The sequence below is a fragment of the Protopterus annectens genome, chromosome 10.part0 (genome assembly GCF_019279795.1).
Source record: "Protopterus annectens isolate FY-2018-M chromosome 10.part0, PAN1.0, whole genome shotgun sequence".
In the NCBI taxonomy this organism is placed as follows: domain Eukaryota; kingdom Metazoa; phylum Chordata; order Ceratodontiformes; family Protopteridae; genus Protopterus; species Protopterus annectens.
Genome location: NC_056744.1, coordinates 1,340,528,864 through 1,340,600,952, shown reverse-complemented (window position 1 = coordinate 1,340,600,952; position 72,089 = coordinate 1,340,528,864).

The window sequence follows — 72,089 nt, the reverse complement described above, 5'->3', positions numbered from 1 at the left end:
TACATCACTTTATACCATTCTGTGTATTCTTTTATCAGTCGCTCTCTATAGCACATGTAACAGGATTTGTACACCTCTGTACTACCCAGAGTTTTGTATGTCACAGGTGTTTTTCTGTTCTGCGGTCCAGTGCTTATTCTGCAGACAACTTGGATATGCCCTTGTCTCCATACCATGATGAGTTCTCATAAGAGTGATTTTTTCTTTTAACTCACCAAAATTCCTGATGGTATCAGCTTGTGGTTTCCATTTTTCCTTTTTTCACATTGACTTTCTTTTCATAAGAAGATAAGTGGTTTGAATACCTATTTTATTTTGTTACTGTGAAATTCAGATGTAAATCTTCTCCAATAATGTGTGTGTGTGTGTGTGTTTGTGTGTGTGTGTGTGTGTGTGTGTGTGTGTGTGTGTGTGTGTGTGTGTGTGTGTGTGTGTGTGTGTGTGTGTTTAGTATTGTTAAGGTGGCAACCTGGTATGTTTTCAGGTCCTATACATGGTGCATTTTTTTCTTTTTAGAGTACTTTTAACAAATGTTCTTGTCATGAAAGGGGGTTTCTCAGTTTTAAGCAAATGTGGGTTTTGTGTATTCTCTGGAGTGAAATTTGCTCTGTATTGGTTTGCTAATATATTGGGAATACCCTCTGGATCAGACTACATAGTAGCATTATGAAGAGGTTCAGAGAAGTTTATTGTTATTTCTTAATTTTATGACTTAAGTTATGAAGGTTTTGTACTTATCCTTACCTTCTGATGCCAGCCGAATAGTTTATGGGAAGCCTTTGTTTACCAGGTAGAATTTTCAATTATCTTCCATAACTTTTTGATGTTGATCTTGTTCTGTGGCTTTTAGTGTTATACATTCTAATAAGCTTTTCCCTTTCATTCTATTGTTTATCAATGTATGTGGACAATCAAGTTAGTTTACTCTTACCATATTGGTAAGGACTGATGCATTTATATAGTTTTCTAGACAAGTATATAATGCATTTGCATAATTACTAGCCACACCAACATGTTAGAGGTAGCATCTATACTTGAACTCCGAAACGTCCTCTTAGGAAAGTATGAAGTTTTTATATGCTTGAAAGTTTTTGAATCTTGTAATATTTACATATGTTGGTTTAGAGGTTCGAAATGAACTGTAAACACATTTCCACTGTCAAGTATGAACTGTATCTACCTGATATTTCAATATCCGCTCCTAAATAAAAAAAAAATTAAGAACATGCTATATTTCTATGCAAATAGTGCTATATTATGTTTATTCATATTGTCTGCCTCTCTGTCCCTGGTCATGAGTGAAAAGGTCCTTGTACCAGTTCACCTACCTGGGTATCAATTGCTGGCTAGTCTTTACCTGAAAGGGGTATACCACTGTGACAGTGCATTATAGGAAGGATTAGGGCAATAACATTTTATCCTTTAGTGGGATCTTTGACTATTTGGTCCAGAGAATATCTATTCATGAAATTAAGGAAAATATTGGCATAACCTTCATTTGAGATATCGGTCTTCCACTTTAACAACAGAAATTTAAAGTATCCCACTGTGATGGAGTTGTTGTGTATTTACATTTATGCAATGTGTTTATAAAATTGACATGGTTTTATTTTGAGTGAGTTGCATTTCAATAAGTTTGTTTTGTAGGTCTCTGAATCTGCTTGAGATAATGTGCCCTTTAATGACTACAACTATTCCACCACAGTTAACAACTGGCTCTAAAGTTGTGGCAGGCACAAAATCCTGCTAAGGAAGGAGTACTTACTGCACTTTTAAAACCAGGTGATTTGTTATGAAGTCAGCATTGTAACTGCCTTCTACTTAGGATGATACCTCTTCCTGAGTGGTCAAAACCCAGACCCAGCTCTGTAGTGGTTTAAAAGTGCTCCAATTAGAACTATGTTCATTAACTCAAGCATTTAGGTATACCCAACTGGTACTTTATTACACTCAGCCTTAACTGTCATGCAGCTATTTATCTTTTTATTTTATTTAACCTTTGTTCACTTGATAACTTCACCAGTCCAAGGACCCTTTTCAGCCATGCCCTAGTCCAAATAGGAAAACATAAGAGACAGACAGTATTCATATATTATAGTAGGTCAGTAGACTGACATTACTATAAATAAGCACATACCTGCAAGTGTATACAGTAATATACAATTGCATAAGGGATTTGAATCTCCTGTGTAAATAAATTGTACATAATTATACCTTGTACATTCTATCCAATAATAAATATTTCCAGCTCACATAGTCTGGGTATACTGGAATTAGGTCTATATTACAACATCGAAAACATAAGTCAGAGAACACCTGTTCGCCAACCAGTAAACAGTGCCTGTCATTTCCGCCAACGGCCACTACAACAATTTCTTCCTAGGGGAAAAAAAAATCTCTTGGCCATCATTGTGAATTTGCCCTTTTCCCCACTGTAGTGCGATCTCGGAGATGGTATATTTGGGGGGGGCACAGTCCCCCACATTGGTGGGTGTGGAGGGTGAAGCCCCCCCCCCCCACTTTGATAGGTTTGGAATACTGTCTTGTTTCTGCTTGGCCAAATTATTTTTCCCCTAGGAAAAAAATTTGCTTAAGTGTCAATTTGCAGAAATGACAGTTTGCTGTTTATTGGTCCGCAAACAGGCTACACTGACTTGGGTTTTTGATGTGGTAATATAGATCTCTGGAATTAACTATATGCACTTTTTTGTTTCTGAATCAAAAGTCAAAAGTTAAAAGTAACTTTATTGTTATTCAGACCATACACAAGAGCACAGCTAAATGAAATTACATTTCTCTAAGCATGTGAAAACTAAATAAACACAGCAATAAAGAAACAAAAAAAGCTACGCAAAATACAGCGACGACAACAACAGAGACTGAACCAACAGAAGAACAGAAGAAACATCAGCCATGCACAGTCCTATGAACAACACGAATCCAATTCATTCACACCACCACCATCACCTCTCCAACACAGCAGCAACCTAAGTCCCAGTCCAGTTCCCTCTGACACCATAGACAAAATCCAATTTCAAAAAACAAAAACTGGCAAACAAAAAACGGACTCCTGCCACCTGCATTTGACATGACCACCATTAGCCGAAGGCCTGAACAGCAACTACCAGTCCAACTATCCTCCCTCATTCCTCACCATCCACACGGCTACTGCCACCAACTCCATCTCCAACTTCATCATCTGCTACCAAAATCCTATCCAGCTTCCTTCCTCAGACCCAATAAGTTCAACTCCAGATATTTTCAATCAAACCTGGCAGCCAAGAGTTTGACCTCCACCATCAACATTCTGCACCTCGCTCAACTCTCCACTGAATCCCTAAACTTCATGATCAGTCTAACAATACAAAAAAACAAGCAACAAGGACATTATGGATGCTACAGACACCACGGTTGCACACTTGGATGGCTGAATGGGCCATCCAATGGATCACAGACAGAAAAATCCAACACAAAATGCAACACACAATGATCTGATGTACTGGAATTGATACCCTTTGTCTCGCTGTGACTCTTTGTTAAAGGTGAGATATTATGTGCTGTTATACCTGATTTTGATTTTTGGTGATAATTAATCCCTATAGGTATAGTAGGCCTAGATAAAGATTTATTTACAACAGCATCATCATGTGACATTATTTGTAAGGGTTGGAAGCATACCATGTGCTGTGTTAGTGCATGTAGACATCATTATAATTGAAAGTAGGACTCTGGTCAAGTTCAGATGCTTCAGTGAATCTAACACAGACAGGATGAAATCCAATACTTGTCAGCATAAGGCTCAGGGTTGAGAGGTGCTAGTCATGCACCACAGTATAGACAACTAATAAGCTGTGTTCACATTTTCATCAAGTAAGGGACAGAAGAACCATTTTGGTCATGTGTATAATGGTGATACACATTACCCTGTTATTGTTCAGCCTCACGATCATTATGTATGTGTACCTGAGAATGTAGTTGCCATGTATTATTAGAACAATTATGAACATTTCTACTCATATTATCTATCTATCTATCTGTCTATCTATCTATCTATCTATCTATCTATCTATCTATCTATCTATTTGTGTGTGTGTGTGTGTGTGTGTGTGTGTGTGTGTGTGTGTGTGTGTGTGTGTGTGTGTGTGTGTGTGTGTGTGTGTGTGTGTGTGTGTGTCTGTGTATGTGTATATATATATATATATATATATATATATATATATATATATATATATATATATATATATATATACATATACATATGGGTCTTGTTTGGAAGATCGCAATTTTTAAAATCCTGAGATGAGAAACCCGACAACCACAGAAAACTGACATCCCAGAACACTGACTTCCAACTCCAGGTAAGTAACCACTTGGCCACCATGTTGAAATTTGCCCCTTATCCCCACGGTAATGTGACCTTGGAGTTGGCATATTTAGTTAGGGGATGGGGTGGGTGAAGCCCCTCACATAGGACGGTGGGTTTAATTTGCTTTGTGTTTAATTTTTTTTTTTTTTGACCATGTGGTTACTTACCTGGAGTTGGAAGTCAGTGTTCCAGGGCGTTGGTTTTCTGTAGTTGTCGGCTTTCTTGTGTCAGTGTTTTAAAAGCTGGCCTTCTGGTATTTTGGTCTTCAGAAGTATATATATATATATATATATATATATATATATATATATGTATATATATATATATATACATACACACACACACACACACACACACACACATAATATATATATATATATATATATATTATATATATATATATATATATATATGTATAGCAAGAGAGCTACAGATATACAGAGACAGAGATAGGTATATATATATATATATATATATATATATATATATATATATATATATATGCATGCATATGTACTATATTGGTGCATTCACTATACTATATACAATGTCCAATTTCATTTCTGGGTATGTGTGAGCTAAGAGTTTTACTTATGTAAGGGGATGAGCTATATATAATATATACAATGTGTAATTCCAGTTCTGGGTATAAATCAGTTTAAGTATTGCTTACAGAGAAGGTTGCCTATTGGGTTGAGGTATCAGAGAGTGGTTGAAAAATATTATCCAGTATCCCTGAAGCACTTGCAAGCTACTTCACTTTTAAAATGTTCTGCATGGAATAATTTGAATCCTTGGAGAGTGTTTTGGTTTTTTTTAATCTCTTTTTGGAAATAGTTCCATAGGACAGGGCCCAGTCTGGAGAATGTACACTCTCCCATGGCTGTTTTAAATAGGTCTATGTTAAGCCATAGAACAGGCTAACCATCGAACAGTGTAATACCATGACATGGACGGATCCATTCCTAAGTCAAAGTATGACTAAAGTTCATGAAATTAGTATTGTTTCAGTCTTTGGTGTTAACCTTTACAGCATCCATAATGTGCCAGAACTGATTTCTTCTGCAGTGCATATGGAATTGTATGTATTTGTTGCATATCTAAATATGACTAAATTCTTGATTCCTGTTGCTCCTGCTACTGTTGGAACTGTCTGGGTATCCTTCTTCCTGGCAATCGTGGTATTTTATGACTTTGTGCCTTTCTGCACATAAGACACAGTAATCATTGAGTGTTGCAATTTCAGTGATCAGTGCTGTTTTTGTCTTCTTTTCATGGAGTACTATATCTTATTTTCTCACATCTGATTTTTGAACTGTTGGTAAAGGGTGATCCCATGTGATACAAACCATTAATGCTTTGTGGCTCATGTTTCCAATGTTTTTCTGCTGTTTCAGTATTGTAATGCTTGCATAATCCCCTGTGCAATAGTCTTGCCACATTATTATGCCTTTCATTATACAGGCCCTCTGCCATTAGTTTATCACACCCAGCCACAAGATGTGCAGCTGTTTCCAGTTCTGCTTTACATAGCCTACATTTGTCTGTTTCTCCCACATGTTCAATGAACTTTGCAAACTAACATGTATGTAGTCTGCTATCCTGGGCTTGCAATATTAACTTTTCCTCTTTTGGTTTAAATTCATCTCTCCTTACCCATTCCTATATTAAACCCTGATGGGCATGAGATTGTTCTGGGAGGTTTTTTTTGTACTTGCAACTATATTTATGCTTTTTCCACATTCCTTGACTTCTCATCTGATCCTTCTAGTTATGTTCTTTCATGCTTCTGCTAAACAAGGCATGGATGTTATCTTAGACTTGTTCTCCTCATGTTTTAAAAGTTTCACTATATTTGGATATTTTGAGGTCAGCTGATATGTATCCAGTCCTACAATTGCAGATCTATACAAGTAATCAACTTTTAGGATGCCCATACCTTCTTTAAAATGAGGAATATATAATCTTGTTTTTTCAATGATTTTTATATATCATTTGATAAGCATGAAGGACTTTTCTTGTTTTCTTGCCCATCCTTTTGGGGTCAGTCACCCCAAAACCATAAGTTAGAACAGGAAGAGCAAATTGGTTTATAGCCTGGACTTTGTTTCTAGATGTCAGGGCTGTTTTCAGTATTAATTTTAGTCTTATAAAATATTCCGTACTAAGTTTTGTTTGCATTTGTTCATGTTTTGCTGCTGATCCTACATCATTTCCCAAATCTTCATACACTCCCACCTGCTCAAGTTCCTTTACATCACATTCCTTTCGCATAGTGATGTTTTCTTTGTGCTGCAACTTTCCTGCTTTAAATGTTGCTTTTGCACATTTATCAAGTCGAGTGACACCCTTATATTATCTCAGAAAGTTCTGACCACTTACAGTTGTGCTTAGAGTTGTTCATCTGATGAAGTATACAGTTTTAAATCATCCACAAAAAGGAAGATGAGAAGTCTTTACACTTTGATGTTTTCTAACAGCAAAATTGTAAACAAGACCTAATTTGTTAAGTAGATAGCTTAATGGGTTAAGGGCATGACAAAAGATCAGTGGTGATAGAGTCACACTGAAATATCCCTCTTGGAATTTTTATCCCTGGCATAATAATTTTTCCTTTATCATGGCTCAGCCTGCAAACTGGTTTGCCACTTTTTCATGTTTACTGTAATGTGACTGATCAGTGTATGTTGTATGTTATACATCTGTAACCACTCCTGAGATGTTGTCAAATGCTTCTTTGTAGTCTATCAATACCTTACTTAGATTCTTCCCCTTTTTACAAGTCGTAGTCTTATAGGTTCATAGGAGATTACTAGGCTAACGACTTAAGAGCTCTTACAAGCCTAGCCAATATTACCCAATATTCCTGAATATATGACTTCTAGGGTGTAGAGGATGGCATAGGCTTGTACCTATGCTTGAGTATTTAACAGTTTGCCCCTCTCCATAAAAGACATGGGCACCACCCCAGGAATGAATTTGTGATTTCCTGTCCATTGATCCAAGATGCATTTGAAGATGGCCGGGGAAGGGTTCGGCTTAATTTGAACAGGAAGCCTGCTCCGGAGATGGGGTAATTTCTGAGACACATATGTGTCACTCCAGCATGTTTTGTTAGAGTTGAGGACCAGGTTTAGAGCCCTAGTGCAGATGACCATCATGTTGTTTGTCTTGCAGATGTGCAACAGCTCCATCATAGGTTTATAGGTTCATAGGTGTGTATTAGGCTAATGGCCCTGGAGCCTTTACAAGCCTAGCCCATAGGAGTGCCCTGTCATTGTGCTGCCCAATATTAGTTCCCAGTGCCTCTATCAAGTAGAGCCACTGGGCTGATCCCTGGGGTGAACTTTCTATTTCCCATCAGTGCTGGATTCATGAGCACCTTGTAGGTTAGGCGTACCCCTTAATATTAGGTAGAAACTGAGTAACGAGATAGGGCTTTTATTCCATCTGCATAGGACATGCTGTTTTCATCCTGTATTTTGTTTGTGAGGAACCCCTGTGGTTGCTCCAGCTGTTGTAAGTACCTATTGAAGTAAATACCAAATGGGGTATTGCACTTGATTATTGGTCTAATGAGGGCTGAGTACAGCAGGCCTATAACTTCCTTTGATCTGGATGCTACACCTTTACTTATAAGCTGTGCCACATAGAAGGAGTTCTTCACCACTGTGGATACACGGTGGTAAAAGTTAGGCTACTATCTATCTGTGTACCTAGATCTCTCACCTCTGCAACAATATGGTAATAGACTTTTGTTCCATGGTTAGTTACATTGGAGTAGCTACAGGATGTGATATTGTTTGACCAGGCTTGAGGTGTGCTTGTCCTTCATGTAGATAAGTACACCTCCTCCTTTTGCTCTTTCATATCCAGTGGGTGGTCAAAATGTATAAAAAACATTATAGCCATACACTGCCAGAGTACTTTCTGTGGCTTTGAACCATGTTTCAGTAGCTGTACAGATGTCAGCATTCTCAAGGGTAAGAAGAGCTTTCAGGGGGTGCAGTTTCTTGTCGAGATTCCTAGCATTGAACAGTAACACCTTTAGCTTTTTCTCAGTAGATTTTACTATGTTGGAAGATTTGTTGGTTTGGCAATGCCTAAAAAAGGCATTATATGGATGTTTAATGTTTTGGCCAATATCCAAAAGAATAGTGGTGACAGGTGAAGACCATTCCTAGCAAAGCAGAGTGGTCTGTCAATCATGTTCTCCCAAGCTGACAAGTATTGGACCCATTTCAAATGACACCAATAGCTAACCATTTGTTAAAATCAATCATTTTCAGTTGGTATTGTGGCATCATCCCTGGAAACATTGCAATGCTGCTCAATGCTAGGCTCATACCTGCCTGTGACACTTATTCTGAAAGCTCAGTTATGTCTCTTTACATATAGTCCTGTTCTATATTATGACTTTTGTGATGACCCTGCACTGGACCAGAAATCAATGAGCCTCAGTCCTCACAACTGGCACCTGTGGGGGGATATTCACTGAAAAGATAACAGGTACACACATAGTATTTCCAGATGCAGATCTCTGCATCAAGTGCAATTTCCATGTGGCTGGTTTCTCTGTCTTTATCCAGATCCCCAATAAGTTTCCCCACTGACACAACTATAAAGTTGAGATTTCAGCTGAGTGACCAAGCCAAGACCTCCAGCACCCTCTCTGTCCAACCAGTGCTTCATGTCCCTGTACAAGTAGCTGAGCTGACATGCACAGCCTTTGAGGATTGATTTACACACACACACACACACACACACACACACACACACACACACACACACACACACACACACACACACACACACACACACACACACACACACGCCTGGGAAAAGCTGGAACAGGTTTACCAGATATGCCACCTTCTGCCCAGACTATAAGGTAGTTTCTACTGCTACCAGTCACTCCTAGACAGCTACTTTAAGGCCCGGAAGAGAGTGGTGTCCAATCTTACTGTGTAATATTAATATTAACACAAATGTCAGTTTGACCAAGAGCAAGGCTATGCGGAGTGGCCCACACAGTGTCACCAAATAAATATGCAAGTACTCTCAAAACTTAAATATCTGTAGACAGCTCAGCCACAATGAAAGGTATAAATATATTTTATAATAATAAAAGAACAAGACAATACTGAATATATATTCACAGTGACATCAGAGCTCAAAATCACAGGAAATATATAAGACAAAATTGCAGTACTGGCTCACACAAAAAAAATCTAAACTAAGCTTTACTATATTATTCAGTGTATCTAAGAGAGTTATACTGCCCCCTAGAAACTTACTTCATTAGAGCAAGGCAGGTGTGGTGTATGGCTCTTATTGTTCTTGTTGTCAGGTCCAAGACAGAATGCAAAATGCTCTGTCTCACTACGAGACTTCTCAAATTAATGTCTAAAATATTGCTGCTGGTATAGCTTGCAGAATGACATAATTTCTGGTCATCTGACTTCTAGTTCACAGGCCAAAACTCTCATTGCTAGAAACTGGCAGCATTTAGCATCTACCTGTAAAACTATACCGACAAGGGCTTTTGCTCAGATCTTTGGCAGATGCTAGAAGTCATAAACAATTGCATTCCTTCATGCTTCAAAAGTAGCAATTAATTCACTCCAAGGACAATACAGAAAGCTTCCTAGTAAAGACTCTGTTTCTCTAGCTGCATTGAAAACTTGAGAGATAGCCTGCTTATTGCATGGCTTATAAAGCAATTTAATTTCAGATATTTTTCTAAAGTTTGCTGGACTGAGGATAACCCTCCAGTTTCCTCTGTTAAACATATAAATTTAAACCGTTACAATAGTGCAGGCGCATTTCTGTTCTCTTCCAGTAGGGTACACTGTGGCTGCATTTTAAATACAACACTTAATAAATACCTTTTCAATACAGACATCTGTACAAGCAGTTTGATATAGACATGACATACAGTTCTTATACATTTGTAACACAAGCATCTTGGATAAATCATTTCAATATTCACCAATGACATATAATTATTTATAAGATTCCAGCTAGCTGTGCTGGCAGTATCTCCTTTTCTCACAACTTTATTTAACAACAAATGATCTTTTTATCCATATGACATTCTTTTATTACCTTTTTGTTCTATTGCAATGATTCAGTTTTCTTCTAAATGACTATAAATTCTGTCAGCATCATTTTCAGTATATACTTCATACTTCATAAGGTAAGTTATTTGTCGCTAGGTTTTTAGGGTAGCTTGCAGAGTCACCCTTAAGGAGGACTATCACTTTTCTTGCTGCTAACCAGGTTGGTGCCTGTTCTGGATGCTCATATAAATAGTTCTTACTCTGGGCTAAACCTTCATGTAAAGATCTGCATGCTTTTAGCCAGTAATTAGGTACTGTATCTGGACCTTAGGTTTTCCATTTAGGAGCTTTTCTTAATTTTGCTTCAGTTACTCTTGCTGCTACATCATCTCATTTCATATCTTGGACATTTGAACTTCTTCCTGTTTCTTTTACTTCTTCTATCCATTCACCATCTTTGTTATGTTCCATAAGGTCTTCATAGACATTTCTCCAAAATGTGTCCATTTCATCTTCTTTTGGTGGTGTTTCTATTCCTTTTGACTTGTTTCCTAAATCTATATATAAAACTTTTTGGGGTTAATAATGAATTGCTTATTTTGTACTTTCTTTTACATGTATCTGCTTATCTTGTCAGTTTTTTTGCCTGTGCTGATATCTTTAGTTTGTAATTTGCAGCACTGTATGATAGATCCTGATCTTTTCTGATACTGCACATTGCCTTTATCATGCCTGTCTTTATAAGTATTTTTGCTGGTCTGTTCCCTCTACAGTAGTCTTCCAACAGTGAGACTTTTTGTCTTAATGTATCATTTTTTTTCTGCTTGATAGTTCCATGATGACATTTGATTTCTTCCCTTCCTTTCCAATATTGCCCTGTGTTTCCGCAATAAGAGTCTATCTGTTATTAATTTGGCTGCACAGGAAAATATTCTATTTACTTCTGTTATATCACATGAATTTCTGTTAATAGTCTTGATTCCTGTGTTCAATTGTTTTATCAGACTGCTAACATCTGAGGTCTTATTGACTTTCTGTAATCTAGTTCTTTCATTGATCTTAATAGGTCTGTACATCTCTATTAAATCAAGCAACTTTTCCACTTAGATCATTGTAGTTTAATTTCTCTAAGTCTTTTGGGTTTCTAATACCAGCACAGCTATGGACCCCATTCCTACGTCAAAGTATTCTAAAGTTTGTGAAATTAGCATTATTTCAGTCTTTGATATTAGCTTGTTCTTTGTAGCTCGAGCAATGACCTCAGATTTGACTCCCCTCTAATTTTTCTCTTAATCTTTATAAATATCTTCTATCTGGAAATTATGAGCTTCTTGCATAATAGTAGCAATACATAATTTCTTTCATATCCTCCATAGTCGACTCTATCATCTTTATGGCTCTTTTTTGGCCTGTCAGTTTTTGTGTTTTTTGTGGTCTTCTACTTCCTTCTGTAACAGGGAAGCCATCCTCCCTGAGTCTGACCCAACTCTATTGTAGGAAAGTTTCTGTGTTGTGCATTCTACACAGTCATTTTTTCCAGTCCTGGCACCAGTATGCCTACAAGGATTGGACATTTTTTTTTATCTTGGGACTTGTGAGCCCAGCTGTCTTTTTTGTGCTGTAGCTCATTGTGCAAGTAGGGTATACATTTTAGCAACTGTTTGCTACATTTATAGCAAGCAGTTCATTTTTTTAAAACTAAAACATGAGCGCTGCAGCACTCTGTGCAGGCAGGTATAAACTGTAGTAACTGTTTGCTAAATTTGTAGCAAACAGCTTTCTATAGTTTACAGTTTAAAAGAAGAAATGCTTTTTTTTTCAAATAAAATGTGTTAAGGGATGGTTGGGGACAGGGCACAGAAAGGGGACCTGAATGGGGGGGGGGGGGTCATGCATCTGGTCACCTGGTTGTTATGCCAGTAGAATGTTTTTTTTTTTTTTTTTTTTTTTGCTGGGGGTTGGTGCATAGCTTTAACTGTAATAAGCCAATCACTTATGGCTTATTATAGTGAAGTGCTTTTTTATCTACAATTGAAGACCTGAGAGAGTAGGGTGATGGTTCATAACGTCAGCACAGGGCACTAATTGAACCAGCTATATTGTTGAATATAATGAACAATAAAACAATACAACTGGAAACCTCTACTTACCCTAGGAATAGACCAAGCAGTTGACTATTTTAACAGCATGTTTATCGGTGTTCTTAACTCAATCACACCTATCAGGAAAATAAGAGCCAAAGCAAATTATGCTCAGTGGCTAAGCAGAGACATGAGATCCTTACTAAATTCTAGAGATAAGGCCTGGAATAAATGGAAAAAAGACAGCTCCAACCAAGCCAATGAAAACTACAGACAGCTCAGGAATCTGGCCCAAAAACAAACCAAACTAAATAAACATAACTACTTCTTAGGTCTCCAAAACAAACATTTTAAACCCCCCCCCCCAAAAAAAAAATTTTGGCATGCTATCAATTCCCTTCTAAAACCTGGTAAAACAACAACCCTTGCTCCCACCTCCCCAAATAAGAATAATCAAGATATTGCTTCCCAATTTAATCATCACTTTATAAACTCGATCCAGACACTGTCCACCCAGCTGTCCAAGACTAACCCCTCATCAACCCCTAAAAAAGAAAACTTTCCATGTAATGCTACCAGAACTCCAAATAATATTCCCTCCTTCACTCTCTCACTTGTTCCAACTTCTAAAATTAAAAAAAACTCATCCTGAACTTGAAACCTACTACTCTAGCTGCTGACGGACTACCTGCTAACTTTCTAAAAGTAGCAGCCAACTCCCTATCTTACCCATTCTCAATCCTTATCAAACAGTCAATTCAGGAAGCTTATGTCCCTCAAATATGGAAAATATCCTACATCCTACCTCTACATAAAGGTGGCCATTCCAATGATTTCCCCAACTACCATCCAATAGCTATACTCCCTCCACTATCTAAGCTTCTTGAGAAATGTATCCATTCTCAACTCATGCAATACTTGAACACACATAATCTTCTCTGCCCCATCCAACATGGTTTCCGTCCACATCACAGCACAACCACTGCTCTTCTCTCTTTTATGAATCAAGTTAATCATCATAGAAATAATAACAACTTTGTGCTTGCTATTTTCTTAGATCTCTCCAAAGCATTCAACATGGTCTCACACCCAAAACTAATAGATGCTCTAACCTCCCTATCCTTTGTCCCCTCTACTATATCCTGGTTTAACTGTTACCTACAAGACAGACATTAATCGGTCCAGTGGCAAGACGTACTATCTCAGCTACTTCCCAATTCCATTGGCATGCCTCAAGACTCAATACTGGGCCCACTTATTTTCTCTATCTTCACAAACAACCAGCATACCTCCACCCAACAAGCCACACTCGTACAGTACGCAAGATGACTCGACATTCATCTGCACAGCCCCATCTCTAACTACTCTACAGCAGTTGGCCCAAGAATCCTTTTCCACTGTTGAAAACTGGATCACTGACATCCAACTTATTCTTAACCCAACAAAACTAAATTACTGTTGTTTACCCAAAATAAATCTAAATCCACTCCCTTAACTTTCTCTATCTCATCCAAAAATGGCACTCTAATCACTCCTTCAACCCATACTAAACGTCTCAGGGTGGAAATAGACAAAAATCTCTTATTTGATGTCCACATAGCCAAAACTATCCCAAAGGTACACAAAAACTGGGTACACATTATAGACACAAGAATTTTCTCACTGTTAAAGCAAGAATCACTCTGGCCCAAACTCAGCTTCTATCCACACTTATGTATGTGGCACCAATATTCACCCATATTAGAAAAAGTGATCTCGACAAATTTGAATCATGCTACAACAAAATTGCTAAATTTGCCAATAATTCTACCTTCAAAACCCATCATTGCCAAGTACTAAGAAATATTCAATGGCTTGAATTTCCCTAATTACTCACCTACCAACAGCTAACCAGTGCCTTTAATATCCTGAACTACCCTGAAAAAACACCATCCCTAAAACAACTTCTCACCCACTACTCTACTAGTTGTCCCCTCCATTCAACTACTAAATCTCTCCTTTGTACTACCAGAGCAAATAATACTGCAGGTAAATCTCTATACTCTCATACTGTAACTAAAACCTGGAATAACCTCCCCCCCCCCGATAACTTTCACTGCAAATATCACACAATTCAAAAAATTACTCAAATCACATCACACAAAAACCTGGATCTGCCCATGTATAACATGACTAACACACCATTGCTTATTTCACCCTGTTTCTCATTTCTCTTCAACCTACTATTAATCTAATACACAATATAGGTCTTGACCTCTATACGACTAACCTGCTAGACAGGTAATCTCATCTCTCTATGCCATGCATCTCCTCTATTTTTCTCTCTTAAACTTCTCTGTAGTTTTTGATATTTTCTCTCAACAAAGCTGTTGCTCAAGATTTCAGTTGTTTGTTACTACCTTGAAAATGTGTTTATGTTTTTATACGTTTGTATTATTATAGCGCTGTTTTATTGTTGTTTCTTGTGGAGCTTTTCTCCCAGGGACCCTGTCCAGTTGGATTATCCCTGTTAGCAAATGTAAAATAAAAATAAAAAATAAAAGCTATGCTTCTGTCGTTGTTGTTATTATTATTATTATTATTATTATTATTATTATTATTATTATTATTATTATTATGTTACAATGCAGTGAAGCATTTCTTGTACTTTACTGATTTCCCTAAGATGTTACTATCCTTGCCATATTTATATTTAAATGCTTCTCATTTGTATCAGATTCTTTTGCTTGGGTCTCACCCTAAGTGCATTAGGGGTTCCTACTGTAAGGTACGGCATTTAAGCACTACGTCTTCCCCTTAGGAGTGAAGGGTTAGTCCTGGGAGAAACTTCTTATTTTCCATTCACTGGTACAATTTACACTTACATAGGGTAATGACAGGACTTTTTATTTTACATATATGTGGTGTTAAATAAATAAGCATAGAGGACCCTCTGCCAATATACCTAGGACCTGATGCAATAGTGATGCTCTGTGAACAAATGTAGAGGGCAGATTTATGTGCCAGTGACGTAGATGGTGAAAATGTCAAAGGGATTCTAACACTTTATTTATTATAATAGAGAAATGCCATTTGCCAAGAAAGTGATGTTTACAAAAAAGTGGTATTTTATGTAAAGGGTATTAAAATCATTGTACATGATATATGCTGAGGAATTGCAACACACAAAATATGTTGTACCCCCCCCCCAGATAATTTCTAATAGAATACAACAGGAAAGCCTATTTAATATTTTGTGCAGTGATCATTTTCCCAAGGCAAACAGCTATACTGTTAAAGGATTCTGATCTTGCAAATGCAGAATGATAAACCGTTGGCTTGCATTCCTGACTAATGATGCAGACTGTGCAATTACTGCATGTCATTTAATCTTTTGTTAATTTGTTAAAGTGTGTACATTTTTCAGCTTTGCATTTCCACCCCATTATTACTTTCATGTCCCGTTATGTACTGCTGTAGGCCACTGAGTGCGTTGCAACTTAATTTCCATAGCCATTAAGCTGCTGGAGGAGGAAGGAGTAGGATATTAGTGCCAGAATAAAGTAGCATTTGTCACACATGTCATTATCCACTTTTAATTTATTTTCGCTTTCTGTGGTCATATAAGAACATTACATATGGGTGTTTGGGGACACAGTTCTACCACTGTGTCAATGCAAGCTATAGCTATATATGTGTGGATATAGGTTTATGGACAATGTCTGTGCTATGCCATTCCAACATGGATACTGTACAGGGATATTGATGATCTAGAACTAGGGTTGTATAAGCACGCATCCTGCTGAATAGTCCCACAGTGAATACTGAGGGGAATTGATGGCCAAAAATTTGAGACTGGCCACGGCCAGGTGTGGTGGCTTCTCTAGCCATTGCTGACAGTGATGTTCTCTCAAGAAAAGTATGTGCCATTGATGAATGCCTGGCCTGTTACCAGCCACCTCACATCTGCTCCATTTCAATGCCATGGAGAGCAGGACCTATAGAGACAGACAGGAAGATATTTTCCATCTTGCTCAAGAATACAATTTTTTCATAAGAAAACAAATCAATAGTAAAATCCATCTTGAATTAAAATGGAGTCTAGGTCCACATGACTTTGAATGTTATTTCTTCTCCTGACATAAGCATATTTTCATGCTTAGTTAGCTTAGCTAGACAAAATAAAATTAGCTATTCAGTTTAGTCAAGGTTGTGATAAAAAGCATGTGGATGTAGTGTCAGTAGAATCTTGCATAAGCATGCATTGTTCTTTCTGGTCAGTCAGGTAAAACTGCATAATTTTTTCATTTATACTAAGTGATTTTACTGTAAAAATGACAGCTCTCCATTGGCTCAGGAAGACACGGGTTTATTTTACTTGGTCATCCACCATTGTATTCTTCAATAAAGAGATTTCTTGCTTGGCTAAAGTCTTAAGTTTTGTTTCTTTCCTTAACAGCTGATACTGACATAAACAGTACTGTCTGCTCATTGTTCCTACATTTCTTGTCACTGTGTGTGTACTGGGTGTCATCATACAGTCCATACAGGTGATGCATGTCATGCAGGGCACATAAACAGTACTGTCTGCTCATTGTTCCTACATTTCATGTCACTGTGTGGGTACTGTGTGTCATCATACAGTCCATGCAGGTGATGCACATCATGTAATCACCCTCTCCAGAAGGGTGTGGGTAGCAGCTGTCTGTAACAGAATAACTGACTTGCACATACACTAATTAATGCCAAGCATAGTACTTAGGTCAAGTTAGCTATCTATTGCACAATGGATGAATGTATATTCAGATGTACAAGTAGTTTAGTAATGCCTGAATGAAGAATAGTCTCAGAGATCTTGACCAGTTCTAGATATTATGTATGTACTATGTAATTGCTAATCATTTCAGCCCTGATTTTTTTTCAAAGAAATTAATGAAGTTAAAAGGCCACATGTGTTTGATTTTCTTACCATACTTTGGACCTGTATCTCAGAACTTTGTATCAGGTAAAGTAATGGTGATATTCCTGTAAGATACATTAATCTTGAACTTTAAAAACTTTTTTTGTGCATCACAATACTATTTAAAGCAGCATTCTGTTTTACAGCTTGTGACATAATTATTTAGGGAATGTTTCCTGAGAAATTAAGTTGGGTGGTTTGCCAAACTGTATTATCAATTAGGACTGAAAGAAGCTGGTGCAGTAAAATTAAAGGAACACTTTTTTCTACCATTTAACTCAACTCTTAGGTTGCTTTTCTCCCCACAGTTTGATTCCAGTACTGCTTAGATACCTGAAACATGCTTGTACTTCATAAAACTTTCATTTCCTCACTTTGGTATCAAACCACCCACTTTTTTAAGCACAACTTCTGACATAAGTTGCAGAGGAATTTGTCTACACCTGCATGACATACCACAGACACACAGAAATTTGTAGTCAGGAGCTCAGGCTGCTGTAAACAAGACAGAGAGGTGTGAAACTGTTTCCATTGTCTTTATTGCAGAGAGAAAGAGAACTTACACTGATTCACACCTGCTTCCAATGTAGCATTTTTGTTATAGCAAAACAGAGCAATTAGATCAGTCAATGGTTCATAAGCAGTTGTCACCTCTTTTGACAGATTTATATAAGTAGCATTAAAGGACTGAATGCTAACCTTTAAATGTAAATGTTTGTTGTTTTTACTACTTTACATTATAAGATGACTTGAACGTAGTATCAAAGATGTCTGTGACATTTAGAGAAAAGTCAGAAAATATTTTTTCTTGTAATTCTTTTAAAGTATCAGCACATTTACCAAAATGTAGGGGGAGGGCCTATCAATGTATCTTGAACTACAAAAAGATACTTTGAACAAAGCTTTGCCTGCAGTTTAGCAACTGTTTTAGTTGCAGCTGAAGAATTCATTAGTATACTATAAAATAAGCCTCAATTCAATGACCACGATTTATAATGTATAATAAGTGTGACTAACCATTTGTATTGCATTATTTGTGTTGCTGTTACTTGCTTTTGTTCATTTCAGTTTAATTGTATCACTGTATACTATGTACTCTGTCATTTTTTACATTGTATCATAACACTATTTAATGAGTAATTTGGAGCTTTTCTCCCTGAGCCTCAACTGAAAACGGGCCTTTTGTGGCTCAATCAGACACTCTCAGTAAACAAATGAAAAATAAATTAATAAATAAATCAATAAATAAGCCCTGACACACACACAAATGAGGGCCATTCAAGAAATAAAAGAATCCACCCTGTCACAGATAGTATATAAAATGACAGTGACTGACACTAATCCCATTATATGTTAATGCAATAGGAATACACCAGTACTTCCTTATGTCTAGCATGACTCATATAAAGCAGGCTCGAAATTGATTATTGGAAAGAGAAAAGCTTGAAGAAAAATAAGATCACATTGATATGTCAAGCCTTATTAACAGACACTTTGCAGAAAACATATTAAAAAACTATAAAAAGCATTGAGTGATTTTGAGATGTTAAAATAGCTCACAAAACAGAAATAGAGTGAATAGAGTGAAAAGAGTGAAAATATAGATTTTTTTTTTATTTCTAAGGTGAAGTTTTCCTTTAAGTGTCCTACTAACACTTGGAAAAGGCTAGTACAAGGCAACAGTAAATGAGGTTAGGCTTCCTGCTGTGAGCTGTCAATCATAACAGCTAACAGCTCAATTTAACTTTGGCAGTTTGACAGCTAGGAAAAGGAAGTGTACATGGGGAGGAGAGTTGAGAAGAAGGGCTACAACTCAGGCATAGCAAAAAGATGAAAATTAGCAAATTTAACAGAAAAAGAAAATAAAAAGCACTCAGAAATACTTTTCTGGGAGATTATCTCTGTCTTTTAAGTAGCCATTGAACAACAACAAATGCTAATTAAACCTGAATATCTGGAAAAAGCAGGGTATGTCTAAGAACACATATAAAGTCAATACAGTGTCATGGGAGCTTTGAAACTATGTTGACTGCATGGTGTAATACTTTAAAGCCAAACACTGCTTTGTGGGATACCTAGAGATAGATTAAAAAAAATCAAAGTCACATCAAGATGGTGGACCCAAAGTAAATATAGTCCCAGAATGGTGTTACAATGTAAGAAATATCAAGGCATGATGAAATAAACATGTTTTTTTCAGTTTATGTATACAGTTCTCCTTGAACCAGACAGTTCTCCTCTGCCCCATGAAAAACTGTTTTTGTAGGTTCATAGTTAATTACTAGGCAATTGAGCTGCAGACCATTTCAAGGCTAGCCAAAAACAATCCATTTGAAATTTCCTCAAGGGGGGATAGATAAAATAGACTGGGAGAGAATGTCAGGCTGCCCATCCTATCAGCTAGGTTTACCTTGAAGGTGGCAAAGGTGCTACTCTGCTTGACATGAGGAATACATTAGAATATGAGTATGTCATACCAACACATCTCATTAATCAGCTGATGAAGGCTTGATTCCTTTAACAAAGTATTTGATGTTGCATTCATTGTGCAAAGGAATAGGAGATCAAGTGGGGTTGGATCTTTCATGATATGAAAGTTTAGACATGCTCTCGATGGAGGAGTCTGTAAGAGGTTGAGTATAGAGAAAGGGCTACCAGTCTCTCCTTATAACTAAGAATTTTGAGGCCACTGATCTTTTCACTTATGAATCTCTGAGGTCTCTCAAGTTGTGTGATATGTTTAGATAAATACATGCCAAATGCATTATATTCAATAATGGGTCTGATAAGATAAGAACAAAGGGGAAATACAACTTCTTTGGATGTAGCCTTTGAAAATTAGATCGGACAGATAAAAGGCTTTCTGAAGTACTATGGAGACATGATGGTCAAATGATAAGGAATTATCAACAAAAGTGCCAAGATCCTTATAACAGTATCTTATGGGAGAGGTGCATTTCCTATACAGTAAGTGAAACTGTTCGATTTACCATAATGAACTATGCTACATTTATTTTCATTTAATTTGAAACCATTGTCCTGATCTAATTGTTAACATGGTGTAAGCTATGTTGGAGCAATTGTGAGTCAGCTTAAGGTCAAATAACAACACCCAATTTACATTAATCTGAAAACGTAGTCAACCATAGATGAAAAATGTTGGCCTGAAAGTCTGAGAAATATATGCCAAATAGGAGAGGGCTCAAATCTGAGCCCTGAGGTACACCACTGGTAACTGTTCTGCTTTCAGAAGGGGCACTGGTGATTGTAATCACATAGGTTCTGTCCGACAGTTTACTAAGTTAACAAATGAATACAAAATAATCACATCTGTAATGTAGTCTTTCTGCTTTAAAATTAAAACGATTGGGAAAAAGTGTGGCTAACGTTTAACTTCAAATATTTTTTTACAAAATGGCCCTGCACTTGCAGACTTTTCTGTCTACTATGTGCAACTGGCACATGAAATGCATCACATTAGTATGATGCACATAAGGCAAGAATGTGCTGTGTTTTTTTTTTATTACAAAAAACTATTGAATTATCACTTGTGACATGGGCAAATTTGCATTCATATAAAAGTAAACTATATTAACATAACAAACATTATACTTCACATATATTGCTATACATCATATAACCTAAGCAATATTACATACATTATTCAATTCCTGACTTTTTTTAAACAAGAAACATCTTTTATCTTTTTTGTATATGCTATTTCATTGGGCTGGATTCACAAAACCTCCGTGTAAGACTTAATATGTCTTACTCAGAGGCTGCAGTTGAACGGTATGACGTCAACATGCCATGCATATTCATGAGGACATGCTGAATCATACCCTAGTCTAACACAGTCCATGTAGGAAAGTAGGGGGCATGTCTGATTGCCGAGTACAGCAAAGGGACACACTCTCAGAAGAGTCAGAGTCCTGAAAGTAAACACCCATGAGCGAGTCCGCTGAAATGACAAGGAACACAGCACCACACATCCCCACAGACTAAACCCTACTGAAAATGTGTAAAATGTAAAAATAGCAGTTTCCTTTTTTTTTTATAATTCCCAAAATGTTTGCCCGCATTTGCGCTCGTTTGCGTGCGTATGCCCTTCACTCAGCCACAGTTAGCAGACATTGAAAAGTATATAAGATCTACATATGCAAATTAAGCCAAGTAGCAATAGCGTAGCGGTAGAGACATCGGCCAAAGAGGAGGTAGTCACGGTTCGAGCCCCCACAACATCATTCAACATTTTTTATTTAAATAAGTATGAAACAATTCCCCGGCATATATAACTATAATTTAAGTAAAATGTAATGAAATGGCCCATGTATTTGTGAACAAAACCGATGTAATATATAAAAAGAGGATCATAATTGCCCATAGCTTAGCAACGCTTTAACAAGCTAAATATGGGTGCCCGTAGCTGAGCAGCACTTTAACAAGCTAAATATGAGTGCCCGTAGCTAAGCAGCGCTTTAACAAGCTTAATATGAGTGCCTGTAGCTGAGCAGCGCTTTAACAAGCTTAATATGAGTGCCTGTAGCTGAGCAGCGCTTTAACAAGCTTAATATGAGTGCTTATAGCTAAATAACATGTTACCCAGCATAAGCCGTTTGTGCGGAGCTGTGCAGCGCGCCAACCAGTTTACCGTCGGTCAATGTTGGGCAAGCTGTAGCAAAGTCGCCTTTAAACAAACACACCTCCTAGCCTGTCTAGACAGTAGTAAAATAAAAAAGCAATGACAAGGATCGAACCCAGGATACTGTGCACCATAGTCAAAGTACTGAACCACTAAGCCATGACATTTGTACTTAGAAATACAGTATTACCATACATATAGGAATGAAGGAAAATATAACCATGACAAAGCAGGTTTGCTGTAAGCAGAGAAATATCCAAAATGGCCAATCACAGATAAGTGCGGGAAAAACGGCATATATAAGCCCCATAGGCGGGAATACACACCATAACTGATTGCGGTACCCATTTGCAGTCAGGATGGCAGGTGCAGGACAGGGAAATCGCTTTAGAGCACAAAGGTGGGGCATTGAGGAGTCAAAATATATGGTTTGGCTCCTAGTCCACCATCATGAAGGTCAACTCATGCAGGGCCAAGTTCAATGGGGAGCGTGCAAAGAAGAGGCATGGAACCGGTTGGCACATGATCTCACCAATGCCACAGGCATTCCGAGGACTGGTGAACAGGTCCGTCACCACCATGCGGACCAGAAGCGACGAAAGGAGGACTAACTGAACCGATGGATCCAGGAGGCCTGTCAAACGCCCAACGCCCCACTACTGAGTAAGTATCCATGTAATTAAGTATGTAAGAAATGCTATCCTAGCCTATAGTATGGATAGGTATGTTCCAATATTCCTTCATTTATATTACAGCTGCAGGTGTTCGTTCCGCAAATTGTCAAGCCTATGCTGATAGGCTGGCAAGGTTGCGCCACCAGGCAGGTTAGTAATTATTCTGCTGGTATTGTTATAGAATAGCAGTGAGACAGCCTGTAAAAGAGTTCAGTGTTGTAACCCAGTAATAAAGGTCAAATAAGCCTAGAAGTAAGATTCTGCTAGTATTGTAAGATTAGATAAGTAATGCAGCCTGGAAAAGAATATTGCAATCCAGTAATAAATATTAAACAAGTCTCAAATAGAGTTTCCACCTGTATTGTAATATCAGATAACTGCTTCAGCCTGAAAATGAGTGTTGTAATCAATCAACAAAGGATAGACAAATGTCGAATACATCCTTATAAATTCTGCCATATGAAATAAGTGAGTCGGCTGGAAAGGATTGTTGTAACCCAGTATTAAATGTTAATAAAGCCTAGAATTAAGTACCATCCTGAAATGTAAATATAAAATAAGTGAGAGAGTGTGAGAAAGACAGTTTGAAGCTACCAAGAAAGCTGTAATAAGTCTGGAATAAAGGTATACTGCATTCACTACATAATGAAATGAATGAGACAGCCACAACCAAAGAGTGAAATGTCTTTAATAAAGTACAGAACCTGGACTGTGTCCATCCCACAATTTGGATATGTTGCTGTACCCTTGCATTATGGAGATAGTATGGTTGTATGAAATGCTGAACATCCACAGTTGTCTAGACCCATATAAATCAAATGTAGCAGGATGTTTTACCTTAATACAGCCAGATATGAACATATATGAATAAAAATGGAATGTATATTAATGTAGCAGTAACATCCCCATCACCAACATTCCTAAGATTACATACAGGAAACTGTACTAATACATGTAGGGGATATATATCTGCATCTACTAGGAATGTACAGTATATGTATAGGTAGTTTAAGTTGTTAATATAATATTTCTCCACCCTACCCTATTCTCACAAATGATGCCATTCCACACCAAACTGGGTATGTGTATTCGCAATTAATTCCCATGGACATTTGTCCTGTTGGTTTATACAATTCTGCATGTACATTGATGCATGTGCCCTGTTCACATATCCAAACCTGATGGCATGTTGCCACCAATGAACCCTGCATGCTGTTGTAATGTCCACTGTTATTCGAAATATGCATGTGTTATGCTTGCTGCTCAATGTTCAGAATTCATGTGTGTTTGGTTAATGGGAATACTGATGCATGCTGTTACAACTAATTTTGAATGGTGTTGTTTGTTACTAACCCAAAATGCCATATAATACAGCTAAACATAGGACAACAGGGAAGGTGGGTTCCAGCGGACCCACCTCTCCCACCTCATCTGGTGAGTGCACCAGGCACCAGTGCCCAGGTCGGGACCTCCTCCTCCTGTGGCCCTGTGCCACCTTCGGGTGGAAGCCCTGCAGGGGATGGGGCTCATCCCCCCCTCTGCAAGCATGGCCAGAGAGCCTCCACTCACCCTCCATAGGGTCCTGTCTGTGGTGCATAGTGAGATCAGGCGTTCTGTGACTGATCCCCTATGCCAGCTTGAGGCAAGAGTGGCACAACTCATGGGTGTGCCTGCCCATCCTATCCAGCCCCCAGCACAGCCCCGGCCTGGGCTGTGAAGGCGCAGTGGTAACTGCCCATGGGTGGGGATCTGAGTTCCACTGTTGCCATCTGTGGGCTCATGGGCTTGCAATATCCAAACATCTGTCCCCGTCAATTGTATTTACCTCCCACATGTGTCATACTCTGCCCCTGTATGCGTCTTGTTTGTCTTGTCTGTTAACCTCCCCAACCTACCTCCCCAAATATACCTACTTTGTGTACCTCACATTCCACTCTCACCTGAAAAAAAAAAATAAAAAAAGGGCACTCTGTTCCCAAAAAAAATTACACCCCATACCTAGCTGCCCATTTCGCATACATGTCTGCCGGACATGTAAACATGTAAACTGATAATTACAATTGGCTGTACAACATATTTAGCTGTCCTCGCCCCTCTCTCAGTGGTGGAAGGTGTCAAATCTTACTCTAAATTTCTAACATATGTACAGCTGTTGCTGGTAAAGAATTGGGCAGCTATGGGCCTTCCATACATCCTTCCTGCACATCTCGAGCTTGTTTTCCTACTGTCCTACCCTCTTTGTGCCCCCTTTTTCACCACTGTCCTATTTCCCCATTTTCTTTTCTTTAAAAGAAATTAGCACGGGTGTTAGTGGGAGTAAGCACTTTTAAGCAGTAGTCAGCAGGTGTGTGCTTGTGTGCGCTTAGCTAAGCGTAGATAAGCATAGCTAAGCATCGCGCAAACCCGCTTACAACTGCTTAAAAGTGCCTTAGTCACTCTGTATGACAAGGCCTGTAGTCTGCTCATCAGCAAAATAAAATACCCCTGACAGTCTTGAACCCAGGACCTTGGAAACACTAGACTACATGAATTACCACTGAGCCATAGCAGATATACAAGAGCTTGGTGCTGAAAGAAATATATCATGAAATACAATAAGTGAATGTAAAGGGAAAATAGGAAGGCCATTACACAAAGCTTGTTCTGTGTATCTTTACTGGCAATTCTTGTAGAATTGCATTACATGAGTGTGATAAGAGAAACAGCCATGCTAGTAGGTAATAATGTTACAGTAGCACCTTACAAACCACACACAGTATCAGAGCAGGATAAACACTGCCATATTTGAATAGGTAAGAGGCAAGACCTCCCAAATGTGACTGATTTACAGGGATGTCCCAGATTTGCAAACAAATTTTACCTGTGCCCCGCTGACTCCCTGTGAAATGTACTAACAGTAGGCAGAAAGGTGGAGAATCCCACGTAATGGTATCTGTCAATAAGTTACAGTAGACACTACTTGCATGTCAGAAATGGTGTAGTAATACATCTGCTCAAAATACCCAACAGTCACAACTGCAGAATATCTGAAATATATCACGGGTGTATCCCACTGATATGTACCTTTCCCTGAGGGTGGTCAAATATATACCTGAAAGTATCTCAGGCCTGGAAGTGTCAGAAACACACAGGCATATCAGCCTATCTGCTGTTACATAATCTGTCTAGAATTACTTCCACAAGCATGCCCTTATGTAGGAGTACAACACAGAAATATTAAAGAATGTAGCCATCTAACATACTAATGACAGTATAGCAGTTCACAAGCACTGCATGTGCCTGATAATCATAATTGTTAGTACAATATACGTAGTTGTCCTCACCCCTCTCAGGGGTGGAAGGTTTCAAATGTCACACCAAATGTCAAATATATGTACAGCTATTGCAGTTAAAGAAATGTGCAGCTTTGGACCTTCCCTACACCCAGCCTGCACATCCCTAGCTGGTGTCCCCACTGACTTCCTGCTTTCCGCTTACAACTGTTTAAAAGTGCCTTATTCACTCTGTATGACAAGGCCCTAGTACAGCTCAGCAGCAAAATAAAATACCTTTGTAAGTGTCAAACCCCAGACCTTGGGCTCACCAGACTGCATGAAGTACCACCAAGCCACAGCAGACATATAAGAACTTAGTGCTGAAAGAAATATATCATCCATTACAAGGAGTGAATGTAAATGGAAAATAGGAAAGCCATAGCAACACATTCCAGTAAAGACAAATATTTATCAGGCATTCAAGGAGTGAATGTAAAGGGAAAATAGAAAAGCCATAGCAACACATTGCAAGAACTACTGTTGTATGCCAGTTAATCCACAAATCCCACAGGAAAGTAGATACTCCCATGTAAACAGTGTTAGCATTAGCAGGTGTGAGTTAACATACACACTGAGAAGAGTGAACTGGAAGAAGCAACAGCCAGGTTTCAGTACAACATGCATTTCAGTGGCTAAAACACAGCCTTGGATATGAGAGATATACCAACCTTCTGACTGACACAACAGTGTCCACAGCAAACCAGCATGGTCCTCACCTTGCAAAACTGAAAGGCCTACGCCTACCTAACCTATCATTTTATAGCAGTGTCCTGAAATCACAGTGAGAACTGCAATTACCACACAGCAGGCTGCATGCAATTACTAAATGCTGGCCACCAATTGGTGCAGAGGCCATCACGTGCACATGTGCAGATACCTACAAAAGCAGCCTGTACTGCCAGTCCACACATGCAATAATATTATTGCAGCAACTGGAATGAGAGAGAGAGAGAGAGAGAGACAGAGACAGAGACAGAGAGAGACAGAGACAGAGACCAAAAAAAAAAAAAAAGCAAGCAAGCCAGCCAAAAGAAAAAAGCTGTCAGAGACACCAATCCACTAAATATAGAAATACAACACATCAACAGGTACAACTGACAGAGGTGAGAAATACAAAGGTAATGTATGTAACAGATATGTATTTGCTGGCATCTGAATCATGTGTCTGAAAGGTAATCTACATACTGTGAACCCTCCATATGTGTTAGCAGTCTGTATCTATATGTATATGCAGATGTGCATAGGGCAAGGGACATACTGCAACTGTTAGTGAAGTCTGGACATACATATGTAGTTGAAAGATGCTATGTGCACATATCAATGTAGGTTGTAGTGTGTGGCATTGAAAACAGCATGCAGTGCAGGTATATGTCATGTGGTGGTGAATGTCTGTGGGACTGAGACAGTGAGGCCTGCTACAGCTATACGGCCTGAATACAGCATAATGCATTCTGCACAACACTGTGCAATATCATTACAGAATGGTATGTCTCACAACTGTTTCAGAAGTGATATTCCCACCATGAAAGATGGCCAGTCTATGTGCCTAGATGTGCATGTATATGTACAGCAATGGATGTTTAGAAGTGTGTGTGTGTGTGTGTGTGTGTGTGTGTGTGTGTGTGTGTATATATCTATATATATATATATATATATATATATATATCTACATATATATATATATATATATATATATATATATATATATATATATGTACATAGATAGAGAGGTATATATAGATAGATATATAGAATATGTATATACATATAGATATAATAGATACATACATATATAGATATATATGTAGATACATACATATATATACAGATAGATGTGAATGTCTATAGATATGTATATATATATATATATATATATATATATATATATATATATATATATATATATATATATATATATATATATATATATATATATATATATATATATATATATATATATATATATATATATATATATATATATATATATATATATATATATATATATATATATATATATATATATATATATATATATATATATATATATATATATATATATATATATATATATATATATATATATATATATATATATATATATATATATATATATATATATATATGTATATGTATATATATATATATATATGTATATATATATATATATATATATATATATATATATTTATATGTATATGTATATATATTTATATATATATATATATATATATATATATATATATATACATATATATATAGAGAGAGAGAGTGAGGGACATGGGGGCAGATGTATTGCAACAGGTGCCTGGTGACCAAGGCATGGACTGAACACCAGTGTTGATGCTGCAGTACCATACCCCATTCCAAAACATGTTACCCACTAACTACCACATAGGTGGCTGCCTGACTACCACTGGAGGTGTCAGAAGGGAACATGGGACCCAGGTGTACAATAGCCTCCCCTTTGATATCCACAGTGGCACACTAGTCTTGTAATCCCTGTACATGGTACGTGTCATCAAAAAAGGTGTGTCAGCTAGGGAAATGTAAGTCAGTGTACCCCTCTACATCTCACAATGTCCTATGCAGTATGTACCTCCCATGAGACTTACAGCAAGTGGAAAGGCCACAGACATACCTAACAAAGACTGATAATGCCCTCAAACACATTCCCTCTGCAGACTGACTCACAAAACCACAGCTACTCTAGTGCCTTGCATACTTCCTACACAGAGGTTACCACTGCTGGACATACAGAGTTATGTCACACCCATACCAGTCGGCCAACCACCATGGCAACACCTCACAATCCGTCCAGCCTCCTTGACCTAGGGCCCTAATCCTTGTCTCTGCACTAAACAGCACATGCTGGAGGTACAGGTTCCTATACACAAATATGCCATACCCTGGACTAAACCACCCAGCATTAACAAACAAGGCTCCTTATTAGTAGATGTGATACATACCCCTGATGAATGTTAAGGAGATAGGTAATATGCCCTGTGAGTCACCTCTGTGTAACCATTTCAGAGGAGCAAGTAAAATCACATTATATGTGTCCCAAAGGGCAGGGTAGCATATGGCTAGGCTGCCCTAGGCCCAGGGCCAATAGCATAGTACCTACCTATGACACAATGCACACACACATGTACTCAGTGCAATACCAGCTATGTGAGGTTGAGTGAGTGTGACACTGACTGTGTGCAAGGTCTGTAAAGGTGTGATAGCTTAGCGTGAGTTTGTGTCTGTCATGGTAGTTTGTGTCCTAGGTGTGAGGCCAGGGAAAGATGTATCAGTTATCGGGATGCAAACATAGTAGATTGGCATATGCTGTGCCGTAGTTCCCTGTGTATGACTGCGGTGTCCCATTGTAGACAGAAGCAATACATGTACGCTCAGTAAGTGGTACTGCTGTTGAATCCAGCTCACATATAAACTGTTGTACTACCTGAAGTTGTAGGCCTAAACACTACAGTATGGTGTATGTTCACATTCCCTGGTAACACTGTCTGGTGTGTTTCCTGTAGTCTGCACAGATTACATACCTCATGCATAGGTATCTGTAAGTAGGGGCACACAGTACTATTAGGTATACAGTTAATGCTCATCTATGTCGTCATACATTTGTGTGTTGTATGTATGTGTACAATGATGCCTGTACCATGGCCACAATCACATGTGTGTTACAGGGTATGTGCGTGTACCTGGCAGCATGTATACTCTGTGACAGCAGTATGCTGGCTATATTAACAACTGTGGACATATGTCAGGTAGGGGTATGGCATCAAAGACTAGGGTGGATTACCATTGAAACTGTAAATGTGCATTGCATTCATTGCATGGGATGACAATATTCTTCATCCATTAGCTTGATACATACCCCTAGTGTGAGGTTGTGCATTGTATCCCAAACAGTGTGCTGAGTGCTGGTGTATACTAGTTTGTTGTATGGAGTGTGGTAGGCACTGTCAGACAGTTGTGGGCCGAGCACTGATATGTGGTATTGAACATGTGTATTCCCAGATAGACAGACAGATGCTATATATGGCAGTTAAGTGATATCAGTACATTAGAATATTAAGTGTGCCACATGACTTGCTCACATATTTTTCTTTTCCTTCCAGGGTGATGGTGCATCAGCGTAACCCACCTTATACAGCAGCAGAGGATCAGGAGATCCACCGGAGTCTGGTGCAGAATTTCTCTGTGCTGTTTTCCAGGACCAGCCAGAACCAGCATGAGAGGGCTGCACTGTGGCAAGATCTTGTCCGTCAGGTAAATGACATAGGCATGCATAACCAGACATATGAGCAGGTACGCTATCACTGCAGCGATTTAATTAGACATGTCCGGCAGCGTGCATCTGATATCCACAGACAACAGCTTGCCACAGGTGGTGGGGTACCTATCCACCCCCCTCACCAGTATGGAGGAGCACCTCCTAAGTGTTGTGGCTCCAGGCCAACAGCAACAACATCCACAAACATGTGTCATCATGGAGGCCGGAGCCACCCAGCATGTTGAAATGGAGTGTGCAGGTAACATGCCATATTTGTAGTTGACTGTTCTCTGTACTGGTAGTTTATGCGTGTGTGAGATGTGTACTGTGTGTGTAGCTGTTAACCTGCTGATTCTTCTGCAAGTTTGATATTCTGAGTATAATCTGTATACCTGTGAAAGCCAACTGTTGTACTACTGTACTTTATCATACTCACCGTATCAATGGCACAGTTGTGGCCATTGGCAATCACTCTCGTATTTTTGCAGATCCCTCTGGAGTGATAGCAAGGAAGCCAATCCATGCTGGTGAGTGTGTAATAACAATACTATTGCTAATAACATGTGCATGTCATATGGAGGTGTAGTGTAACACACCTATGCATAATGCATGCTGTGCATGTTTGCTGTGAGACTATGCATATCCCATTATTCTCAGTAGCTGCCTCACTCACATGCAATACACAAAGCATGACACACGTGTGGCAACACAGTACAGGACATTGGATAGGCATACCTGATACACATGTACACAACACACATGTTTGGCATAGACACTACACCTTAGCCTGCTACACATGTCCAATTATGACACCTGCTGTATGCCCACCCTTCAGTATCCCACTTATCATCTACGCAGCACACATAATATACCTGAGGGGTAGAGGCCTATCATGTCTTTGTGCAATAGTCTTGAACAAATAATACATTCATGTTAGGTAATGCTCATTATTGGCCACCTTACACACCCATGTAACAAGTGGCTGTGTAATTGTGGATGTAGTCATGTTACTGCAGTTCAGGTACAGCATGCTAGCTGCCTGTCTGGCACACATTATTATTGTTGACTGCCCACAAGAAGCATGTTGATCATGGCTCATGTTACTACACCACATCCAGTTCCACTGACCACAAAAGTACACATAGCAGTTATTGCGTAGCACCATCACGTGTTGTGTGTGTGTGTGTGTGTGTGTGTGTGTGTGTGTGTGTGTGTGTGTGTGTGTGTGTGTGTGTGTGTGTGTGCAAATATATGCACCCACAGCTTGTAACACTTGCACAACATTGTTCTGTCCCTGTACACATTGTGTCCCAGGGTGGAGACAATCACTGAACAACTGCACACAAGCATCAGGTACATGTATACTGTTATTAACAAGGGCTGTCTACACTTGCACTGCATGTTCCTGTGCAACACATAATCTGCATGCTGACACGTGTGCAGTGATGTTTTTCCTTGTGATACTGTCACCCACCCTCAAACAGTATTGTGTGTGTTGGATTGCAGGTGTGTCTGTGTTTGTATCTGCTGTACTGAGGAGTGTCCCTGTGTGACTGTGTGCCTGGGTGCTTGTGTGCCTGTGTGCCTGTGTGCTTGTGTGCCTGTGTGCCTGTGTGCCTGTGTGCCTCTGTGCATGTGTGCTAACATCGTGTACACATTTGTAAACTGTGTTTCCTATCTTCCTCTCACAGGTTCTGATGTTGCTCTGGTGGAGTGCAGCAGGGAACCTGAAGCCACTGCTGGGCATAGTGATAATGATGATACATGTGTAACGGCACAGGGAGGTGTGATAGGGTCTGTCATTGGTCAGCCAATCGACACTACACAGCAGTCAACCCCATCAATGCGCACAGTCATCCTGCCGATACATCCATTGTCACCAATGTCCTTAGCTGAGGGACAGCATACAGTGGGCATTGACCAGGGTAGTGTGGTATCATTGGCACATGCATCCCCTCACAGCAGCCATGGCCAGATTTCTGACATGGTACCACATAGGCAGATGTCCACGGGTTCTCGTGGGAGCATCCGTGGTCGTACTGCCCCTGTGAGACGTGCCCACAGAGGTCTTTCAACCTCAGCTATGTTCCAGGCTGTAATGCAGGCACAGGCACATATGGAACGGTACACCAGACAGGGTCTGAGGAGCTTAGAGCACATTGCACCACTATGAATGACACTATGCGTGATGTTGCGGCTGCCATCCATAATATCAGCGAGGTCATTGACAGACATTGGGAGGACACATTAGATCTCTTCCACAACTACATGTCCAGGAGCCAGGACAGTGCAGGATGGTTGAGGCATTGGTGTGGACGTATGACAGCAACATCATCAGCTGGCAGTTGTCGCAGACGACAACAAACCCTCAGCCGCTCCCATAGTGCCAGTACCAGCCCCAGCAATGCTGGGTCTGTGCTGTCATTAGACCGTCCTAGAAGACCACATGCATATGGCTCTGGATAGTCCCAGCAGGGACATGTGTCTAGTCAACAACCCACTGCCTCTGATGACAGTACCCAGTCTGGCTTAGTACCTGATACTGTCCATAGTACCCCTGCCAGGCACAGGTACCGTGTCCTTGGCCAGAGACAGTGATCTGTATGACCTGGCAGGTACAGTCTGTGGCTGTCCACAAACACCCATATATGGCAGCCACATGGTGGAACTGTGTGCATGCATACACACACACATAATGCTAACACCTAGGGCTAACACATACATACACACATCGCATCAACATTGACCCATGTTGTACAGTTTTCCCTCACTAACACACACACACATATACATGTCGATTGGATGTGTCGATGGCAGACACTGGCAAACCAACTACACACCCTGTGCATATGATGAAACTGTGCCACCTCCTGCCATCTGTAACACTGATGCAGGAACAAGATAGCATGGTGCTGATGCACAGGGTGACTACATAGCACTGTAGTAATATTATCATGTTGTTAACAGTACAGTGTAATGATATTGTTGTGGGTATATCCGAGCATGCATGATGCATTAACACTATGATTGTCATTGTAGTTTTGTATACACCAGTGTTAATTCCCAAAGTGTACTGTCTGCACATTTGCCACATGGCTGTTGTGTGTACCTGTGCCTGCATGTGTTGGGGTGTGGACAGTACATGTGTGATGTTTGCAGCACAGAGTTGCAGGTGTACATTTGTGAACATGGTTAGCATGGAACATGACATGGTTTGACAGTATGCTGTGGGTGATACAGTTTCCAAATGTCAATGGTTTGCATTCTGGTAGTATACACAGCCTACATAGCCTGACATTCAGTGGTCATTACATGGTGTCTCCTCAACTGATACACAGATGCAGGACCCCAGTGTCAGTTATATCCCTACAGTACTACACTATACCAGTAGCCATTCTTACTGAGCCCCACACATCCCTGGGAACAATACTCTCTGGCATATAGCAGTCTCACGTACATGCCAACACACTACAGATATGTCCATCCACGACTGCAAATGCATACAGTGGCCTACAATGCATTCTACACATGACACACCTAACCACCACAAGGGTATCATACAGACAGATACCTGTTGTCCAAGCCATGCTGTATTGCTGTAATGCAACTGCAGCATTGTCATCGGCATGTACTTAACATAGTATTCCAACAGTACCATGTAGGTGGTAGCACCGATCATGAGGTGTGTACATGTGGACAAGTGTTATTTTGTCTATCCTGTGATATTCACATTTCCAAAGGTATTCTGCAGTCCCTCGGTGTATCACCTAAGCAAGAAGGTGTCTGTATGCATATTGGCAACAGTTGCCATACACCTACACTGGATGTCCATCACTCACAGACTTTGCTATGTTTTAACATGTCTGACATATACTCCAGACATGAACCCTCACCCACATTAATCTATCAAAGCTTTCATGGGTGTGGGTCACATAGTTGGCCTAGGACACAGATCACTGCAGTAGCCTGCATTGTCACCAACATACATGTATGGCCTAAGGTCTGGGAAGCTGCGGCACATGCTGGCAAAGGAAACAACTGTATTCATATGAGGCAGGCTTCACACATAGGAACTATTAAAGGTCACAGGTACATATGTGTATATGGCACACACATACCTGATGTGTGCATTGAAATTACTGTTATAATAATATGTCATACAATAATAAAAGCAAAACACACAACACATTGACAAACTGTGTGACAAACACACACATGGCATTTGTAGGAGTCAAACCCCTACCTAATTATGTTATGATACTTGAGAGAGACGCAGTAGCGCAGTGTGCTATTTGCATTACTGGATGAGTTCCCTTCTCCTGCTGTATTTATAGGGTGCTAACATCATTAGTCTTTCCAAAGAGGAATGTACATCTTTTAGTGTCTTTCAGTCTTCAAAAAGGCCATTCCTTTCACAGAGAATTGCATACATACACACCCCCCTGCCCCCACACACACAGCATTTGCAGGATTCAAACCCCTACCTAACTATGTTATGATACTAGAGAGAGACGCATTAGCGCAGCCCGCTATTCACATTACTGGATGATTTCCCTTCTCCTGCTGTATTTATAGGGTGCTGACATCATCAGTCTTTCCAAAGAGGAATGTACATCTTTTAGTATCCCTCAGTATGGGGATAATAATATCTGTGCATTAACAGACAGCTAGTTCAGGGTCACATATGCACATTGGCACTGCCAGGTTATGTTCTATACCATGCTTCATGACCACAGGACTTGTAACACACAACACAACCAGGGGGTGTATCCATATACATCACAGATACACACACCTCTGGGTTGGTACCACTGCACTAAGCATGACAGGCCATACATATACAACTACCATTGTGCAAAACTGCCTTTTGGTTTGGTGTGTAGTTCAGACCACCCCCCCCCCATACCCAGGAACTGCACTCGGCTTTCCAGGGAACAGTGTAGGATATGAAGGTCTTCACACACACCATTATAGTGGTTGACTTCAGGTACACGAATATTGACTGGGGATACTACTCAGGCCTCAACAACATCACCCTACAGCCACTACAATTTGTGAATCCATGTGCTATGGCACAACCAGTCACCACAGCCACAAGGGGGAATACATATTGGACCTGATCATCACCAACACGGGGACTCTATGTTCCACACCAGAGGTAGAACCCTCATTGTTAAGATCAGACCATAAACAACTTTCCCTGGACATCCATATCCTGTCCCCACCCCCAGCCAAGGAAATCACTGTAAAGAATTTCTCAAAAGCAGACTTTGCACTTGTGAAGACTGGGGTGGAATACTTCAAAGGCCCCGTGCTTGAGGATAATACAGCCCAATCTGCAGAATCCTTTACAAACGCATTCTATGGGCACCTGCAGATATGCATTGATCATGCTATCCCAAATAAAACCATGACTCCTCCAAAACAGGAGACCTGTCTGGTTGACTCTGGCCATATATAAGCTGTACAACAGAAGGAGGAAGCTACTACATAACAGAACATTATCCCACAGAAGGAGGACATCTCTGAACAGTATTGGCAAGACACTTCAATCCCTCATATAATCATCACTTGCAAGTTTTGACAGTGACATTGACCAGACACTACAGATAATCACAAGGCCTTCTTTAGTTATGTCAGGAATATGTGTGGAAACACCCAGATATGCTCTGAATTGTTGCATAACAGCACAAAATATGCCAAACCTACAGACATAGCCTACACCCTGGCAGACAGAGTCTGCACAAACGTCCCCCCCTTACCCCCAAGGGTACAGATGCCCATCCCAAATGAATGTAACCTCCCTGACATCACAGATGCACAGGTGAAAGGTGCCCTCTCCACAGCAAATAACACAGCATATGTATGGGACTGGACGGTGTCCCAGGCTGTGTCCTACATGAGCTCTGAGTAGAAATGAACATTCACATTAAGTCACTGTTCCAACTTAGCCTTACTACAGGATATGTACCCTGAGAATGGCATACACATACAGTGTTCCCACTCCACAAAGGTGGTGCCACAACAGACCACAGGAACTATCACCCCATAAGCCTGACTTGTGTGGTAGAAACAGCTATGGAGCGTATTATCATGGAAGTCATAATCAAAAACATTGTGAGCCTCCAGACAGTGGATCATATACAATTCAGTTTTGTTAAGGGCAGATCTTGCCTCTTACACATAGTTCATATCTTTGAAATGGTTACTGAAGCCATGGATGAGGGCAAGGTAGTTCACACAGTCTACCTGTACCTTGCAGAAGCCTGCAACACAATACCTCACTCAGGCATCATACTTATGCTTACCAGCTTAAATATCAATGCCTATATCACTAGATGTGTTGCTATCTGCCTCAGGGATGGAACCCACATGGTCAGAATTGCAGGTGCCATGTCCAATTCCAGACCAGTTACAACTGGTGTCTCACTGGGCTCAGTTGTGGGACCTGTCCTGTTCGGTATGTACTTCTCTGAGGTTCAGACTAACACGGGGGGGATTATGTCTAACAAACATCACAGATGACTGCTAACTGGGGGCCATAAGCAAAACTGCAGCTGACACATGCTTCCTCCATAAGGGTCTCACAGAGATGGATGCTTGTTGCCAGAGCCATGGCCTCATGCTAAATGCTAAGACATGCATAGTCATCCCCTTTGGGGAAAACAAGGTGCACACAAATTACCACATAAGTGGTAATCCATTAAGTACAGTAGATGTATTTACAGATTTGGGGACCAACATAGATCGTAACCTCTCCTTTGCTAATCACATTGACAGAGTCATTGCAAAGACCTTTATATAGCCCTCCTTATCACATGGGGGTTTGCATGTAGATCATGGGAGGTCATTGTGGTCCTCTACTAGTCACTCATCAGGCCCATGTTTGACTACAATGCCCCATTTTGGGGTGTACCTTATCCAACACCTGCAGCAACTACAGTGACCACAACATTACCTCCCCAAGAGGATCATGGGCTACACACAGATGTCCTATGCAGCTCAGCTAAAGGATCTCCAGCTCTTCTCAGTTGCTTAACACCTACTCAGAGGTAATCTATGCCTGACATACACAGCCATGTCAAACCCAGAAGTAATGGACATGCTCCGCCTCATAACATCCAAGACCCTTAGAACTACACACTCCAGGGACTTAAACCTCAGCACAAAACTAAATGGGCCATGCTGCAGGGACAGATTCATTACCCAGAGGCTCCCCTCACTCTGGAATTGAATCCCAATTAGAGTTAGACATAGCCCCTCGCCAACCCTCTTCCTGCAAAATCCAGCCGCATGGATGGGAACTTGCAAATTCACCCCTGGGATCTCCACTGTGTCCCTGCTTGACAGAGGCACAGCAAACTAGCCTTAAAGGGTGCCTTCTGTGACCTACTTTACAGAGGTAAAGTAGGATACTCTACTGGGGAGGCGGACGCCAAATACAGTCTGCCTAGGCTTATGAATTCCCTAGGGCAGAAAGCCTAGTATCGACCTCTGCACCTATGTTTATGTTCAGGATGCACAATATTTGTTGCTGATACTGTTTGCAGGTCTTTATTACCATAGCTTTCCCAGTTTCTGTGAACACCTTGTGTATCTGCGTAACATGTTTGATCAAGACAGGGTTCCAGTATATTAATATATGTGTGTGTTATCATTTAACTGTGTGCACAGGACAGATTGCTGGATCGTGGGAGATTCCTGGCTTAACACATACAACTGCCAGATATGTGTGGCTGACTGCTGTACTCAGACATGGTCTAAGTGTGTGAGCATGCCCAGTTCAGGCTTTCCATGGTTTGTTGCCTGACATATGTCTCATTTATCGGTGTGTGAGCATGCCCAGTGTGACCTTCCATATGTTGTGATCTGAAGTCCACTACATTTGTGGTTGTGTGCGAACATGACTGATATTGACATTTATACTGTGTGTGTTGGAAGTCATGTTGTGTTCTTACTGCCAGACTCATTTGTGTCATAACTCAACAGGGATTATGCTGTGCCTGCAGGGTTTTCATGGGATAGTTTGCAAAGACTTGTCAACATTCTTTCATACTGGCTGAACACTGCAATACTGTCATGGTGTAGTGGTTCAGTACTTTCAGTATGATACACAGTAGCATGGGTTTGAGTCCCATCACTGCTTTAAATGTTCATACTGAGCAGACCAGACTGGTTAAGGGCCAGTTGGGCACCTATGAGCATGTTGCATTTTGTTCAGCTATGGCCTACTTAAACCAGGCTTGTCCAACATTGCTGTGTATTCACCAACATGGGTGGACATTGCCAAACATTACTCCACATTGACCACAGTTGTACTAGTTGGTGTGTATGATTCTGTTCATAGGTTCATAATAGGCTATCTGCCCTAGGGCATTTATAATCCTAGCCAGAGTGTGTTTGGCTTTCAACATACATTTTAAGTGGAGTTTGCCATGACATTTTTCAAGGTTAGTATACTGTGCCTCTGTCTAACAGTGACATAGAAGTGATATCCAGGGTAAACCTACAATCTCCCATCCTCTCATCAGGGTTCCTCTTGAAGAGAGTCAATGAGGGACTCTGGCTAACCTGGAGTGGGAGTTTACTCAAGAGTGGAGGGAGCCTCTGGGTTATGAATCTGTCACTCCAGCATGTCCTATTTATTTCAGTCCTGAGGTTCAGGTCTCTTGAGCACATAGCTTGATGGGATTCGGATTTTCTGAGGTGCAGCATGTCCATTGATTCCAGGTTGGACATGGCTTTATACATCGGTCACAGATTGCCTCTGGCAGGCGGTATGCCACTGAGTGGAGCTGCAGTTTCTTTAACCGGGCAGCAAATGGCATCTGTTTGAGCCCTTTGATCCTCCTGGTGAGGTACTTTTGTGGTCTTTCCAGCTGCTGTAGGTGTCTGATAAGGTACATCCCACAAGGGGCATTGTACTCAATTATGGGCCTGATGAGGGATGAGTAAAGAGGCACGATGACCTCCCCTGATCTAGATGTGAATACCTTCATGATTAGGTGGGCTATATGAAATGTTTTTCTAAACACTTTGGCCACATGTTTGTCGAATGAGAGATTGCTATCAACTTGGGTCCCCACGTCCCTTATCACTTCTTCCATACTTAATGGGTTACCACCTATGTGGTAATTTGTGGGCACTTAGTTTTTGCCAAAGGGGATGACTATACACTTTTTTGTGTTTAGCTTGAGGACACGTCTCTGGCACCAGTTGTCTGTTTCTATGAGGCCCTTTTGTAGGATGCTTCTGTCAGCTGGAGGGTCGATTATGGCGCCCAGTTTACAGTCATCTGCAAACTTGTTCAGCCACAGTCCTTCTGTGTTGGCCTGTACCTCCGAGAAATATATACCAAACAAGGGAGGTCCCATGACTGAGCCTTGTGGGATGTCACTTGTAGCTGGTTTGGGGTCTGACATGGCTCCAGCATTTCTGACCATGTGGGTTCTGTCCTTGAGCCAGTTTGCAACCCATCTAGTGACATAGGGGTTTATATTGAAGTTGGTGAGTTTTTCTATAATGACCAAGTGGGGTATTGCATGGAAGGCTTTTGCAAGGTCCAGGTAGGCTGTGTGGACCACCTTCCCCTCATCAATGGCCTTGGTGACTGTTTCAAATGACTCAACCAGGTTTAAGAGGCAGGATCTGCCCTTAACAAAGCCAAACTGGGTAGGATCCAGTGTCTGTAGGTCCCCAATACCTTTATTTCTGAGGTCCATGATGATCCTTTCCATAGCTTTGCAGACCAAGCTAGTCAGGCTTCTGGGACGATATTTTGCAGTATCCATTAAGGCACCACCTTTGTGGAGAGGGACCACTGTTGCTGTACACTGCTCTTTGGGTACATATCCTGTGGTAAGGCTGAGATTGAACAGTGGTTTTATGTTTGTGTTCAATTCTTCTTGGGGTTCATGTTGGACACAGCCCAGGACACCGTCTGGTCCCATTGATGCTGTGTGTTTTGCTTTGGAGAGGCTGGCTGTTACCTGAGTATCTGAGATGTCAGGGGGCCAGCACTCTGCTGGGATAGATATTTGCCCTTTTGGTGGGGGGGGAGTTTGCACTGAACCTGTCAGCTCAGATGTTGGCAATGTCTGTGGATTTGGTGTATTGTTTGTCATTTTGGACTAATTCTAATCATATCTTGGAATTCCCACCCAGGTTCCTACCATAACTAAAGAAAGCCTTGTGATTATCCTTAGTGTTCTGTACAATTTTTATTTCAAAGATGGCCTTAGACGATTTTATGTTTGGCTGTAGTTTTTTAATAATACTGATCGGAGATGCCTTCCCTTTTTGGGATTTTGCTCTATCATAAAGTAGCTTCCTCCTTGTATTGTATGGCTAGTTTATGGCTGGGGTCCACCAGACAGGATGCCTGCCTTTGGAGGATTGGGTCTTGGTTTTATTTGGGATTGCATGATCCATGCATTCCTGAAGGTGTTCATAGAATGCGTTTATAAAGGGTTCTGAGGTCTGGGCCATATTTTCCACAGACACAGGGGCTGTGAAGGATTCCACCTCAGTTTGGAGGAGTGTGACATTTGCTTTAGTGAAAATTTTTCACTGTGGTTTTCTGGCCATGGGCTGGGGTCGGGATGTGAATATCCAGTGAGATTACTCTATGGTCTGATTTTACCTGTGAGGGATACACTTCTGGTCTTGGGCATAGAGTCCCCATGTTGGTGATGATCAGGTCCAGTATATTTTCCCCTCTTGTGGGACTGGTAGCAAGTTGTTCCATAGCATTTGAGTATAAATTCTAGGAACCTTTGGGCTAGAGTGTTGGAGCTAGGGTAATGCTCCCAGTCTATGTTTGGGTAGTTGAAGTCGCCCAATATAATGGTGTTTGGGGAGACCTTCGTATTTTCATATGTTCTCCAGTTGGCCAAGTGTGGTTTCTGGGTTTAGGAGGGTGGTCTGTAGCAGGCTATGAACTGGAAGGCGGTTTTACCCACTGTTAGTTGCACATGGATAGTCTCTGATGCTTCATGCTGTGCCACCAACCTGGGTGTGTGGGTATCTTTGACAAATATTGATACTCACCCTCCTTTTGTAGTTTGTTCCATGTTTTGTGGCTGTAAAGCATGGCATGAGGTGTAACCTGTTAGTGCTAGGGTGCTCTTGGGAGCCTTGAACCAGGTTTCTGTTACTGCACAGATATCAACATTCTCCACGCTGAGGAGAGTTTGGAGTGTGTGCATCTTGCGGTTTAGACTTCTGGCATTGAGTAGCATTACTTCTATTTTCTTATCCCTTGTGATACCTATGGAGGTGGGTTTGTCCTTTGAGCCTTACCTGAAAAAGGCACTATGGGGGTGACAAGAGCTTTTGGCAATATCCAAAAGGCCACAGGTGACAGGTGAAAGCCATCCCTAGCGAAGCATCATGTCTTGTCAAGCATGTCATCCCAGGCTGACAGGCATTGGATCCCCTTTCGCTGACACCAATACTTAAGCCAATTGTTGTAATTGATCATCTTGTCTTCATATTGTGGCATCATGCTTGGTGAGGATTGGATGATACTCAAGGTCATCAAGTTTGCATATACTACATGGTGGTAAATGCTGTTTAGCACTACCTTACATTGCTTAACACATGGCAATCATGCCTCAGGTGGTGCTGCTGGGCTGCCTATGTCGGATGCACATACTACACTCCCTGTACATGTTTGAAAGCAGGTTGTGTCAGCTTAGGCATCCCTTTCACTATATGTGGGAGTCAGAGAGAGGTATCATTTCCAGGGTTCCTACTGAGCCAGTGTATGTGCTATGCATTGCCTCTTTGCCAAGGCCAAGGCATACTGGGCACGCCTCCTTCTGCCTACTGGGTCAGGCTCAGATTGTTCCTCCTACAAGTCACGCTCTGCCTGTGATGGCCTTGGCAATGGTGGGGGGCTGTTTGGCCCAGGCCTATGCTGGTCCTGCTGCAGCTGTTTTCACAGAATCATATTATGTAGCATGGCACATACCATGACAATTTGGGTACATGTAGTTGGTGAGTATTGCAAGGCTCCACCAGATGTGTCCAGGCTCCGGAATCGTGACTTCAGCAACCCAAACACATGCTCAATTACATTTCGTGTTTGTGCGTGTGCCTCATTATGGTGTTCCAGTTCAGGTGTGTGTGCATTTCTAATGGGTGTCATCAGCCACGGCTCCAGTGCATAGCCAGCATCCCTGATTAGGTGACCATGTGGGATGTCCCCATTGGCAAATGTCTGGTACAGCTGCATCAGATGCCAGATATGGGAATCATGGTAGGTTCCAGGGCAGCCAGCACATACATTCATTATTATGCCCTGGGCATCACACATGACCTGGCAGTTGATGAAGGGGAAGCCCTTGCGGTTAATGTAGGCCCTACCCCACTCAACGGCTGGTGATTTGATGCGTATATGCGTGCAGTCTATTGCACCCACTACTTCAGGGTATTCTGCTATTTGCTGGAAGAGATGCATATTGCTGGTCAATACCTCATGGGAATTGGGGATATATACATGATCACCGACATGTGCTGACATGGCATCCAGGAACTGGTGCAGTACCCTGGATGCTGATGCCTGTGATATCCCCATCATATCACCAGTTGGTCTATGGAAGGTACATGTTGCTAGTATTCTTAGGCCAACACATACCTTGGTTTCCACTGGGATGGGTTCCCCTCTGTTGGTTCTGTGTGTGAGGCGTGGCCTGCACAGCTCAACAATTTGCTGCAGGAGGTCTCTGTCCACTCTGTAGCACTCCACTATCTCCAGCTCATGTAACCCCTGGTAGGTGACCCTGGGCCTGTACACACTTCTCCGTCTCCTCACTGTGGGTTGTCCGGCAGCATTTGCATTGTCACCACCCTCAGCATGTTGAATATGTCACCTTATAACAGCAATGGCAGCCCCTAGCATTTTTTGTCTGAGTGAAGCTTTTTCAGTTTTCACTTCTAGTAGCTTACTCCAGTGTTGCAGTGTCTCTTGAGAGAAACAAACTGCACTGTTGTTTGCAGAGTTTTAAGTGCTGGGCTGGGCTAGTGTTCTGCCTGTGTAATTGCCTGATTCCGATTGTTTGCACCTGCTAGCTCTACTAGTATTCCCTGGTAGCTTCCTACTATTTGTTGTGCTTCCTTTTTCCTTTCTGTTTCCTCAGGGGGAGTGACACGCATACAAGCGCAAACACGCTCACAGCAGCTCACACGCGCGCACACATGCTTAGAGAGACTAATACTTGCTTATTCCAGTTAAAACACGTGCAAACCAGTGCAAACGCGCTTACAGGTCTTTAAACAGCCTTATACATGCTTAGTCCTGCTTAAACGCGCGCACTCATGCTTCCACATGCGCACTCTGTCTTACTCGAGTTTACAGGCACGCACACGCACGCATAACCGCTCAGCAAGAAACTTTGGTGTTATCCACAATATACACCTTCCATTTCTTGGCTTTCCCTGGCCTACCTGTTGACACACCTCTTTCCATGATGTATAACTGACAGCTAACACATGCCACTCTGCTCCATTGAGCTTCACTACTTTCATACATACCCCCCTTGTAATGTCACCTATCTCCTACTCTATTACTCCCCATATCCTACTCCTACACTCCACTGACTGTGCTCATTTGCTATGTAAAAGTGTGATTCACTATCCTAACACTCATTTACATAGAATTGCCTACTAATGCTTGGTTACATGTCTTAGACTGGGCTTCTCCCCTTAGCAACCCCTACTCGGTGGCCATGTTGTCTTCAGCCTGATATTCTCTTACATTGTAATTTAACAATTTTCATAAGTTCCACATTTGTGGCTTTTATTTTCTTATTTTATGGTTTTTATAGCGCACCCCATTTTGCGCAGTGCTGCACTACGCTTAAACATCGGAAATCGCCGAAAAAAAAAAGTATTTTTATTTTAATTTTGCATCTGGGAACATTTCCAATGGCCGTATATTTGGCCATTGACATGCTTCCTCAACCATATGCATCCTTTATTTGGAGCTGACAAGGCTCCATTGTGCTATTTGCAGAACGGTACTCAGTTGCCAACTGAGTACATTTCTGCAACTAACACGGCTCCTACTCGGACAGGTTTGTGCTTCCTGTATCGCAAATTTACCTCATTTGCATGCCTTTCGGCTGCAAGTGATGTAATTTGCATATCCCAGCCCTGTCCGTGTAGGAGACATTTTAGGAGCTCTCTTACACAGCCCTACAGGCTGTTCCTGTATCGCTTGTCGGACATGATGGCTGCATGGAGTCTTACTCTACTCGTACACTCCGTGTAAGCCATCGTGAATCCGGCCGATTGTTTTGTCAATATTCTATAGTGTGAGTTTTCATATGAAAAATTGTTTCTGTTTCCTAACTAACAAATTTGAAAAAAAACAGATTCACGCACATGATGAGGTGGGTGAAATCAATGTATTTGTGTAGACAATATAATATAGCCTTTTTTTTATTGTACAGTGCATAAAACACAAGTTAGCTTTATATTCAATTATAAGCTTTGAGTTTAAACAAGCAGTTTATTTCTTGTCCAGTTTCAGTCCGTTTTCCTATAGGAAAAATCTAAAACATTCAAGACCTGCCTGCACTCAGCTATAGCTGTAAAGAATATTTTATAGGATAAAGCACATGGTGGATATTTCGACCTTATAATTCATATGCAGAGAGCATTACCTGTACGATTTGAGGAAATCCTGATTAGATGATAACTGCATCATTAATTTTCATCCTCAACAAAATTGCTTGAAAAGTAATCATACAGATTGTCCAAAGTTAAGAAATAAAACTCAACTACAAATAACTGCATATAGGAATCAGTTATGGTTATAAAATCAATGTATTTGTTTTCCTTTAGGTGATTTTCTTGATTGACAGATACGTGAGACACAGAGACACAGAGAAGAACAGAGAGATAAAGAAAGAGTATATAGCTATCTTAGGGAGAGGTTTGAGAGGGCAGAGGCATGAACTTTCCGATGCTTACATTTAAACTTCTGTTTATTTAATACTACTTTCATCTGAGTTATTGAATAATTGTAGTTTCTCTGGTGTCTATCAGCCTGTTTAATTTCTCTCCAATTTATCACTTGACTGCTTGAGTGACCACATATGTGGATGCGATGCTATACTATCAGCAGGTATACGAAAACACTGCAAGTATAAATGTGAAAGACCAAGAGTGCTGACACAGAGCTAATTCGGATTTTATTTATTTATTTTTTGCTATCTGAGTGTAACGTTCTTGTCAATAATAGTTTATTCTCCTTGAAAACATAGACTTTCTAGAGCTCATTGTAACTGTATGAAAAAATTAACAGATCATTGTGTGATGGAAGCTGACAGGACAAAAACAAGGCATAATATTTTATGGGAGTACTTGATTGTGCTGTTCTTGTAAGAAAACATAATCCTTCATTTGTTAATGACAGAGCTCATCCTGTTAGCAGTGCAATGTGGTTTCCACACTTGGCATGTGTAACTCAAATCATTGCAGACTTCTTCCTCTTTGTACCCCTACATTGTACAATGTTTCATAGTATAAGATGACTGACTTGTAGGATGGATTCCTGTGTACCTCAAACTGCAGCAGCACACTTTCCTTTTCCCCTTTCATACTTACAATGCAAAATATTTTACGATACAGGTTGCTTGAGCAGAGTTATTAAAGATTATTTTCTGCTACATACCTCTCAGCTGTACAGATTTTCACAGACTGTCCAGATTTTTGGCTCATATTTTGGGTCTGTTTCTCATAAAATTGTCATTGTCTGTCAAATCGTTGAGGGTTGAAGTCAGAAAATAATGACAGACATTTGTGTTTCAGACTGCATACCCTTCAGAAAATTTATTCTAATAAGAAACCTGTTGTTCTATAAATTTTCTAAGTTTGTAAGAGCAATATTTAAAATGTGTCCCAATTTTTGGGTCTTTGTCCCCCATTATTGATGGCTTGATGATTTCTTGCTGTAAGAGGTTGAGAGGTATGACTATATACCTATGGACATTATTATTTAGATCCTTTTTGATCATGTTATGTAACCATGTAGTAACAATCAATAAAAGCTAATATGTTTTAAATATTCACTTTAACTAAGTAAATGCTCTCTCCATGCAGGTTTCCATTAATTTATGTGAATAAGAATTTCACAGAACACTTAGCTAGTACAATGGATAACTTAATGGAAGAATCAGCTTCTTATATTTACAGTTACTCAGGAAACCTAGATATACTATCAATGTGTGAACAAGGAAAACAAAAATACATGCATACAGTATAATTTGATGTACAAGGAGGACTCTGTTTGATGGTTCCTAAAGCTCTGATTACCCTCTCAGTTCAGCATTCAATATCTTTTAGTGGAAGCCCCTACACTCTCTGATAGACCTGGGCCTGTGATGGTATGCAATATGATGCCCAACATTGACTATATAAGTATTCTCAAGCAAGCATCCTCCTACAAATCAAGAATGAAAGTTACATTGTGGCACACTCATACCTAATGAGTAATATACAAGTTTATATTGACAGGCTTACAGAGACATTTGATAAGTCCAAACTGAGGGACTTTTCACCTGCAGTGGGTTGGAATAAAGGAATTTCAGTCCCACCAAGGTGAGTCTTTTTCACAGATCCACTGATATAGTAAGAAAATGTCTGTCACATCTCACAGTGAAGGACCTTCCTTGGTGAATTCTAGGTTCTGTATTACAAGATCAAAGCCTTACTTAATTGAATAATTAAAGCTCAAACTTGTAATATCAAAACCGTAAATTGTCGAACGGCTGATTTAAACCAGGGAAACACTTCTCTTGGCCATTCTGTGGAGTATGCCCATTTCTCCAATTTGGACCGATCTTGGATTTGGTATATTTAAGTAGGGGAGGGGGTGGTGGACACAGTAGCCCACATTGGGGTGTGTGGGGGACAAAGCCCCTCCACTTGATTTCAGATATAAAGTTTTTTTTTTTTTTTTTGATTCGGCCAAGGGAAGTGTTTCCCTTGGTTGAATCGGTCGTTCGACAATTTTAGCTGTCGATATTACAAGATCGAGCTATAGTTATTCGATTAACTAAAGCTTTGATGTTGTAATATAGATGCAAATTCTATGGATGGGTTGGATCATAAGAAGTAAAACCACCTAGTTGAAAGTAACCAGATAATTATTCTAGAACCAACAAGAAGGTAGAGTACTGGAGAATGTGAGCTGCAGAGACAGAGAAAGAGGGAGAGAGAAAGATAGTGAAAGAGAGTAAATTAGTGTGTATAGAGATTAAGGCTGCATGAGGCAGACCAATCAACAGGCTATTTTTTTTTTCTTGATAAGCATCCAGATGTAGTGGAGAAGCAACAAATGTCACATGAATTCCAATTGTCCACCCAGCAAGTAACAAAGCCAAGTGTAGATCTATCTTAGCACTCCCAAATGGTAACCAAGGTCCACCACTGGACATGCTTGACTGCTTGTTAGTAGCCTATTAAATTTGTATGTTATTCTAACCCTCTTAGTTTTGGTTTTAGCACTTGGACTTCAGGCTAGTTATTTTACATTTAAAAAGGTTTTTGTGGTCTACACAGTTGTGGACAAACCCTTATCAAAATCGTCTCTCCCCAAGTCCATCCAAGTTTCAGAACACTATGTCTGGACAATTCCCATCAGTTTCTCCTGTCAGCCTGGTCAACATGGGCATAATGAGACAGTGTAGCAACTGCCTCATGTTCACTGACAACCCTCTTCTCCTAGCACATAACTCTTCTACTTGCAAGAGATGCATCTATATCAGTAAACTGGAATCCATGCTCTCTCATGCCTCAGTCAGTATCCCTGACAAAGAAGAGATTGCCAGCACAAACACCACACCGCCCACATCACATAGCCAAGCACAGCACACACCCGCAAATACAGAGGTCCTCAATAAAAACTTACCTAAACAGAACAGACCTCCAAAACACACTCACAGACATTCCACACACAACAACAAACACATTACAAACACAGCCATTAAGGCATAACAATAAACTCATGCAGCCCATAAAGCATAACATTAAACCCAACATACTAGTCATTGGTGAATCAACTGTGAGACACACTGATGTCCCTCTCACTAGGCTCGACAAGAAGAAGATCACAGTCAGTTGGCTGTCAGGTGCCAGAATCTGCCACATCACGCACGCACTTATGTCTCTCCACAACAGGTACAAGTATGACTCTCTCATTGTTCATGTTGGTGTGAATGACTTGAGATGTACCTCCCTGGACTATATGAAGAGAGGGGTACCTATTACTTCACAGACAAGTCAAAACAGCGACACTCACATGTTCGAGTCCACATCATCGACACTTCATAACATCGACGTTTCAGGTAAGCGATCTTCCCCCTCACAGGACCCATGGTAGCACTCGTTTCTGTCTTTTAACGCATAAGGTTTACGTCATTCTTCAAAATGTACCCTGACAGCGTTGTCCTTACCTTCTTAATAGTGAAACGAGTGCTACCATGGGTCCTGTGAGAGGGAAGATCGCTTACCTGAAACGTCGATGTTATGAAGTGTCGATGATGTGGAGTCGAACATGTGAGTGTCGCTGTTTTGACTTGTCGGTGAAGTAATAGGTACCCGAAGGGAGACATGATTGAGCTGTCAGAGTATGTGTTCCAGGCAGGCATGACCCTCACCCTAAGCAGCATCCTACCTTCACCAAGAATTATACCACAATAACAACAAAAAATAATTGACTTCTACAACTGGCTTAGTTTCTGGTGTCATTCCATGGGGATTCAGTATCTGTCTGTCTGGGATGACATGATTGACAGACATTGATGCTTTGCCAGAGATGACCTCCACTTGTCATCCCTGGGATTCAGAATTCTGGTCAAGGCTCTTGCCTCCCCCATTGTGTCTTTTTTAAGCAATGTCCCACAGACAAATCTTCCAACTTAAAAGATCTGTCAAAAAGCAAATTGAAGGTCATGCTGCTTAACGCTAGGAACCTTAACCTGAAAATACCCTCAGTGGAGGGTCTCCTCACACTGGAAGATGCCAATGACTGTACAGTCATGGAAACTTGCTTCAAGGCTGCGGACAGCACCCCTGCCTTACCAGACTATACCTCCTTCCACAAATTCTGACTCCAAAATGAGGTAGAGAAGACTAAGGGTGGTGGAGTTTCTATTTTCATTAAAGACAAGCACACCTCCAGACTGGTTTGCCAGCATAATGCACCAGAACTTCTCCAGGTGCAATTGACAATTGGCAAGACACCCATCCAAGTTATAGTCAGCTACAGACCCCCCATCCATGACTCTGGACACCCACTTATCCTACCTGGACCTACTTGAGTCTATCAAGGTACGCCCTAATACCCTGATTCTTGGAGTCTTCAACTACCCCACCATAAACTGGGTGAACTATTCCTGCTCTAATGAACTCACCCAACAATTCCTTGATTTCATCAATTCTAATGCACTAGACCAGCTTGTCTCATCCCCCACAAGGGGAGATAGTATTCTAGACTTAGTTCTCACCAACATGGGTGACTGCTGCACCACCCCCAAAGTAAGTTCTTTCCTGCTGAGATCAGACCATCGGTCCGTCTCATTTGAAGTGTCTATCCCATCCAACCCCCCTCCCCAGCCATAACCAGGCTAAAATACTTCTCAAAAACTGACTGCAACCTTCTAAGGGAGGGTATCAGTAGCATCACACCTAACCCCCCCCCCCCCCGAGGATGCAGACAAATATGCTGAACAGTATGCCAGTGCAGTATACAAGCACCTGTATAACTGCATGGACTCAGCCATACCCAACAGAACTAAAACCTGCTCCTCAAGGAAACACAGACCTATGTGGTGGATGTTCTCTATCAAAAGACTTTACAACAAAAGGAAGAAATTGTTGTCCAAGGGTAAAAAGGCACAAATTCCCAAATGGAAAAACTCCCTCCTTAGCCTCAACAAGCAAATTAGATCACTAGCGAAATCCTCCAAAGCCAATTATAAATCAAAACTAGCCTCTGAAGCAAAGGCTAACCACAAAGCCTTTTTCAGTTATGTCAGAAACCTCCATGTCAAAGTCCAGGTTTGTTCCGAATTAGTTCTTAATGGTGCCACTTACTTTGATCCTGTTGACTTAGCCAACCTGCTAGCAGATAGGTTCAGCACAAACTTCACCCCTGTCCCCCAAAAGAACCACTTGACATCCCCGATACTTGCCCCATACCTTACATCTCTATAGATCAAGTGTTAAATGCGCTATCCAAGGCAAAGAACACAGCTTCCATGGGACCTGATAGTATCCCAGGCTGTAATCTGCAACATCTCCCTCAAGAACTAGCCTCACCATTGAGCACCTTATTCAACCATAGCCTAAGTACAGGCTTCATTCCAACAGAGTGGAGAACTGCCATTGTTACCCCCTTTGCACAAAGGTGGTGCCACTACTGACCCTGGAGCTTGACAAGTCTGATCTGTAAGGCCATGGAGCATATTATTATGGACCTCATAAATAAGGACATAGGCAATCTCCAAGCACTTGAACTCACCTAGTTCGGATTCGTCAAGGCAAATCTTGCCTGTTGAACCTAGCTGACTTTTTTGAGTCTGTCACCAAGGCATTGGATGAGGGAAAGTCAGTACACACAGCTTACCTTGACTTGACCAAAGCCTTGGACACAATCCCACACTCAGGCATCATCAAAAAGCTAACAGAACTTGGCTTAAATCCCTACCTCATCATGTGGGTGGCCAACTGGCTCACTGATAGGACCCAGAAGGTCAAAATCGGTGCCACTACCTCTGATAGCAGACCTGTTACTAGTGATGTCTCCAGGGATTTGTCCTGGAACTCCTATTGTTTGGCATCTACTTCTCAGAGGTTCAGGGAAAAACAAAAGGCCTGCGGCTGACCAAGTTTGCAGACAACTGTAAGTTGGGTGCTGTCATTGACTCCCCAAATGATACTAACATACTTCAAGAGGGTCTCACAGCAACAAATGGCTGGTACCAATGTCATGGCCTTAAGTTAAATGCATTATCATACCATTCAGCAAAAACATGGCCCCTACTGATTACCAAATTAGCGGCAACCCCGTAAGCACACAACCTCTGGTGAGAGACCTGGGTACACAATTGACAACAATCGCACATTTGACCATCATGTAGCGGCAGTGGTCAGAAAAGCCTTTTACTTGGTTCATCTCATAAGTAAAGGGATTGCATCCAGAAAAAAGGAGATTATTACCTCTCTGTACTCCTCCCTCATTAGGCCAATAATTGAGTATAATGCCCCGTTTGGTATGTACCTCTCCAAACACCTGCACCAACTGGAAAGGCCAAAGAAATACCTCACAAAGAGAATCCATGGTCTCCAACACCTGTCCTATGTGGACAGGCTCAAATTACTATCACTCTACTCTGTATTGTACAGATTGCTCAGAGGTGATCTGTGTCTCACCTACAAGGCAATCTCAGACCTTGCTCTACTAAGGATGCTCCAAATCTGTAAGTCTAACTCCTTGCTTAATACCTGATCAAAAGGCTTAAATTTAATATGTGACATTAACAAAACCTGCTGGAAAGACAGGTTTGTCTCCCAGAGGCTGCCCCATCTCTGGACTAGACTCCCCATACACGTCAAACAAAGTATGTCACTGACCATCTTCAAGTGCATCCTTGATGAGTGGATGGGCAAACAAAAATTTGTCCAGGGGTTCCACCTGTGTCCCTCATTGACAGGGGCAACAGGTGCTGATTGTGGATTCTTTTTTGGGCATAAACTCTTGGCTAGGCTTGTAAGGGTCTCAGAGCTATTAGTCTAGTTATCGCCTATGATCCTATGATAAAAGATTTGACCGGAGAATGTAGTGCAGCAGAACTGACTAAGAGCATTCATGCTTACTGGATTAACAGTTTTTAAGAGAAAAATGTCAGCCAAAATAACATGAGAGTAGAATAGTGTGAAAAGCTAAGGATGAAGGAAGAGATCAAGACGAGATGTTTTATAAATAACTGGTAGGTAGGCAGTATGGAAGGGTGCGATACTATCTTGGAGAAATTATTCATTAAAACTGAGGAGTAACTCTTAGGGATATGTATAGTAATTAAAGTGTACAAAAAGTGTGCAGAAGACCTTACAATAACTATAACAGAACCTGTCATGTGCCATGCAGACTTTCCTACAAAGTTAAAAGCGGGAGCCAGAAAAAAAAAATACTTTCAATGACAGAAACTTAGATGTATAGAAGATTTCTCCTTTAAAATTTATATAAGATGGAAGGCACATAGAGAAGCAGCCTAAAGATGATGGCAAATAAGTGCAAATATACATTTAGCATATCCAGCTACTTTAGAAGTGATGTAACAATGATGATACCAGAACTTCTGAGATGCAGCTGAAGAACTCCAGATTAAAAACTCTATATAAAAATTATATATGCTGTCATCCTCAGTGTGGTCTGTTACAACCAATCCTGTGGTGCAGCCCAGAATTATACTCTATGGACATGCAAATTATTTAAAGTGACATTGTGAAAGAGATTAAGAGAATGTCAGACTGGAGGAGATCCCCACTGTAGACAACAGATGAGTGTAGAAAGAAAGGGAATTCTACTAGTTTGTGCACTGAGCAGCACTGCCGCTTTTAGTTAGCTATAGATTACATCATTTACAGCAGTCAGAGCTATCATTGTTCAAAGAGCAACTGCTTTGCTGGTTTGTGCACCGGGCAGCATTGCCACATAGGTTACACTAAGTAAGCATCCATCCCTCATCCCACTGGACACCGCCCCCCCCACAATCTATTCTCCTGTAAAGCATATAGTAAGGACCTGCAAACATGCATAGAAACTTTCCTGTTCTCTGCATCTAACTTAGTGGACATGGCCATCCTAAGGCATTGTAGCAATTGCCTCATGTGCTCTGACAACCATGTAATTCTGAAACAGAAGAATAGAGTATGTGAGAGATGTACTTGCACAGTGTCACGTAACTGGAGGCAAAACTTTCACACACAGACACAAAAAATGTCAAACAGGTTGTCAGCAACACACACAAATAACACTCACTGCATTTACTAAGGACCAAAAACACAGACCCACATATGCGGAGGTCCTCACATGTAACTTACCCAACCTCAATGGCATCCCGGATGCAGTCATCAGAAGCTTCACATGCACACAAGCAAGACAACTCCCACCACAACACATAAAACTACAACTCATAGTGTCTCATCTACCAAGCCCATAAGGCATAACACCACACCACCAAATATTTTGGTCATACAAGATTACATTGTGAGACACAGTTATGTCCCTCTCACCAGGCTGCATAAAGAGGTTACAACTGGTTGCTTGTCAGGGGCCAGGATTCGACAGATCATGTAAGCACTTATGTCACAAATCCCAAGTACTAGTATGACTCAGTCATAGTCCATGTGGACGTAAATGACCTGAGATGTATCTCCCTGGACTATATGAAGAGATACATGATTGAGCTCTCAGAATATGTGTCACAGGTGGAAATTTGCCTAGCATTGAGCAGTATTCTACCATCTCCAAGGATGATTTTACAATACTAACTGAAATGATTGACTTTAATAATTGCCTAAGCTACTGGTATCATTCCAAGGGGATCCAATATTTGTCAGCCTGGTAGAACATGATTGAAAGACCACACTGCTTTGCCAGGGACAGTCTTCACCTGTCACCAACTGGCTTTTAGATATGGGCCAAAACATTATCCACCCCCCATAGTGTCTTCTTTAGGCACTGCCAAACAGACAGACATTCCAAAGTAGTAAAATCTACTCAGGATAAATTAAAGGTATTACTGCTCAATGCTAAGAGTCTCAATAAGAAACTATACTCCCTGGAAGTACTCCTCATCCTGGAGAATGCTGACATCTGTGCAGTTACTGAAACACAGTTCAAAGCCATGGAAAGCACCCTGCACATGAAAGGATAAAAGGCAAAAGTGTTTCCATCTAAATAAAGGTTAAGCAGACCTCAACACTGGTCAAAAAATATGACGTGCTTGAGCTACTCCATGTCCAACTAACCACAGGGAAAAAATCAATAACCACATCCTTGCTAGATAGCAGTCCCCCACCATGAACCAGGAAAACCATACCTCATATCTGAATTTGCTAGAATCACTTACCATTCAGCACAATACAACACTCATGGTTGACTTCAACTATCCTTCCATTACATAACCACTAACATGCAAGCTCAAAGATTTCTGGACTTTGTCAGTGTAAATGTCCTGGAGCAGCTATTCTGTGCTTCCACTAAGGGTACAAATATCCTAGACCTGATTAGATCAGATCACAAAGTGGTATCCCTTGAAATAAATAATAAACAAGAACCCCAACTAACCCCAAAACCTTTAAGAACTTTTCTAAGGCTAACTACCTTCTATTAAGTGATGGCATGGCTAATTTCCCTCAAATCCATTGGTCTAAATAAGCAAATTAGGGGACTAGTCAAGTCTTCAAAAACAAATATGTAGGCAAAAACAGCCTCTCAAGCAAAGCATAACCATAGGGCATTTTTCAGTTATGTCCGCAGTCTTAACACCCAACAATGTGTGAAGTTAGGTGCAGACAGCACCACCTATACCTAACTAGACGATATAGCAAATCTGCTGGCCAACAAATTCAGCTCAAATGTCACCCACCTTTCCTCTACTATTTATCACAAAAGAACAGGTCAGAACTGAGCTCTCTAAGCTAAAAACACATCTTTGATGGGTCTTGACAATATCCCAAGATGCCTCTTAATAGCTTGAAACAGGAACAATCAGGCCTACAAGCATCTGTATTTAATAACAACCTCCAGAATGACCTTGTGCCTGTGGAGTGGAGGACAGCTACAATTTTCCTCCTGCATAAAAGGAGACCAAAAACAGACCCAGGAAATTGCGGACTCATAAATGTGACTAGTCTTATATACAACATCATTGAAAGTATAATCATGGGCCTGGTAAATAATGACATAGGAAATCTCCAAACACTGGATCTAATCCAGTTCAGCTTTGTCAATGGTAGGTCATGTCTGTCAGTCTCATAGACTTTTAGAAAGTCATAAGGGCCATGGATGAGAGTAATAACAATGCATACTTCTTACCTTGACTTGGCCAAGTCATTTAACACTATTCCCCACTCGGGTGTTATAAATAAATTCACAAAACTGGGCATAAATCATTATGTCACCAGATGGATAGCCAAATGATTCATGGACAGGATATATTTGTTAGAGTGGAGGATTCCAGATTCAGCAAGAGGCCAGTTACTACTGGTGTGCCATAAGGCTCAGTGCTGGTACCTCTCCTGTTTGGAATATACTTCTCTGAAGTCAAGGTTAAAGTAGAAGTCTTTGTCTGACCAACTTTGCCAATGACTGCAAGTTGGGGGTAGTCACTGAATCCCCCAGTGATGTAGGTATTCTTCAGAAGGGTCTGACTCAGGCAAATGATTGGTGCCAGACCCATGGCCTAGAACTAAATACAAAGAAATGCATAATCATACCCTTTAGGAAGTCAAATACCCCTGCAAATTACAACCTTAATAGCACTCCTATAAGAGTGGACTCAGAGCTGAGATATCTAGGAACACAGATAGATAGACAGTAGCCTAAACTTCGACCACCACATGTCCACAGTGGTGAGGAAGTCCTTCTATGTGACACAGCTTATACACAGAAGTACTCACCCCTCATCAGTCTAATAATCAAGTACTGTACACCTTTTGACATGTACTTGACCAGGCATCTGCAACAGCTAGAGTGGTCTCACAGGTTCCTTACAAAAAAATAAATAAATAAATAGCACAGGGTGTAAGCAATGTGTTCTATGCCAATTGACTAAAAGCCCTGTCCATTTAGCCTGCCTCCTACTGACTAATAACGGGTGATCTATGCCTTACCTGCAAAGAACTCTCATATCCAACCCTGATGGAACTGTTACACATTTGCAAGACAAACTACACAAGGACCGCCCAATCTAAGGATATAAACCAGGGTTGTGATATGAGTAAAACATGCCGGAGAGACAGATATGTGTCTCAGAGATTACCCCTTCTCAGGAACAAGCTTCCTATACATTTAAAGTAGAGCCATCCTGACTGTCATCAAATGCAGTTTGGATCAATGGATGGAGAGTGGTAAATTCACTCCTGGGTTGGCATTCATGTCCCTTATGGACAGGGAAAGACTGTAAAATACTCAGAGGCATAGGCACAAATCTCAGCCATCATTTGCTCTTAGGGTTGAAACTCAGGTAAAATTCAATAAAATTCAGGTAAAAGTGGCTAGACTTGCAATGGCTCTTGAGCCATTAGCCTAGTAATCTCCTATGAACCTATGACTAAGGTGACCAGGAAGATTAAGTCAAAACATGTGGAACCCCTCAGTCTAGGGAGCAACAACTGACTCCAGATAAAATCAGGCTGTGGACCCTAAATGAAGGTTATGTAATTTAAAATCTCTTTCTTCAGTCTTTACAGATTTATAGATTCATAGATTCTTACTAAGTTAATGGCCTGAGGGCCTTTCTAAGCCTAGCCAAGTTTTCCTGAAAGAATGATGCCATCATGTATACAAACAGGACATTGAGGGCCAGGCATTTATAAGCTACCTCTGTCTGTAAGGAACACGGGTGCCAGGCCGACTGTAAATTTCCTATTCCCCATCCACTGGTCTAGGTTGCTGTTAAATTGGGCAGTAGACAAACTCAGCTTCACATGATTGGGAAGCCTGTTCCACAGGATGAGTAGTCTCTGGAACCCATATCTGTCTCTCCAGCATGTTCTTTTTTAAATCAGGTCCCTAGATCTTGTATTTCTGGTACAGTTTGACTTACGAGTAAACAGGAGATTCATAAGTGTGGGATTTGCAGATGCCTTGTAAGCCAGGCATAGATAATCCCTCAGCAATCTGTAAGGGACTGAGTAGAGGGAAAGGGCTTGAAGGTGCTCTGCATAAGGCAGGTTTGTTATGCCTATATGACTTCCTGTAGCTTTGTCTGTCTGCCTTTATTTCTGCTGATAAGAACAGATAGCTGTTGTTTGATGCGAATAGGGGTGCATGTACTACAGATTCCAAGAAGAACACACTTCTTATCTACATCCTGTGAGGGCTATTCCTCACTGTGTGGATACCCAAGATTCATGAAACATACATTTTACTGCTTATAGAATGCTTTAGATGTCAGCTCTGTATAGGCTGTTTTTAGATGATCTGATGTTTGAAAAATGTAATTGTTTGTTTGACTTATAAATATTGTATTTCTCAGCATATTTTTAAGTGAATAGGAACACACACACACACACACACACACACACATATATATATATATGTATATATATATATATATATATATATATATACATATATATATATATATATATATATATATATATATATACAGAGAGACAGAGAGAGAGAGAAAGATGTATTTCAGCATTTCGAGTCCATGAAGCCGAAACTTTAGAATACCGAAAGTGAATATATCGAATCCACGCTTATGCAGTGATGCTACGTTACGGAAGTGTGTGTTTGGGATGTTTGTGTTCGGACTTTCAGGTGAGTGAGTTTATGTAAGCGTTTTTGTAACTTATGTCTATGTGTGATGTGTATGTGTGTGTGTGTGTGTGTGTGTGTGTGTGTGTGTGTGTGTGTGTGTGTGTGTGTGTGTGTGTGTGTGCGTGTGTGTGTGTGTGTGTGTGTGTGTGTGTGTGCGTGTGTGTGTGTGTGTGTGTGTGTGTGTCTGTGTGTGCATGCGAGGGACTGTAGAATGTGTGTGTGAGTTTTTTTTTCTCTGTGTGATCTCGCAGTTAGCATATATAGGTAGGGGGGGTGTGGGGGTGCAGGTGGGCTTGCCCCCCTGTTGTGTTTAGTGTAGGTATGTGTATGCGTGGTGTTTTGTTGTGTTTATGTTTTTTGTGGTGTAGGTGTTATGGTTTGTGTGTGGTGCAGTGTATGCTGTGTGTTCAGATTTGTGATTTCGGCTTTGTGGGGTTTCGGTGTTGTGATGGTTTCGGCTTCATGGACTCAAAATGCTGAAATTTGAGATTTCAGCATTTTGAGTATATGAAGTGAAACCATATATATATATATATATATATATATATATATATAGATAGTCTATTTATCCATCCATCCTCAACCCGTTTTTCTCATTTTGCACATGGGGTTAGAATGTCACTTCAGCAGTGACAATCATCTCAAGCCAAGGTTTGCACCATCAGGTGGCTAACTCTGCTGCAGTAGTTCATTCGTACTACTCACTCAGACACACACTCTCATCAGCAGTCAATTTAGACTGTCCAAATCACCTACTCCATGTCTTTGGAATGTGGGAGGGGTAGCTAGCTCTGTCGCGATAGTTCATTCGTACCACTCACTCACACACATACTTTCAACAACAGCCAATTTAGAGTGTCCAATCCACCTACTGCATGTCTTTGGAATGTGGGAGGAAAGCAGAGCACCCAGACGAAACCCCGTGACCGCAGGGAGGACATTGAGACTTCACACTGAAGGCACTCCAGCCAAGAATCGAACTGGAGAACCTCTTGCTGTAAGTTGAGAATGCTAACCGCTGTACGACCACAGCCACCCTATATATATATATATATATATATATATATATATATATATATATATATATATATATGTGTGTGTGTGTGTGTGTGTGTGTGTGTGTGTGTGTGTGTGTGTGTGTGTGTGTGTGTGTGTGTGTGTGTGTGTGTGTGTGTGTGTGTGTGTGTGTGTGTGTGTGTGTGTGTGAGAGAGAGAGATGTTTGGCCTTTCTGGGAGCTGAATAATTTATCCCGACTTTGGAGGCCAAATGATTATCTGAAACAGAACAGAACTGATGGCTGTAATGAGAATCTTCTTCTTTTCCTTTCGACTGCTCCCATTAGGGGTTGGCACAGCGGATCATTGGTTTCCATTTCTTCCTCTCCTCTGCATCTTTACACCAACCACCTGCATGTCCTCTCTCACCACATCAATAAACCTTAACTTAGGCCTTCCTTTTTTCCGCTTACCTGGCAGCTTCATCCTTAACATCCTTTTCCCAATATACTGAGCATCCCTCCATAGCACATGTCCAAACCAACATAATCTCGCCTCTCTGGCTTTGTTTCCAAGCCATCCAACCTGGCTGACCCTCTAATATACTTATTCCTAATCCTGTCCACCCTCATCACACCCAGTGCAAATCTTAACATCTTTAATTCTGCCACGTCCAGCTCTGACTCCTGCCTTTTCGTCAGTGCCACTGTCTCCAACCCATATAACATAGCTGGTCTCACTACCCTCATGTAGACCTTCCCTTTCACTCTTACTGGTACTCATCTGTCACAAATCACTCCTGTCACTCTTCTCTACCCACTCCATCCTACCTGTACTCTTCTTCACCTCCGTTCCACACTAACCATTACCCTGAACTGTTGATCCCAAGTATTTAAACTCATCCAGCTTCACCAGCTCTACTCCCTGCATCCTTACTATTCCTCTGTCCTCCTTCTCATTCACACACATATATTCTATCTTATTCCTGCTGACCATCATTCCTCTCCTCTCTAGAGCATATCTCCACCTCTCCAGGGTCTCCTCAACCTGCTCCCTACTCTACAATGTCATCTGCAAACATCATAGTCCACGGAGACTCCTGTCTGATCTCGTCTGTCAACCTGTCCATCACCATTGCAAGTAAAAAAGGGCTCAGAGCTGATCTTTGATGTAATCCCACCTTCACCTTAAACGCATCCGTCACTCCCACAGCAGTCCTCATCACTGTTACACTACCCTCGTACATATCCTGTACCACTCTTCCATACTTCTCTGACACTTCCAACATCCTCATACAATACCACAACTCCTCTCTGGGCACCCTGTCATATGCTTTCTCTAAGTCCACAAAGACACAATGCAACTCCTTCTGACCTTCTCTGTACTTCTCCATCAACACTCTCAGAGTGAACATCGCATCTGTAGTGCTCTTTCCTGGCATGAAACCATACTGCTGATCACTAATCATCACCTCCCTTCTTAACCTACCTTCCACTACTCTTTCCCATAACTTCATGCTGTGACTGATCAGTTTTATCCCTCTGTAGTTACTACAGATCTGCACATCACCCTTATTCTTAAAAATCGGTACCAAAACACTTTTTCACCACTCCTCAGGCATCTCTCACTTTTCAAAATTACATTAAACAATGTAGTTAAAAACTCCACTGCCATTTCTTCTAAACACCTCCATACTTCCACAAGTATGTCATCTATAATGATATCTATGATGGCTATAATGAGCATACACTTAGAAAATAATGTATATGTTTGTGTGCAGAGAACCAGGTAATAGCAGCCGAGAAACCTTCAAACCACTGCCATGTCTATAAAGTCCATGGCTTATAGACAAGATAAACAAAGTATGCAACTTATGTAGCTGTACTATCATATCCCCCATTTCTCCCAAAAATTCTCACTAATTCCTCTGATTTCTATAAATTACCACATTCCCTTATCATCCCCCATCTCTTCAGACTTTCCCAATATCTCCTCCTATTTCTCTACTCCACTTCCTTTTCTTCCATTTTGTAACATAAAGTTACACTATTTTAGTATTGGAGAAACTGTATAGATGTATCAAAGATTTTATAATCATGTTTTCTTAGAATTGCACATATTGAACCCAGCTCTTACTGCTTCTATTCTTATTGTAGTGCTTCATTAAATCATAAATAATAAAATCCACTACCTGCATGCCCTCTTAGCAGTACACTCCCCAGATATACTATGTCTTACAGAAACCTGGCTTAAGCCATCCACCACTGAAAATGAAGTTACTCCACCAGGTTACAGTATAATACGACTGGACCACACCTCAAAGAAGGGAGGTGGGGTAGTTGTCTTATATAAGTCTTCAATTAATGTAATTATTTCCAACTCTCCAAAAGTTCCTCAAGCTGATAAAGCTGAAATACTCTTTACACAACTACAAATTAACCAGCATAAATCTATAAACATCGGCTGCATTTATATCCCACCTGGCAACAACACCAATATCCTTGAAGACATTTTACAGTGGCTGTCCATAAACTCCCCACAAGAAACTATTGTCTTAGGTGACTTTTATATAGACTGGAACCCCTACTCCTCAGACTTCCCTGCTACCCACATAACTCTATATGGTTTCTCCCAAGTCATAACCTCCACCACCAGAACTAGTAAGCCCAATAACAAAGAAAGCAGACTAGATTGGATTCTTATTAATAACCCTCCCCATATGTATAAGGCAGGCACCCAACCTGAGGAAATAAGTGATCACCTCCTAACATATATACTCAGACAAATAAATGATATCCCTCAAACACCTAGCTTCAGAACTATCAGGAACAATAAGAGCTTCAATCAAACAAATTCCAATTAGAACTTCAAACATGTAACTGGAATAGACTAAAACTATTCACACTAGACAAGGCAGTATCACACATTAACTCCACATTTTTTACAATCCTTAACAATCATGCACCCACCCGGACCATCAGAACAAAGAAAAAAGTAGCACCGTGGCTGTCCAAAGAAACTAGACAAAAAATCATGAATAGAAATAAAGCCTGGTTGTCTTGGAAAACCAATAAAACCCCTAAGGATCAACTAGTATATAAACAGCTAAGAAATGATACTAAGAAGTCTATAATGTTAGACAAAAAAGACTATTAGTGTAACCTGCAACATAAACATCAAAATCGACCACAAAAATTTTGGTCCAGCTTAAACAATCTTGTCCATCCAGGTAATACTACTACTCCTATCCCTGCATCTATCCTCCAAAAACCTCCAGAAAATATTGCCAAAACCTTCTTTACAGAAACTATACAATCCCTTGCCAACCAACTAGGCCTCAACAGCCAAGACCCTATTAACCCCATATCCAATACCCACCCATCCTTTAACTTTCAACCTGTACCAACAGCATTTATCCGATCCTTAATCAAGAAACTGAAACCCACCACTCTTTCAGCAGACCTAGTCCCGGCTGAATATCTTCAAAAGGCTGCAAATGCAATAGCGTATCCCATCTCAATATTAATTAACAGAACCATCTCTGAATCATATATCCCCTCCATCTGGAAAATTTCCTATGTAATTCCCCTCCATAAAGGGGGTAACTCCACTGATCTATCAAATTATCAGCCCATCGCCATTCTGTCCCCTCTGGCTAAAATTATGGAAAAATGTATCCAGAAGCAATTCCTTCATTACCTCAATTTGCACAATCTCCTAGCTCCCTCCCAGCATGGATTTAGACCCCACCATAGTACCACCACAGCCCTTCTATCCTTCTCTCAGACAAAAAATCAAATCCATAATAATAATAAGCCCTCCTCTGCTGTCTTTCTTGACCTATATAAGGCATTTGATATGGTAAACCACCAGCTACTCATTCAAACACTAAAACCTCATGCCATAGACAGCCTAGCAATACACTGGTTTCAGTCCTACCTAAGTGGCAGACAACAAGCTGTGCTATGGAAGGATAGCCTTTCTTCCCTACTGTCAGTCATCCTTGGAGTTCCTCAAGGGTCTATACTAGGATCTCTCCTATTTTCCATCTTCATTAATGATCTTCACACAGTCATCCCCAAAGTAACCTGCATTCAATATGCAGATGACTCTACCCTAATCTGTTCTGCCACCTCCCCATTAGACCTGCAGACCATAACCCAAAATACTTTCAATGTAGTAGAAAACTGGCTCACTGACAGGCGTCTTCTATTGAATACAGACATCCAGATAAAACAAAACTGCTACTCTTTACCCCCACCCGGAAAGCTACACTCCTATAATTTACCATAACATCTAATAATGGCACAATAATGTCCCCAGAAAGTAATACAAAACTATTAGGTTTAATTGTTGACAATAACCTTAGGTTTGATGCTCACATCGACAAAACCATTAAAACAGTCAACAAAAAAGTTGGATCTCTATATAGAATTAAGGCATTTCTAACCCCAACTGCTAGGGCAGTTATTGCCCGAACACATTTACTTTCAACCCTTCTTTATGCCTCCCCAATCTATACAAACCTGAGTAAATCTGACCTCAATAAACTCAATAGCTGCTACAACACCTTAGCCAGATTTGCCACAGGCTCAGCATATAGAACCCACAACTGTATTAACCTATGATCTCTAGGCTGGCTAGAGTTTCCCTCTCAAATCTAGTATAATCAATTAATAATAGCCCACAACTCCTCCATCAGCCTGAAAGCACACCCATACTCAAAAATATAACTACCCCTTACAGAAACCTAAAAACTCTCCGGTTTTCTGACAAAATCTACAGCTATCTATCTCATATATTTCAGACAACAACTTCATATTTTGCATCTAGCAAATTCTAAGCTACTGCAACTAACTTCTTATTATCCTCTAATGCTACTATTTCATCTTAAGAAACCGTATATTAATAGAGCAATGTTCTCCTTCTACTAAATGTAACAAAAAAAATTGTAACCTCCGTAATTTTTGTTTTGTCTTAGAACCAGAAATAGTTAAATTGTAAATTGCTGTAATCTTTGTGTAATCTTTGTGTTGGAGCTTTTCTCCCCATGACTCCATTGAAAACGGGTTATTTTGGCCCAATGGACTATCCTGGTTAACCAACTGCAAATAAATAAATAAAAATAAAATAAAAAAATACTGGCACAAACTGCTAAATCTAAAAACTCAGCAGGTGACTCATTGTTTTGCAACTCTGTTGGAACAATCTGGAATTGGCTCCCTGCCGAACTTACAGCACTATTAACCAATTTAAAACATCTCTCAAAAAATTCCTAAAAAGTCACTGGCTGTGCCTCTGTACCAACCCTGACCAATCAGCTTACCACTCTCTTCACTACCTGGCTATCCGTAAAATAGTCAATGTTTCAGACTTAGTCTCATTCTCATATGTATTGTACTACTGAATGACATGCTACCTTTTTCAGCCTTGTACCACTAAAAATGTCTAAGTTCGAACAAGAAAACTACAATGTTAAGTTTAAGTATGTATGTATTCCAAGTATGCATATAATCCTATAATTCTGTACTGGTATCTATATGTGACTGTATAAAACTGCTACTGTTTAACTCTTATGTAACTATCCACATGTGGAGCTTTTCTCCTCGGGCCTCCGCTGAAAATGGACCTGTGTCCAGTCGGACTATCCCGGTTAACAAATGTAAAATAAATAGGTATTAGGCCATTACTGTATGTTGTCTTTTATTTTTATTGTAGCTTTTTTCCTTAGAGTGCTGTGCATTACAACATTACTGCATGCATTTTTATTTTCATTGTTTAGAGCTTTCTCCCTGAGCCTCTACTGAAAAGGAGATTTTCTTGGCAGCTGGGTTAACCCGGACAAAAATAAATAAATACAATTGGATAGTATAAGCTCAGTTACAAGCAGTGCTGAACAAATCAATTGGTATATTGAACTGGATCACATCACAGGGAAGTAAAATTCCAAATTAGTTAAGAGTTATTTGACTTTGCCAAAATTTATATGACTGTTTATCCTTAATTAGACAACTTCCATGATCTAAGGATGGGTGCAAGCTGTCTTCCAATGTATCTGACAACTGCATACTCTTAAACTGTACGAACATGCATTATGCAAACTGTGTTAAAGGGATATGTTTCCCTTTGGGAACTAGTGTCTGTAGATATGCTAAGTTGATTTATTAGTCTACACTTGAAGTCTGAAGTTGGTAATCTTGCAGAATACTGTGGGATGCCACTACTGTGACATTTCTGTCATTTGTTAATCTGCAAATGTGGGCATATACATTGTTGAAGTCAGTGCGAGGAACTAGGGTTGGGAGACAGCAAGAGTGACTTAAAATATTTATACTTGTAGGACTATTGTTATGTACAGTCAGACCTGTAAATGCTGGGAGTAGGTGGGGTATGATTGAAATTCTAAAAGGACTGATTTTCTGGGGGGTTCAGTAAGGAAGAGTTATGAAATGTATAAATCTGGATGGATACACTAAGCATTCATGATGCAATGTGAAGTGGGTGAAGGAATCTATGAGGAAGGAGTGAGTTGTCCCAAAGTTCTCTGTGATGTACTGGACATGTATGGGGGTAAGCTAATTTAGTGATGAGGTAGGAAACAAATACGTTGTGAGGTATATATTACTAAACATGATGAAATTGTTGGGACTGGTAACAGTAGTATAGCCTATACAGGCTCCATGTCTACAATATCTATAACTGTGTGATTGTCTGGGAGGTTTCCTCTCTTGGTGCTGAAGGAATGTCACAATTCCAAAAGGTACATTTGGCACAAAAACAACACTTCACATCACCAAAGGAACACCATCCCCATGGAGGTAGTATCATGCTTTGGGGTTGCTTTTCTTCAGCTGTAACTGGGAACTAGTCAAGGTGGAGGGAATTATGAACAGTTCCAAATACCAGTCACTTTTGGCCGAAAACCTTCAAGCATCTGCTAGAAAGCTGAAGATGAAGAGGAATTTCACCTTTCAACACAACAATGACCCCAAGCATACATCCAAATCAACAAATGAATGGCTTCACCAGAAGAAATTTATAGTTTTGGAATGGCCCAGCTGGAGCCCGGACCTATATCCAATAGAGAATCTGTGGGGTGACCTGAAGACAGCTGTGCTCAAGAGATGACCTTGCAATCTGGCAGATTTGGAGCACTTTTGTAAGGAAGAGTGGCCAAATACTGCCAAGTCAAGATGTGCCATTCTGATAGACTCCTACCCAAGAAGACTGAATGTTGTAATTAAATCAAAAGGTGCTTCAACACAGCATTAGTTTAAGGGTATGCACACACAACAAAGTATTAGTTTAAGGGTGTGCACACCTATGCAACCAGTGTATTGTACGTTTTGTATTTTTTATATATTATTATTTGTTTTTCAGTTGAATTGTACAGGATATAGGTCACAATAAAAGTGGAAAAAGTTTTGAAATTATTTATTGTGGTCTCGTTTTTTTTATATCACAAAAACGTGGCATTTTAACAGGGTGGTGTAAATTGTTATATCAACTGTATATCCAACTTGTACTTTTATCATTATTATTGTGTTGTTGCATATTAAACCTGTATTCTTTGTTTTTTATTTATTTATTCATTTATTTATTTATTTATTTATCTCTGCCTTCTTGGCCCAGTACTTGGTTGAAAAGTTTTACAGACCAGTTCACTTGCTGAGTTAACAACTTAATAAACTAACTGATTAATTAAATAGTAAAGTAACTGAAGGTGATCTAATAAATCTGAGGTAAAAGTCATCACAAAACAGATTTCCACACAAAGTTACAAAACATGTTAATATTGAAAGAGAAAGGTGTTTAAGGAAGGACCCTAATATCAAAGAAATGGTTGTGAGTACTGAAGTAAGACAAATGTGAAAATGCTGTGTTTTAAACTAATTTCTGTCAAAGTGGAACAAGAAGCTATGGAAAAGCAAAGTCTCAATAACAGGCTTGTGCAGATAGCAGAAAAAGTAAATCAGAAGTAAATTGATGTATGGAACTACCGACTGTGGTGAAAGGCAAAGCAGCACCACCATATTTGTCGAAGGAAGCAATACCTCCCACTTCAAGGTAAGCTAATGAAGAAAGTAACCTTGCATCAGCAGACTTACAGATAGGCTGCATACATTTTAAAACAATGTAACAGGAAGATAAAACATTAAGCAGAAGCAAGCAAAGATATAATTAAATTATGAGGAAGATAGTAAACAAGTACTGCCTACTCTTATTTTGAGATAAAAGATAATCTGTATATGTTCTACATCAACAATTCGAGCCAAAATCCTTATAAGACAATAATACTGCAGTTAGCCCATAATCATTTATTGGCCTGATAGGATTGAAGAAATAGAGAATGTCTATGTTTCCTGTCCAGAATGTCAATAAAATGAACTTGATCTTGGAGTGAATTGATTCTAATGCCTTGTATGCAAGAACCATTTGAATACATTGCTGTGGATATTCTGGGTGCCATTAATGAAATATAGCAAGGGGAATTGGTACATATAGGTTACTAATGGACTATGCTACAAAATTTCCAGAAGCTGCATCATTAAGCAGGGTGGCTCTACCACATTCAAAAGATTTGCCACTAGCAGGAGTCAGTCCTTGGGCCACTCTTTGGCATTACTTATCAGATGTCACACTACATTTGAGAGATTAATGGCTGACTAAGTTTGCAGATGACTGTAAGATTGTTGCCATCATAAATTCCCCAGACAACATGAAAATCATCCAAAAGGGCCTTTCCTTAATCAAGTGCTGGTGTCAAATCCATGAATTAAAACTTAAATGTCGAGAAATGTATAATCATATCTTTTGGCAGGCATGACTTCCACTGTGACTATCATATTGAGAACACATTCCTGAAAGGATCCCATACCCAGGGATCTGGGAACCAATGTCGACAATGAACTATCCTTTGATCACCATATATTCACTGTTGAAAGGAGCCCTTTTTCATTACACAGCTCATATATAAAGGTATTGAGCCCAGGTGCAGGAATGCAATTATTCCACTGTACCTGGCTCTTATCAGGCCAATCATTTAATATAATGCCCTATTTGGTATGCACCTGTCCAAACACTTATCACAACTGGAGGGACAACAGCACTTTCCCACTAACAAATCAAGGTCCTAAATCACATAAACTATGCAGACCATGTCAAAGCTTTTCCCAGCTACTCGGTAGCATGCAGTCTAGTAAGAGGTGACCTCTGCCCCATATATAGAGTCTCAGCAGACCCTGTCCTATCAGACCTATTACACATTTGCAAGACCAATGGCATCATAAATACATCTTCAAGGGATCTCAATCTCTTTTGTAAGATAAATAGAACATGTTGGAGGGGCAGATATGTATCACAGAGAATACCTCTTCGGTGGAACACTCTTCTGCTCTGCATGAAGCAAAGTACTTATTTTACATTATTCAAATGTAATTTGGATGAATGGATGGGAATCTGCAAATTCACCCCAGCTTTAGCACCCATGACCCTCATGGATAGGGTCATAAGTAAATATTCCAACACTTCCTTGCTATTCCTGCCTCTGGGTCATTTGTTCCCAAAATATAAGGGCTATAAAACTACTTTGGGAATATAAGTTTAGGCTTCTTAAGATCCACACAGATAAATAGCCTAGTAAGTACTTATAAACCTATTATAGAAAGCTAAGTCTGAATCTATTGCCATGAAACTACTAGTGTTAAAATCTAGAGCAGGTATCCTTAAACAGATACTTGCTGACCAAGGCGAGGCACACCCATTATGTGAAGGGTATTGCATCAATCAGTTGAGCCAATATTTTTGGATTAAGCAGTTCAAGACATCAGTGAACCATCTGCAGGCTGATGGTTCAGTATAGAGGCTAAATAAAACACTAAAATTCATTATAAGAAAAATAATTGACAAAGACTGTAAGAAGTGAGAACAGTTAGAAATAAGGGAAGTACCATAAGATTCAACTGGGATTTCCCCATATGAAGTTTTGTACAACAGGCAATCCAGAGGTCAGCTAAAGAGACCAACAAAGAAGAGGAGGCCTTATTAGCAATCCACTCTAGATCCAAAATGCAAAAGTTACAGATCCTCATCAATAACATTTGTAGATCTGTCATGCTTTCAAATAATCAAAACCTATCATTTCCAATTACTTTCATCCTTGCACTAACTCCCAATAACATATCTGGTTACTTTACATCTCTGCACATAGCTGTATAAAATTCCTAAGCTTGGCTAATGTCCACCTCCTGAAATTAAATATCTCCTTTTTTAATTTCTCCAAGTATTTCGGGTTTCTAATACCATGATGGGAATGGACCACATTCCTAAGTCAAAGTATGATTAAAGTTCTTGAAATTAGTATTGTTTCAATCTTTGATGTCAGCCAGTTGTGTTCTTCACAGCACCCGCAATGTGCCCAGTAATGACTCCTTCTGCAGTTTGTATGGAGTTACATGTATTGGTAACATATCTAAATATGATTGTAAATTCTTTTTTTATAAGACTTCTATTGGAACTGTCTGGGTATTTTTCTTCCACATTGCCCTTGTTTCTTTCTGAAGATCCTGATATTTTATGACTTTGTGTCTCTCTGTACACAAGACACTGTAGTCACTGGGTGTGGCAATTTCAATGAGCAATGCTACTCTTGTCTTCTTTTCTTGAACCACTATATCCTGTTTTCTAGCATCTATTTTTTGAACTATTGGTAATGGATGATCCCATGTGATGTAGACTTTGTCATTCTCTGTAATGCTTTGTGGCTCATGTTTCCAGTGTTTTTCAGACACTTCAATTACCATGGTTGCACAATCCCCAGTGCAACAGTCTTGCCACATTATTATGCCTTTCAGTATACATTCCTTCTGCCATTAGTAGTTCGCAACCTGCAACAACGTGTGCAACTGTTTCCAATCCAGTTTTACAAAACCCACATTTGTCCATTTCTCCCACATGTTCAATGGACTTTATAAACCAACGTGTATGCAGCTCACTATCTTAACCTTTCATCTCTTGGTTTAAATTTGCCTCTCCTTAACCATTCCTGTGTTCATTTCTGATCAACATGAGGTTCTTCCAGAAGTTTTCTATACTTGCAACTATATTTGTGCTTTTTCCACATTTATTGCCTTCTCATCTCATCCTTCACCTTATATTCTTTCTTTTGTTTTTTGGCACATTCAGTTGCTGCCTGATTTTTATCTACTTCTGGTTTGATTTCCATTCCCGTTTGATGCCAATAAGCTTCTGCTAGATTAAGCAGAGAAGTTATCTTAGATTTATTCTCCTCATGTTTCAAAACTTTCACTACGTTTGGGTCTTGTGAGGTCAGCATATATGTATGGAATCCCATGATTGCAGATCTATACATATAATCAGTTTCAAGGAGGCCCATCCCTCCTTTGGAACAGGGAATATATAATTTTGGTATGCACTCATTTTTATAAATCATTTGGTAAGCATAACACATCCTTCTTGTTTTCCTATCTAAATTATCCAACATGTTTTGGGGCCAGTCAATCACTCCAAAAGTAAGTTAGTACAGAAAGAGCAAATTTGTTTAAACTTGGATTTTGTTCCTAGATGTCAGTGCTGATTTCAGGATTAATTTAAGACTTCTGAAGTATTCCTTACTGAGTATTATTTGCATTTATTTGTATTTTATTGTTGATCCTTCATCAATTCCCAAATATTTATACACTCCTTCTTGCTCAAGTTATTTTATATCACATTCTTGTCCCAAACTGATGTTTTCCTGCTGTTGCGGTTTTCCTGCTTTAAAGGTTGCTTTTGTACATTTATCAAGACCAAATTACATTCTTATATCATCTGAAAAAGTTTTTACAACTTGCAAGTGTGCTTTCAGTTCCTCATCTGACAAGCTATACAGTTTTAAATCATTGACGAAGAGAAGGTGAGAAGTCTTTACTCTTTGTTGATTTCTAGGAGCCAGATATTAGCTATGGCCTTAGCCATTGAGTAAACAGCTTAATGGATTAAGGGCAAGGCAGAATAGTAATGGTGACAGAGAGTCACAGTGGAATATCCTTTGAATTTTTATTCCTGGGATAACAATTGTCCTTTTGAATGGCTTAATTGCAAAGTGGTCTGCCACTGTTTCATGGTCACTGTAATGTAGTCGATCAGTGTGGAGTGTATCTTGTACATTTTTAAGTAGTCTTTTTATCCATGAATGAGGGATACTATAAAATGCTTTTTTGTAGTCAATCCATGCTATACTTAGATTCTTCCTCTTTCTACAGTTCTCCACTATGACTTTATTTAACAACAAATGATCCTTTGTTAGATTTGGCATTATTTTATTGCCCTTGCATTCTACTGCAATAATTGAGTTTTCTTCTAAATGACTATAAACTCTGTCGGCATCAATTCCCATCTATAGTTTATACATTGTCAGAAGGCAAGTTATTGGTCTATACGTTTTAGAGTAGCTTGCTGGTTCACTCTTAAGTAGGAGCATTGTTTTTCCTGTTGTTAGCCAGGTTGTTGTCTGTTAGATCAGGGTTTTTTATTTTACAGAGAGACGGGCTAAATAATAAAATAAGCTAGAAATGGAGTTTCATTTATGCATACATTTTAGAAAGCAGAAACAAAGAATCTTTCACTGACCTTGCTTGCTAGGAAATTGTGTTTTATTTATGCATACATTTTAGAAAGCAGAAACAAAGAATCTTCCACTGAATGTTGATCTTGCTGAAGTAATAGTTTGTCAAGGGAAGATTACAGAGACTACTTGGGCCGGATACATGAAACCTCCGTGTAAGACTTAATATGTCTTATTTGGAGGCTGCAGTTGAACGGTATGATGTCAGCATGCCATGCACATTCATGAGGGCATGCTGAATCATACCCTAGTCTAACACGGTCCATGTAGGAAAGTAGGGGGGTGTCCGATTGCAGAGTACAGCAAAGGGACACACCCCCAGAAGAGTCAGAGTCCTGAAAGTAAACACCCACGAGTGAGTCCGCTGAAATGTCAAGGAACACAACAACACACATCCCCACAGACTAAACCTTACTGAAAATGTGTAAAATGTAAAAATAGCAGTCTCCTTTTTTTTTATAATTTCCAAAATGTTTGCCCGCATTTGCACTCATTTGCGCGGGTATACCCTTTGCTCAGCCACAGTTAGCAGGCATTGAA